At 48.4% G+C, this 72,089-nt stretch overlaps 1 protein-coding gene and 3 long non-coding RNA genes across 4 annotated transcripts in view; 3 read left to right on the forward strand and 1 right to left on the reverse strand.

The window, feature by feature from the left end:
- LOC125943932 (uncharacterized) overlaps window positions 1–2,568 on the forward strand; it is a 3,798-nt gene extending 1,230 nt beyond the window's left edge. Inside the window, exons 2-3 of the long non-coding RNA XR_007465997.1 lie at window positions 698–796; window positions 2,315–2,568. This is a non-coding gene — a long non-coding RNA (uncharacterized LOC125943932). The remainder of the gene's footprint in view (window positions 1–697; window positions 797–2,314) is intronic.
- A 14,957-nt stretch (window positions 2,569–17,525) lies between these two features.
- LOC125943930 (uncharacterized) lies at window positions 17,526–19,111 on the forward strand. Its single transcript, XR_007465995.1, has 2 exons — window positions 17,526–17,969; window positions 18,978–19,111. It is a non-coding gene; the product is annotated as an uncharacterized LOC125943930 (long non-coding RNA).
- A 13,481-nt stretch (window positions 19,112–32,592) lies between these two features.
- On the reverse strand, window positions 32,593–34,020 carry LOC119443952 (uncharacterized). The gene has a single exon (XM_037708518.2). The coding sequence runs from the start codon at window positions 33,982–33,984 to the stop codon at window positions 32,593–32,595; it is 1,392 nt and encodes a 463-aa protein (XP_037564446.1). The 5' UTR covers window positions 33,985–34,020.
- An 8,698-nt stretch (window positions 34,021–42,718) lies between these two features.
- Window positions 42,719–52,700, forward strand: LOC125943933 (uncharacterized). Its single transcript, XR_007465998.1, has 3 exons — window positions 42,719–42,813; window positions 44,123–44,224; window positions 52,160–52,700. It is a non-coding gene; the product is annotated as an uncharacterized LOC125943933 (long non-coding RNA).
- Window positions 52,701–72,089: the final 19,389 nt, after the last annotated feature.

Here is a 72,089-nt window from a genome sequence, read left to right on the forward strand (position 1 = left end):
GGGCAGGAAATATGTACATATAGTGAAATAGTTTTAGCATCGGCGAATCACCAGACGCGGTAAGGGAATAGCACACAGATAGTGAGTCATTAAGAATAGGAGCTATTGTAGTTGTTTCGTCTAATTTACATAAAGCTATAATTACTGCTATATACTCAGCTAGAAAATTAGGCAAAAAATTAGGCAACCTTAGTGAAGAAGACCAGTTGAGTGCAGGGCAAGATATTCTAATGCCAGCATTTTCCTCGCACTGTGATGCGTCTGTCGCAATGATAATGTTTGTTGCTAGTGTTTTAAGATGACCTTGTATTATGCCGTTTAAGATGCCATAAGGTAGTAGTTTCGCGTGGTTTGAAAAAAAATGTAATCAAACATAATTTCCGGGAAATCTGAATGCGCATTACTAAGAACCACATCGCTAATTTTTACATTTAGCGGCTCGCGTAACGTTTGCACTAATATAATCTTTTGGGTATGAATCCTGGTTCAATGAACGGGAAAAAATAATTCTGGATCGGAGACAAATATTGTTTGAGCACGGCTTAATGGCGATTCGTATAGGTCACATCCTGATTCTTGTTCGCAGTTTCTTTTTTTTTTTTTTGAATTTGTAAGACCACGTGTCACGCCACACTCGCTTTGAATTTTTGTTAATCGAAGCCCTTAACCGCCACCATTGAACTCTCCCGTTTCACAGGTGACAGAAATAAAGACGGAATGCATTTACTGGTGCAAATCAAGTGCTAATGATGAAATGTGGTATTATGGACACATATCTGATGGCGCACAGTGCAAAGTAAGTATTTTTCCCGGTCAGAGTCTCTCACTCTTCGTTATTGACAATGCAAAAACAAACTGTTATAAACTGTAATGACACCACGGACTTGAAGACTATCTTTAAGACAAGCTGCGCTCGGATGGTACCTATAGAGAAGTGCCGCTGACTTTTGTTGGTTTTTGTGCGGTGCTCGCTTGCGCTCTTCGCATGTTTCTATTAACGATAATGACGTCTCTCACCGTAATAGCAGATTGTGGAGTTTGCGCTTATTCGTAACCGCACCTCCCGGTCAGATTGCTACGCTGGCGCCGAGTAATTAGTCTGGACCCTTGCACGGCGGAGAATGCCTAGCGGACAAGGGAAATATGTGCGATACCCTGACACTCAGCAAGCTCGCGGAAGTATTACAAGAATAAACAGCGCATATTCTACAGCCACAGCAGGGAAACAGGATGTTCGCTTATGCACGACACCAACGAACTGATGCGTCGAAAATTACGCTTATGTTGTGCGCAAAACACTGTTCATGAAGGAACATTCGACTGCTCCGCTTCCCGAATTAAAACCTAAATCCTGATGAGGTCAGCTGCTGCTCAAACAAATTAGTACTCGCCTCCGCGTATGCCTTTACTTCTCACTGACTCGCTCATCCTAATTTTTTTTTTTTGCAATAGAAGGCTCTTCCTTTCAATCACCAGCAAATATGCCGCCGTCCTTTGCTGGGAATCCCGTTTCTAGAAATCAATGACCCATGACAGGATGTGCTTCAAGGTTTCGTTCCCCATGTGTAGCTCACGGTTCCGTGCGATCACTGATGCATCTGCCAGCACGGCTACTTGCCCCCACCTGAACGCGATTTCGCAGACTGTGAATAAAAGGCAGGCAGCCAAGCAGAGAAGGAATAGGGAGAGAGAGAAAATGAACTGTCGACTTTTCAACGTAAACTCCAATAATTGGCTGGTGATAGGATCCACATTAAGTTACCGTGGGCTAAGCAAAGCAGATCATGTGGTTATTCCTGTCACTGGTTTCTTTCCCCAGTTGCCACCTATAAAATAAATATATTGCCGTTATACTGCATCTCTGAAACTCATGACCTAGCAGTAGGATCACTACAATAGATAGATAAATAAATCTGATAGATCTGAAAGAAAAACAGCAGAGAAAAACAAGTGAATTTCAGTCACGTTACCCTTCAACAATCATGCAGCCTCCTGTTGCATTTCTCTGCCTAGCTTTCGTCCATCAACCGCTCCGTGGCGGCATTTGAATTCGTTTGCTCCTTCGATCTCTGTACTGGCACCGTCCATTTGAGGCTGGAGGGAATGCCAGCGGTCAGACACAGTGCAGCAGCAGCTAATTTCCGACGAGACCGCGCTTTGCTGCGGACGAGGGGATTTAGGGGTCGCTGCGACCAAAGTCGCACACGATTCACAAAATGGGAGACTCGCGGAGAGAAAGCACCGTGAGAGGGCCGGAGGGACGATCTGCCCCCGTTTCCATTTTGGATTGAGCTCTCTCGCTTACCATTCGCAGAAACGCAAAAGGCCGGGACGATGCAGACAGGGCTATTGCATTGCCGGCCAACATTCGAGCAGGGGACCAGATGATGACGACGATCATCAGGTCACGACGCCACGTAAGTATATGGGCCCGTGAAAAGACTCGGGTGACAGCAGGACGGCCGGAACCAGAAGAACGATGGCTTATTGCGTGCGCTGCATTTGTGCACCTGTATTCTAGTGAAGTGCGCATGTCCGATGCTTTGTTAGTTGTAGGAGAGGCGCACGCGCCTGATGCGGTCATGTCGTTCTGGCAGCCACTGCATGCTGTTCAGATGTGGTGATGTAATTTGTATCGCAGCATTCTGACAGGAAAGTGGTGGCCGAAGAAACATGGTTTCCGCGTTAAAAAAAAACACACAAACGGTGTGAGATAAAAAAAAGGAAGTGCTTTAAATGCCGGTGAGTGGAGAAAAGTTGCGTACAAATTGGCCCTCACACATTGTTAGCTCTGAATAAGCAAGGCATAATAATAATTGTACTACTACTACAACTACTACTGCGACTACTACTACTACTACTACTACTACTACTACTACTACTACTACTACTACTACTACTACTACTACTACTACTACTACTACTACTACTACTACTACTACTACTACTACTACTACTACTAATAATAATAATAATAATAATAATAATAATAATAAAGAAACACAGGATGGACGCTATTATACCAGTGTCTGCACTGTGATTCTTTCAGTGTGGTTTTCCAACTTCGCCCTACTATATCTTTGTTATACATTATGTCAATCAGGCTTGAAAGCAATAAATTCATTTGAGCTTTGTGGCTTCCTTTGCTCTCTCGTAACAGGTACCAGCACGGAAAGCAAGAAGCTCACTCTCACAGAGGAGAGAAAGACCACGCTCCCCGAGAGTGCAAGTGAAGCAGGTGAGAAAAGTGGAGAATAAATGGCGGTCGGGATTTAAGCAAGGGAGGATGCTTTGTGCGCCTACTCTCGCCAATTTCGGCGCTTATAGTCGTTATAAATCTCTCGTATTAAATGCAGCCGACGCTAGTGCGAGAAATAAAGAAAAAAAAGAAAAATACGTTGTGTGGATCCAGACTACAAGGTTAGAATCTATCTGAAGCGAAGTTTTAGGGAGGCGATTAAATAAGTGCTATACGACTTAATGAGGTGCGTCAAATTGTGCTCATTTGCGTCCTTTGCAAGCCGTAATCCGATCCAATGCTTGCGACTAGGCCAGGCGTTTTTTTTTTTCATGCTTGTGCACGACTACAGCTAAGTCAATTAAATCACCAGATCAGGTGGACGCTCTGTGTCAGATGTCTACGCAGAGATTATGACGAGCACGAATGCGATGCACGATACTTGTCGAGGGGAGAATGGCGAGGACAGTGTCTGCACAGAGACGCATATCTAAATACATTTACGTATTTTATGCACCTTGCGTCAAAGGTATTTTTTTTTAATTCGCCTGGTTGGCGATAGGGCATAACTTTGGAATGAAATTATGCAAGCATGGATGCCTGGTACATGCATGCGCATACTGCAACAGCGAGTCATGAAATGTATTGTCAACGAGCCATCGCTCATAGTCGTCCCATTGGCTACGCGGGGCACTGCGTAATTTTTTCTTTACTTCTTTCTGTATCTCTTTTATAAATATCTCGCAAAGTACTTTAGCATTCTTAGGACGGTAACCGGCCGACCCAGATGCCAGCGCCGGACATCTAAGCTACTAGGGGTGTGGTCCTATAACAGATATTGCCGAGAGAACAAAAAAGAATGATAAAAGAAAAGAAACTTACTGGATAATCTTGTAGCTCTGCACATTAACGTTGGCTGCACGAACAAAGCCACGTGTCTTCTGTCCTCATCGTCTCGAGTACGGATTTGTGAAAGCCACTGATTGTAATTGCTAGCACTGTGTCTACGCAAACGGTTACCGCTGATATTGTTCCCTACCCTATGAGATTATTCGTCACAGTAGAACTATTTGCAATTTATTTAGCTTTTATGGAAAAATTATGTGGTCATATTCATAAGCCACAGCGGCGAGACTGCATTTTATCACAAAAAAAAAAAGAGCCAATAGCGGGCATAGTAGGCGATCGTACGTGTCGCGGTTGAGTGCTAAGATAGTGAGTGCAAAGATATCCAGGGGTATGCGTCGAAATACCACTGTTTGCATACAAATTGTTTCTTTTCTTTTTAAAAAAAGTTTCACCAGTTGTGCACTGTTTCCAGGCTGAACATGGTTGAAATCGGGTGCTTTATTAGATCGATATATGGTCACATAAAATACGTAATGAGCAAATTTAGGAACGCACTGCGTAGCCTCTGCGCAACATGTGTGCTTAGATTACGCTACATGAAACAAACCAGGGCAAATAGGAATTAAACAGTGCCAGATATCTCGTAAGAGGATCTAATTTTAAGCGAAACCAAGAAAACCTCTGGTATTACTGACCATCAGTGCTTCAGTCATACGATAAATATACTACTAACACCACAGTGTTGTTTTTTTTTTTCTGAGGGGGTATGTTATGCACGTGCGTGCCTGATTCTTTTGCTGGTTATGTTGTTCATTGTCTCTTTTAAATGCAGGCTGAATTATGCGAAGTGCGCATGATGTCTAAAGCTCCAATTTATCACGCCCCGCACCTCCATTGTTCTGGGCAGCAAACTGATCTAAACAAATAAATAAAAATGTGATTCATTATTTTCCCCTTTATAAAACACGCAACAGTCCCTTCTACCATGACTCCTATACCGCCAGCAGTCGCTTAGCCCGGGGGCGGGGGCAGCACGGAGAGCACGCCTGACATCATCATCATCATAAAAATTTTATTATAGAGAAACTGAGGAATTTGGAGCACGCAGGCTCCCGGGCCCCCGCATGAGCCCACTGCCCTCAAGCGTTTATGTTCCTTCGGCGCATAACGCTGGCAGCGCGTTCAGAGACACAGTGCTCCGGAGACCCGGTCCGTCTTCGCGCTCCACGAATCCTGGAAGCGAGACCCGGTCGTGTAGACCCGGTCTGCACGACCGGGCCTCGCTTCCAGGATTCGTGGAGCGCGCGGACGCCCAAATGAGCTCCACATGACGGGGCGGAAGGGGCAACGGGCGAGTACTGTATGCTAAACGCTGAACGTGGACTCGGGCTCGTGCGAAATTTACGTGCATCCCCCGAACTTTGTTAGTGTACGATGACCTGCCCTTCCCCCTCCCGATAAAAAAATTCTGCCTACGTCGGTGAGCGCCAGCATAGGGTCTAGAAGTGGACTTTTATTAACACGTTAAAGCTGGCCGGCCTCCTCTATGAATTCTACGCCGCTCTTGGGTTCCTTCATAACGTTCAACGCAAATTATTGCAGCTACAGACCAGAACTTGAGCACATCGCCCACCAAGGAGAAAGTGACCACGGGGGATGAGGCAGTGACCGAACGAGGTGAGAAAAGTGACGCGTACGTGGAGCGCGACTGTCAAGCAGAGCAACGAACGCAAGAAAAGAAAGAATGAAAGAAAAAAATCAAAGCCCCTTTATTAAAGAAAGATGGTTGAACGCGATGCTTTCTCCCATGCATACTGAATCAAAGTCAAAGTCCAAAGCCAACGACCACGCAACGAACCCAAGAAGTGCTGAGCGACCCGATGCGATGCATATGTGATTTGACTGCTTGTTTAGGATTGTATTTTTTGAACGTTGAAGTTGAATGAAGACACATTGGTTAAGTTGCATAGCGCTTATTTTAGAGCATGTAGCCATTGATTACACGCACACATTCACAGATGACTCTATACTTGCTCACCGTGCCTTGTGATCGCTGTGGTCGACGGTCAGAGGCTCTACCGTTGCCCATACACGGGATCGGCCTTACGGGCACGATCGCGTTCGCGCTCGTGTGCGGCAGCCTCTTCTGCCGTGAGCCGCACCCGCGGCCTACCCACGGTGACGGCCGGGAATGCATTGCGTGACGCGCGTGATGCAATGCAGATATGTACAGTTCGTCGAGGTAGCGTTGCGTTGCAGTTCCGGTCTTTCTTATCAGTACAACAGCGAATGTAAACTGTAGTGAGTAAACTGTAGCGTGTGCTACGATACGCATGTTGCTCGCCGTTGTTCTATTGTGTGCGCAGGAGTGCAGCCGTTGTTCTATTGTGTGCGCAGATGCGCAGATAGTTCCATTGTGTAAGGTGGCTTTCCTGCAGTGCGTTTTCGGAGTTCACGGACGAATCAGTGAGACATAGGATTCGCGGACCGGGATGCGCGGTACGGCTTCCCAAAGATAGGCCATGCCGTCGACGCAGCTGTTCGTGCGTCTTGATGATTCAATTGCAACACCTTGCTGAACAGCGCAGACGACTAGGCAAGAGATACACAGATGCGTGATTTGTATTTATCGTGGGCCTTGGTCTGCGCTGTTCGCGAAAGGAAATGCGTTCCAGAAAAACTGGCCGCAGAGTCACACACACACACACACACACACACACACACACACACACACACACACACACACACACACACACACACGCACACACACACACACACACGCACACGCACACACACACACACACACACACACACACACACACACACACACACACACACGCACGCACGCACGCAAAAGCGGGCGTTGCTCAGTGGTAGGGTAGCAGATTCGCTCCTGCGCAGCGCGCCCGGGTTCGAACCTGTCCGAAACTGAGTATTTTTTGTTTCATCAATCAATCCACCTTGCGAACTCCACGGCTAGAATTTGTAAATTGCAATATGCAATTAGCTAAAACTTCAATTAGTGATTGTTAATTAGTCGATTATGCATTTCAATTTATTCTGCAAGTAATGTCCGCCTCTTCGAGTACACCAGCTCATCGACTAGAATTGCTGCATGTGCTTCAGGCAACCTTTAAAACGTTTTGAAAGTGTTCGCTGAAACACCCTGTATATAGTGCAGCTGACGGCGCTCTGTTCCGGAACACCGTCAGTTACACTTCGCTCGACGAAGAGGCAGGACGTGTGTCGAGAGAGCTCTTAAACAACACCTGGCAATGGGGTAAACGCGGTTTAAACCATAGATCCAGGACGTCAAAGATGTGCGACGTAATGCTAATGGCCTTATCGGGCATTTATCGTTAAATCGCCCCAACATTTTTTTTTTACCACGACCGATGCTATTCGCTACGAACTATCTGGACCAGTTCGGCTCTCACCTTTCTTGTAGATAACGGTATGACGGTTAGTTCAAATATGGCGATGCGCACATTCACAAATGTTACTTTGCTAACAGTGCAATCGTATAAATTGGCATGCCGGGCGTTCATTATTTGAGCCAGCACTGCGCAGCGCTTCGTATTTACACGCTGCAGCTCTATAAGCGGTGGCTCACTCATGACAGTCGTCGACAAGTAAACGACGACACAACTTGTAAACTGTTCTAATCCAGAACTTGGAAACGCTGTGTCATAGCACGAGCGTGAATTCTCGCATATGCACGCGCACCGTCAAATACTGAGAGGAGAGACGAGCCTTACAAAATATAGCACTTTCCCAATAATGTAATCGGGCAGCTTATACAAATAATTCAGATCCGGCAACTGCACGCACACAAAAAAAAGTAGTACTCTGATGGAGCAAGTGTCAGGATCAACGCTTCTTCACGGCACAGCCTTAAACCGACTTCACCGAAAGGTTCGCGTGTTTCACCAACATCGGGGCCCGTTCCACCTGCTCCGACTCGTCAAGCGGCATGGACGTTTCGTTCTCCCCAGTCCATTCTCCGTTGGTGGCGTCCTCAGCGTCGGTGGCGTCCGAGTCCTCCGCACCACTCGTCACGTGGACCTCGGCCGCGCGCGCATCGGGCACCGTCGTGACGGCTGCTTCGCTGACATTGGCCGGGATCAGCTCCACGGCGGGCGTCACCTCGTCCCCACCGGCTGCCGCACGGCTCACGTAGAAGGAGGCGGCCGACACCAGCACGGCCAGGCCGCAGAGGGCGCACAGGGCGAACGAGGCCATGGCCGCCTGGTTGCTGCTCTCGGCAGGATCGTAGCTGAGGTAGTTGGTGCTGGGGACCTGTGCGCCAGCGCCGCCAACATCGCCGTCGCCGGCGTCCGCGTCGTAGGCTGGAGGTGCTACGGCAGCACCCGCAGCGTCCGATTTGCTGCCGCGGCGCAGGATGCTCTTCAAGGGCCGCTTTGGAGCTGCTGCTAGTGCCGCCATGATTCTTCTTCGTATCGATTTCTTCCTTTTCCCTTTCGAACCGGTAAACCGGGCCGGTACAACCGAGGCAGGTTGCCCCCCTAGATTGGGACTATATGAGAAAAGGTGAAAATTCGCTGCTTCACCTACCAACAATCTTATATACATTTTCCGCAGAAACAGAAATGTAGGAAAATCTGGGTTATTTCTTTGGCAGTTGCATATTTGAAACAGCAAACATCTTGTTGTTGTTATCGCCTCTAACAGATGGAACGTATCCACGAGGAACGCTCGGCCAAGGTTCGCAATAGAAGCATAATGCAGTGCCTTTTTTCCCTTTAACTTAACGGTGTGTATTACCTATATCAAAAATACTACAGAAATATTTGAAAAGTGCTCGCACCAATCTTTATGAAACCGCCAGGAAACTTAAGAAATCACCGCCCCTTCCAGTCCGCGATGATGATCGAACAGCGAAGCTGTGTTAGATACACCGAGTGTTACATGTGCATGTGTTGCACGTAATGCGATTGCGTAAACACAAGTAAACACAGATCTGCAACAGGAACTTATATTGAAACGTTGCGAGGCGAGAAGAGGCAGTGACTTCCGACGCTACTCGACGAGTGTCTATAGTTATCTGCTCGAAATATGCCGAGCTGCTGCCAGAGGAATCGGCTACAGTGACAGACACCGCGCGCGTTCGGCGTGAACGCGCGGAAACACGGACGGTGTCCGCAGCAGCTCTGCGCGTTGCCTCGTTGGAGCCGCTACATAATTGCGGTTCTCTCAGTGTGTTTTTTTTTTCGCATGAGGTTTCTCTCTGTCTTTTGACGTGCTTTTTTTCGCGTGCAAGTTGCGCCGCTCTTTTTTTTTTTGCGCGGCATTAATCAGAGCAAGTGACGAGCCCGTTCACGAGTTAACTTTCGCTGACGCTCGCGGTAGGCAGCCTCTTTCTTAGGAGTACACACTTCTTGTGGTCTTCCCATAGTCACATCGCCGCCCAGCTGCGATGCGTGTTCGTTATCCGAAAGGGTGCGCCGCACAGAAACACCTTCTCTTATTGACCCTTTTCCCGGCGATCCCGTGGGCGCTGCAATGTTTCATCACGTGGTGACGCGTCCATTGCCTGCCTAAACTGCCTACGTTGCCTCCTTGTTTACAATGGAAGTGTATGACGCCGGCGCGGCTTAGAAAACCTCTGTTTTCGGAGATATCGTAGACGGTGACTAGGTGGACGACACGAAGCTTTGATCACAGCTTCAGAGAACATGCAAAAGCGCTTCCGAGCTGATTAAGCTATGTCCAAACGTCGCAAGTAGCGTATATGGTGCTTGTTCTAAAAGCGGAGCTAAATATGTATTCCAAGCTATCCAAACATTCCGCTCATGAATTGAATCGGGATTAGTGAGTTTTGCTCTTCGTACTTTACTTGGCAAATATCTTGAAGTAGCGGCTTGTCAGTTTCTGACTCAGTGAAGTTCCTCGGTGCGACCACTATCTGATTATTTTCTGCCTAATCGCTCGCGGGTGTGCTCAGTTCCGATAGATTTGTTCTTGCTGCGCACAAGGCTTGAAACGTTGCTGTTTTGTACGTTGTAATACCTTGTAGCAAATATATATTACAGCTAGTAACTCGCTTACTCTTGTGGACCGTCACGAAACATTCAGCTTCGACCATTCGTGCGCCATCGGTGTAGTCCGTCATTTATTGTGCGTATACAGTGTGCACATATTCAAGAGTGCGCTCATTCACTTATTCTTGATACGTCGGCGATAGAGTGGGCGTAAGTTTTCCTGCCATTTGGGACAGATGTGTATAGATAACGTGTGCGAAACTTACTATGACAGGAAGCGGCGCTACTCCTTTTGTCATTGTTTAACGAGTGGTACTCACTCTTGCCGACGTTCTGGGGATGAAGCCCTTTCTTTGAAGGTTAGCGATACAAAGCTGGCCGATGAGCAAATTTCTGTATCCTCGAGGAAAGCCGTACGTACATCTCGAAGTGCCGGTAACACGTTCGGACAGTTGCAGCAGCGGTCCGCGAACTTGGCCACGCAGATTCATTCTATTCCTTAACATGCCAGTCACTATTTTTGCAGCAAACTATTGCACACGTCTTCAATCCGCATGATCCAATCTAGCATGATTGGAGCACAGTGTGTTAGTGAAAACTCAGTTGCATTTCCGACAGCTGATCGCTCAGAAGCAAGGTAGAAGCCGTAATGGTTTCGTATTCGTGCGCGGTCGCTTAGGAGAGGTATGGCGCGCCGCCGTGAGCGCCATCTAGTTTCTCTAAAAGAAACTGCTCCGCGAAAAGGGTCAATACCCATCGCCTCTTCGCGCCCAGCGCGGCCTCTCATTGGTCGCCTCTTCCCCCCAGCGCGCGCCCTCTCATTGGTCATCTCCTCCCCTAGCGTGCCTCTTCTCCTCTGCTGGTCACGTGACCTGCGCTCCCCCGGTGCGGCTCTCATCCTCTCCTGGTCACGTGACTTCTGTAACACCGGACAGACGGCGAAGGCTCGACTGAGAACAGCTCCACTATTAAAAAAAAAAAAAAGATGCGACTTGCCGCGTGCATCGAACACGCTGTCATCCGCTGCGGCGACACCAGTCGGGTACTGTTTGGAATCAGCTTTGAAAAGCCGGCAGATCCCACGCCCTGTGGGAATCGATGTTATGCGAAGCAGTGTGCGGGGAGCCTACCAAGTTAACGAAATGACCATGAGAGCACCAAGAAGTAGGCGGCTGTTTCATGACCTACATGACACGTATGTCATGACATTCACGTCGCGAGTTCTCAGGAGTCCCTTTAGCTACGCCTAAGAGACCTTAAGGCTAAAGCCTTAGTCATACTCATGCATGAATGACTTCGACCATCAACCTTTAGCCTTTTCCTCCACTTAGTACCTCATCCGAACCCATTCCATTGTTTTTTGAGTGTTATTCTTTTTTCACTGAGTCATTGTCATTCATGCTGAGTCATGGTCATGACTATGACTTCTACCACAATCCTTTAGTGTTTCCTTCGCTTAGTACCCACGTCCGAACCCATTTCAGTTGTTTTTGAGTTTTAATCTTTTTTCACTAAGTCATTGTCATTTTTGCTGAGTCATGCTGATGACGATGACTTTTACTACCATCCCTTTATCGTTTTCTTCACTTAGTACCCACGTCAGAACCCATTTCACTGGTTTTTGAGTGGTATTTTTTTCGGTGTGTCATTATCATTTTAGGTGGCTGTTTCACGACCTACATGACACGCATGTCATGAAATTCTCGTCATGACCTATCATTTATGTTTGTCATACACTCTTGTCTTACTATGCCAATTTGAGTACTTACCAAGTTAACGAAATTGGGTATCGGTCTGGGACAGTGGCCTTGGTAAACTCGGCGGTAATGCAGTTCCACTCAACATGAAAGCTGGGGAAGTGCGAAGCAGTGATTCGCCGGTGTTTCCCTAGTTTTTTTCCTTGTGTTTATCTTGTTTTATCCTGTACTTATGTTGTGTTTAGCAAACCATCATCCGTTTTGACACCTGTGCTGAGGCACAACAGGTGTGAAACCGACACGCACATGCAGCCAAACCAATACGCACATGGAGCCAAATTCTTTGCTGATGATTGTTCGAAGCGATTTTAACGAATACTGTTAAATAATTCGATCAATTCATGAGTATTCCTGTCCGTTACATTATTCTGAATCATGTTAGTTTATTTTCAACCGGTTTTGATCAATTCTGCACTTGTTTTGACCCTGTTTTGAGACCTTGTTTTTGCGCGTGACCACGACTACATGACATCACATTGGACACCAACAGCCCGGGCCCCTAAAGTGCTTCGCACTTAAAAGGAAGGTGGCGCTAGTATACTATATGGGAGCTGTAAGTATGGCGGTTTTCATTGTCATTCCGGTTTCAAACGACATTTTGACTATGCAATTTGATCATTTTCGACATGTAATTGCATCTATAATGTGGGCAGCAATTCGTCACGAATATGCGTAGGCGCAGAAACTTCTCGCCTTCATGCGTGTGAAGAATATGATTGCATGGAGATTTTAGAAAGATAAAGCGCTATAAATAAACCCACACAAGTATGTATGAGGCCACAAGTAAGAAGGTTAGAGAAATCCACGTACTAGTACCATTATTCACATGGTGCCTGATCGATCGGAGTGCCAGAGTTCCCTCTTTAGTAATTATTGCAGGCCTTCACACGGAGCTTTTTGGACTGAGCATCGTCGTCGCCTTCGCTGATAACATCCAACGCAATATACTGCAGGTGTCAATGAAGACAGGAGCACGCCGACCATATCCACCGAGAACACTGAGGACACGAGCGTTGAGATTGCGACTGAATGAGGTGAGCAAAGTGGCGGGTTATATATAGGATGCTGGAAACGCGCGCTGCGAAAGTTCGGACAGGATAGCGAATGCTGAAAATGTTTCGAAGACGACAGCGCAAGCCACATGAAGGGGAGGGTGCTGGCCTTAAAGGGGACGCGTGGGGATCAAGAAGTAAACTGGGGTGTTAGAGGGCTACCAAAAAAAAAGCCATGCTAAGAGGCTTACTTTATACACCTCAGGAGCTCCTATCTAAATACATGGATATGGAAAAATCCTCTTGCTTGACATCTTTTGCATCGAATTTGATGGGGTTTGTTGCATATAAAACAAGTTAAAATTTATCGATTCTATAGGGCTATTGTTTTTGATGCAGGCTATAATTTTTACCGTGAAGTTTCCCACCATTCTGTGGCTTGGCCTGGGTCTGTTGGTCGTTTATTTTTTTTTCCAATTTTTCACTTTTATTTTCATAAGTCGGAAGTAGGCATCTCAAAGAAGGCATACATATAGAAGGAGGTCTCATATTCAAAAGATTGAATGCGAGACCTCCTGTTAATACGTACATCAAAGAAAAACATTACTGTACAATGAACAGCATGAGGTTATTCAGAACATCTATAACACCATACAGTGCAGAACAACAATGCAAAGAAATAGAATAATGAAAAATACGCTATCTAGTCTACAAATAAACGTGCAAATAACTTTTAAATGAATCAACGGGACCCACTTTCATACCTGCAGGCAATGAATTCCATATTGAAACATACGAAATATTAGCAGTGAGCTTGACTTAGGTAATAAGTAGTTATTTCATGTCGCAAAAGGAGTAACCGAACATGAGTAAACTGATTAGGATGTAGTCAAAGAAAATGGAAGCTTTCCGGACACGTACTTCAACATCAATCTACCAAGAAAATATTCATTCAGAATGCGTAAAAGGTAACGAAGGAGCGTTATTCATAAAACCGCTAAAGGTAACCGCACATATTGCTTGATTCGGAATGTGCTGAATTGAGGAGAAGTGAGTAGCGCTACGCGTCGCCGCATGATGAGATGCAATGGATTATATGACTATGAATGAAGGTGTAATAGAGCGAAAACAGGGTGTTAAAACTTTAAAAAGGACGAACTTTTAGCAGTATCCTAATACCGCAAAGCGGTATTCTTTACCGTATACTGCTTTGCGGCATACGGTATTTGCCGTTGGTCGGGTTCTCGACGAATAGACGAGGCTGTTCTGACCACTGACGAAACGCGAAAACCTCGAATAGGAATAGCACCGGAAAAGGAATCGCTACGAAATCGCGGCACTCACGGCCCAGAGGAATCTTACGTCGTCGAGGTGAGCTCTGGAAAGCGATAGCTTTTATCACCAGTCATTTGTTGCGGACGCAACACGAGACCAGCGGTGAAGTCACGGGGGGAAGTCATGGTGACCTTTTTCTAACGCAGCCGGTTTTACCCGCGAAAGGCTCATTTCAGGCCACGGATCAGACACAACACCACAAAAACACAACGTGCACTTTCGAGTTATCCGCTAATATAGATGGTGACCGACTGTTTGCGTGAGCGAAGCGATATGGTATAGGCTATGGGAAAACAGCTTTTCGTGCTTGTGTAGTTTGGTGTTTCACCACTTCCACACTCTTATCGACAATATCGAGGATCCTAGTCAGACGCTACTATTCGATGCTGTCGGGCATGCACGACCCGGCGCGCGTCGGTTCCGATGAGAAAGTGACTTACGCGAAGAATATGTCAGTACAGTGCTCGCCGATTCAAACGCGATAATCGGCCCGCATGGCGACCGGCACCTTTAGCACCACTGGTGGCCGCTGGGGACACCGATAAGCGCGGGCGACACCGAGATGATGCACTGTAACATACGATGAAGGCGAGGACCTTCGGGACACATTGTTACTGTACTTGGCTCCCCAGTGATCACCCAGCGTTTACCGCTGGAGCAAAAAACGCCGGACGCAATGCGGGCCGATTATCGCTCTTGAATCGCTGAGCGCTGTACTCCCGGGCCTCGTAGACTAGAATGCGGTAACTGGTGGAAAGAAGAAGCGCTATAACGTAAAATTATTCCAAACTTTTTTGATTCCAAACTCCTGACGTCGAAATTTACGTAACCACCGACGCGAGCATCGGGCGGTGACCCGCAGCGTTGTCTGAACAAGCCAATCAAACACTCCCCTGGTTTATAGGAGGTCACCTTTGCTCGCTTTCAAAACCATTAACATTGTCTACACTCAGCAGTTTTTCCTATCTAATTGGCTGACAAGAGGCCAGGAGCACGCTCTAGTGGAGAGGGTTTCAATGGGGCCGAGCCAGCACAGTGAAAATAGATAACCGCATGAAGAGAGTGGTGCCGGCTTCTCCGATTGGTCCGCTCCGTCTTACTTATAATAGCTTGCGGTGGCTGTTTGAAAATAGCGGTGGCGTGCAACGGAAGGATAAAATGCCGCTAAAACGGATCCTCAGCAAGGAAGAGTTGGCAGAGCGGTGTCGTATGCATGCCGAAACGACTCGATAACGTGTTACTGCCACGCAAAATGGTTTATCATGCGCAAATAAATACATGCTCACCGGCAGGTGCGAGTAGCGAGGGCCTGAGCGATCGGTGGACAGCCATCTTCTATTCCTTTCGGAACGGGACAGTCTGTGGCTATTCAGAAAAATTTTCAGTTTTGTTCGGCATACTAATGCATTTTTTTCGCGTACACGTCACTTTGACGTGGTGCGTTTTCGCGGTTTTGTGAGGTCGCGTAACAGACAGGCGAAGTGGGCGTAGCCAGAAAACATTGGACCAATAGCAGAGGGCTAATGGGGAAAAGGCGTCGAATCAGGAATGATTATTTTTCTCTTGTGTGGTTTAATCATGCATAATCAGTGTGTACACGTTATATCAGATGGGGAGCTATCGCGGTTTTCGTGACGTCGCGTGACAGACAGGCGAAGTTGGGAGTGGCCCGAAAATGTTTTGACCAATCGTGGAGGCTCATTGCAGAAATTGGAATCAAAACAGTTTGGAATCATTTTACGTTATAGCGCCCAAGGACAGCGATAACAGGAAGCCTTTTCTTATCGCCTTACTTTCGCCAGTGCTCGTTCATCATGGCTTTGTCGTCAGCAACTGTCCCGTCGTAGGAGGCCGCGCCGACAGATAGCGACGGAGAACGAGATTAAGTGCGCTTGCTCTAAACGGGTGTGGGAGAGCAAAATATTCCGGGCCCAGGGTAATGTAATGATTCTGTTCCGATGCTATAATCCTTTTCATGCTTCGGCAGTGATCCGAGAAGCGGTGCGCCCACGTTATCGCCGCGATCGGCTGGCAGTGAACGGCCAATGAAAAGAAAGGAATTGAATCGAGTGAAATGGCCCTTTCAGTATACCAGCGCACAAAACTTCGCAGTGCTTCTAGGGGGCAGTCATTTTTTTTTACCGTGCTGCGGGTATTGCGAGAACTGGCGGAAAGAACGAAACTGCGATAATTCTCAGCTTGTTATCACGTGCTCGCTGCTGGTGTTTGCTCGCCGTGGCTCTATCACCTTGATAGCCCAGCGTAGGCCGCACCGACAGCTGGCGACTGTGGTCGCGAGGAAGTCATAGAGAAAGAAATTCAACAAGGGGGGACCATAGAGAAAGGAATTCAACAAGAGGGGACACTCCCATAGGGCCCAGCGGCCGAATTGGCTGCACCGTGCTACCGTGCATAGCGGTCGGCGTCAATCACTTCCGGTTTCGGTTTTGGGCGCGCGTATTTTGAACGCAAGCTAGGACGTCGGCTGCGACCCCCCCCCCCCCCCCCCCCCTCTTTTTTTTTTTTTGCTCTTCATGCAGAATCGGTTTATTATTTAGTAAAAATGATTGCGAACGATCTCGTAAAGTCTCATCGAATCTGTGCCACGTGCAATTTCACAAAGTAGACGCAAGACCTTTTGTGCAATGAGGAAATATTTATTTTGCTCTATATAAAAGCTCGTTCCGCGCTTTTTGTGCGTTCATCCAACGTTGTGACCCCAGCAGGTAAGGCAGTAGTTCCTGTATGAAGCTCCACCGGACGGCACCAGCTGAAGAAAAGTAAATTACAAGCATGTTACATTTACAAGCACGTAACAGCATGTTACAAGCATGTGTCATTTTGGTATTTAGACATAGGAATACTGCGTGTAGAGGCGAAACGTGCGAAAGCGGTGAATGGGCGGCATTACAAACAAAAGCAACTCGCTTTTCATACATGGCGTAGAAAATACCCGACTCATCCCAAACAATACCATAGAATATGAAAACATCTGATTTCCAAGCGTTCCCCCATTTTCGGGCATTATTTCCTGCACTTAGGCAGCACAAATACACGAGCGACTTCGCGTTTCCAAAACTTGGCCTCGGGCGACGCGACGGTACGCTCATACATAGAGACGAACGCAACAGGCACTCAAGACAAATGCGTGGGCGCAATGCCCTTTTTCAGTCCTTTAGAAGACGTAATTTTCGAATTACAAGTTTCTGATATGTTCGTCGTTCGCGCGTTCTGCCGGCGCCAGCAGCATACACCATGTTATCACTCTTGGCAATCGCCCATCGCGTTTTCCTGTTGCCAGTTTTTGCCGAGTGTCCCCTCTTGTTGAATTTCTTTCTCTATGAGGGGACACTCGGCAAAAACTGGCAACAGGAAACACGTCACCATACGTCACGCTATACTTTTGACACCGAACGTTAGCTGCCGCGAGCATCGAAAAAAAAAAAAAGAAAGTGAACTTAAGTTAACAGGAATTGATTTCTTTTTTTAATTCTTTGCCGCGAAAACTAAAACGTTTTGCGTATAAATGAACTTAAGCTTTGCGACTTATTTTCCTTGCCTTACCTAGCCACAGGTCAATGACGCGCCAGATACATGCGTCATCCGCCAGACACTCCCCCGAAGCCAGCGAGGATGGCTGCGCGCGCGTTTGAGCGCTCGCGTGCGGCGACCCGTCTCCTTCATTCTTTTTTTTTTTTCCTTTTTAAATGTAACCTGGTTTATTGGGCTCTCGGCGTATTCTTTCGTTCCTTCTGCACTGGGACAAGACACCACTGCACTATTGGACTACGGCAAGGTGAGAAATCTTGTTTCACATTCTACGACGCAATTCGGCTTACGGCACGGGACCGAGACTTAAGGCGGAGTTAGCGAAAAACAGCTCGGCCATCCTGGCGCAGTTAATTTGAGTTAATGAATCGTGCTGAGACATGTTTCCGACGCTTCCTATGGGACTGTTGTAACTTATTTCGGTTTTTGAGCCACACTGGCCGCACAGGCCGCCGTGTCGCAGTTATCGAGAACTCAGCCGTGGTGTGTAGTCTAGTGAATCTTGCTAGGAGAAGTTTGTGTCACTTTGTCTGACGCCAGACATTACTGAAAAGTAATTTCGTTACTTTCTGGGGTATTTTTGAGGCACGCTGGCCGCACAGCGCGCTGTGACGCAGTTAGCGATAAGCAGCTCGGCCGTGGTGGTAAAAGTTAGTTTGGCGTGTAATGAATCTTAGAGGGACAAGTCTGTGACGTTTTTTTGGCTCCGCAACAACATATACCTTCTTTCGGTACTCACGCCTGTTGAAAACGCGATGGGCGATTGCCAAGAGTGATAACATGGGCTGGCACCGGCAGAACGCGCGAACGACGAACATATCAGAAACTTGTAATTGGAAAATTACGTCTTCTAAAGGACTCAAAAAAGGGCATTGCACCCACGCATTTGTCTTGAGTGCCTGTTGCGTCCGTCTCTATGTATGTAGCGTACCGTCGCGTCGCCCGAGGCCAAGTTTTGGAAACGCGAAGTCGCTCGTGTATTTGTGCTGCCAAAGTGCAGGAAATAATGCCCGGAAATGGGGGAACGCTTGGAAATCAGATGTTTTCATATATGTATGGGAGGAGTCGGGTATTTTCTACGCCATGTATGTAAAAGCGAATTGCTTTTGTTTGTAATGCCGCCCATTCACCGCTTTCGCACGTTTCGCCTCTACACGCAGTATTCCTATGTCTAAATACCAAAATGACTCATGCTTGTAACATGCTGTTACGTGCTTGCAAATGTAACATGCTTGTAATTTACTTTTTTTTTCAGCTGGTGCCGTCCGGTGGAGCTTCATACAGGAACTACGGCCTTACCTGCTGGTGTCACAACGTTGGATGAACGCACAAAAAGCGCGGAACGAGCTTTTATATAGAGCAAAATAAATATTTCCTCTTTGCACAAAAGGTCTTGCGTCTACTTTGTGAAATTGCACGTGGCACAGATTAGATGGGACTTTACGAGATCGTTGGCAATCATTTTTACTAAATAATAAACCGATTCTGCACGAAGAGCAAAAAAAAAAAAAAAAAAAAGGGGGGGGGGGGGAGGGCGCAGCCGGCATGCTAGCTTGCGTTCAAAATACGCGCGCCCAAAACCGAAACCGGAAGTGATGTAAGTGATTGACACCGACCGCTTGGCACGCTGCAGTCAATTCGGCCGCTGGGCCCTATGGGAGTGTCCCCTCTTGTTGAATTCCTTTCTCTATGAGGAAGTGCGCTTGCTCTAAACGGGTGTGCAAAAGTAACGTATTCTAGCCTATCGAGTCAAGCGAAGTGCAAATCACAGAGAAACAAATTCAACAAACGCGGACACTCCCATAGAGCCAGCGCAACATTAAGCGGATCGTGTGAACGCCTGAACCACACTTCCGGTTTCGGTTTTGTGCGCGCGCGGTTTGAACGCTAGCTGGTACGCGCTACGCCGGCTGCGCTGATCGGCGCGCTATTTGTTTTATTGCGATAGCAAATAAATGGACACTTCAGGGGAATTTCTGCGGTCGGCTTCGCCGTAAGGTTCTGTATAAAGTTCAAGGGCGATAAAATTGTCGACGCGCGCCCTATACTATACGTGCGAGCGACAACTTGCGAGGGTGAACTGGAAATCGCGGTTCAATCTCGCGCACGAAAAGGAGGAAGGCGGGAAGGCAGCGCGCCATCTTCCGTCACGCGCAAAACTCTGGGGGGAGGGGGGGGGGGGGGGGGCGCTTTCTACTCCGAGCGGCCGCGCGTTGTATCTTGAAAACAATTTGCGACGGGGACAAAGTGCACAATGCGTTGTTTCTGCGGCTTAATTCGCGCCGATGCGAGACGCAGCACGAAGGTCAATTCACTCGCTGCTGTATCCGCGCTTCCTCCAGCGTTTTGACAAGGAGGTTCCGCGGTCATCGACTGAGATGTGTTCATGTTATCTTGTGCGCGGTTGGCACCATGCTTGTTAATTTAGTTAGTATGCCGATGTTTGCAAGTATATACGGACGATAAGACTACTATCCTTACTTCGTATAGCTGTCCACTAATTTGCTATCACAATCGATGCTTCGCCTTTCGGGCGAAGCTGCGACGTTTTTGCTTTTCTTCTCAACCACGCGCTTCTCTTGGTGCGGCATCTTTACAAGCCTTCATCGAAGCTGACGTCTGTGCAAGATGGAATTTTATAAACTAGACGGAGACGCCTTGTGAAATCAGGAACCGTTTGTCTTGCTCTAGAAAAATGTTCGTTTCGAGTTTCTTGTGCGTTCTTTCTTGTTGTGGTACCAGGTAAACGGCAGTAGTTCCCATATGAAGCTCCGCCCGATGGCATCAGCTGAAAAAAAAATTACAAGCATGCGTCATCTTGGTATTTAAACCTTATAGGAAAACCGCGCGTAGGGGCGAAACTAGCGAAAGGGGTGAATGGGTGACATTACGAATAAAGGCATTTCGCTTTATAAAGATGGCGTGGAAAACGCCTGAAGGATCCCAAACAATACTATACATAAAAGATGACGCAGACATCTGATTTCCAAGCATTTGAAGGCCAGAAAGAACCTTGGGGTTTCGAAAGCGTCACAAACATGTCCTAGTAAGACCAACACACCAACCTAGCAGCGTCACAACGCCCGGTGCTCCCAGCGCGCCCCAAAACTACCCGCAGAAGTGCCGAAATAAGTTGCAAGGATGTTGGAGGTCCGAGAAAGCATCACAAAGACGTCCCAGTATGATTCAGTACCCACCAAACTAGCTGGTGACACAACGGCCGAGCAGTCTTTCCCTAACTGCGTCACAACGCCCGGTGCACTCAGCGCGCCCAAAAACGACCCCCAAAATGCCGAAATAAGCTACAATAATGTTGGGAATCATAATAAGCATCACAAACATACATAGGCGGAAAGTTTTCATTTTTCCGGAGGTGCTGGGGCCTGACCAGCTTTCCGAACCTCACCCATGTATGCATATATATATATATATCACCTTTATTAACAGTTACACTGGAAACTTTGTGTGACCTCAAAAGATTGGTCTCTGCAGTGACGAGCTTATATGAGTATTTGCAAGACCTCAGAGTTGGAGACAATTCAGTTTTACAGCCTGAGTCCCCTCTCACCGCCAAAAGAGACTGGCGTCTCTTGGTTGAGCCATGCGAGAAGCGGATTCAGTTAAACACGTTAGAGAGATACATGTGTTTTGTGCGTATTAAGTAACACAAGTGCACATCTATGAAAAAGCAATGTAACACCTTGTACAAGATTTAATACAAAAGATACAATCAAGAAATCTTTTCCTGACGAAAGGTCAGTTATTGAGAAGATAAGACATAGAGATATAAACATTAAACGATATGTAACAATTTCTGAACACAACTTATGAATAGAATTATTAGCATAAGTATAATGTGATTCCATAACGCCATAGTTTAATTACATGTCCAAGCATGCCTTATGCCACTCGTTTCGTTTATTTTCCGGAGGCAGAACAATGGATTATAGAGTAAAAATTATCAGGTGCCCAAATAAATAAACATATTAAATAAATAAATAAATAAATAAATAAATAAATAAATAAATAAATAAATAAATAAATAAATAAATAAATAAATAAATAAATAAATAAGACAGCAATAAGTTAAAAGCGCGAAAGGACTCGATAGCAAAGATAGGAACAACGTGGATTGTGTTATTGTTAGGCAAATGCAGCGTACGACGAATAAAAATTAATAAGGAAAATGCACAGATAGACTATGGGGTTTTACAAATAGCGCAACCACGCGTCTTTTCTTACCCAAATGCCCTCACTCTGCTTGCGCTGTTATGGACCCTATTTTCGTTCCTTTGTATAACTGTTCGCGTTGTTTTCTAAGCCAGGTGGTTTGCTTTGACGTGTAAGTTGGCGCCTTTCTCTCTCCTTTTAAAGACATCAGTTCGTTGTCTGATGCGATGATTTCACCATCATTGAAAAAGTCGTTCGTTCGGGTACTTGATCTGGAAATGAAGTCGTCGGCAATCTTAATCAAATTGATTTGGCAGGAGAGTTCTTTGTGGGCGTGAAAAAATTGCCAGATGGTTCAAACGGGCTTGTCCAGTCGTCGACCGCAAGTACATTTTCAGTCGCCGATAGCAAGAAAAGGACCTCTCGGATGGGGTCGACGAGACCGGTACGGCCAACGCAATTTTTTAGCTTGGCCCATTTCCGGCAAAAGGTTTCGCAGGTGTTCGCCCTTGCCCCCCGTAAACATGTGCACGACGTCCCCAAATGTGTGCAATGATGCCGACCTTTGCTGGCTTAAAATGTCAGTCAGCATATCTCTGTGCAAAATCAGGCGTCCTGGTTCAAGGTCGTCACCGTAGATCTATGTTATATATGCTTCGTCTTCTTTCCCTATGGCAAGCTGCTCAATGTGGGACTTATGCTACCCCATATCAGGTGGTAGCATACCTGTTGTTCAACGAAGACAGCATTGTGCCAAGTACTTCATAGAACCTCCGGCGGTACATGTCACTCCCTGATGTCACACGTGAGCTAAGGAACGTTCTTGATAGCGGTGTGGAGTCTTCTTTCGCCTAGCGGCTAGAACACACGGGTCCTCAACTTCTACTTTTCCTGCCTCTGCCATACATATGTGGGTCACGCGCTTCATTTTGGAGTTAATCTGCGCCGAGTTCAAGCATGGGCCATCCGAGATGGGTGGTTCCTTCGCGTGCGCTGTCTCCCCACGCGCCTACTGTTATGTTTCCGCTGGTGCTTATACGGCGGAAAATACACTTCCTTTTCAGCGTCAGACGGGTTCTGGCGAAGTACCGATAAGCGAGGTGCCCACTATTGGTTTTGTCGTTGGTGCTCATGCTGTGTTTGTAGCCGGTGCACATTGCAACGTCCGCAGCCGCGGTAGAAGCGAACTCGACGCCTGTTTTCTATTTCTTCTTTTATTGCGACAGCAACTGTGTCGACACCCCAGGAAAATTTTCACTGTCGTCGTCGCCGTAGTATTCCCTATAAAGTCCAAAAGTCATATAAGTGAGCGACCCATACACTGTGGGTGCGAGAAAACGCCCGTAACACTGAGCCGAAACGGATGGCGGCTTGATGGACATTATCTTCCAACGCGCTCAATATTCGGGTTAGTAGGAGGTCACGTGATCAAATGCATGCATGGGGAGGAGAGCACGCGTCTTCTCATCTAGCCCTGCCTCAGCTGCAAATTACTGTGTGCGGTTGACGCTTACGCGGCCCGCGTGCCGTATCCAATTGTTGGTAATCATTGGGGGGTGCAATGATCCAGGGCGAGCAGGGATGGCTGCTAACTTCATGCACGCTGTCTTCCTTCTTAGGCTGTTTTTCAGCGCCCTAAGTGCTGCAGATCGCATAGCCTAAGTTAAGAGACAGGGGTAATTGGAGATCGCTGGCAGAAGCCGTCCTGTAGTGGACATAAAAATATGCAGATGATGAATCTAATTTTCGATGTCGCAGCGACTCGCATGGCTGTACGAACCGTTCGCCCCTGCAGCCTGCGTTCATCATAATGCCAGCGTTGTGATAGCGACTGCTCGTGATCATCCAGCGGGGTATTTACAGGTTTACATGGTCCGTGCATTGCACGATGTTTGTTATTTTAATCAGTGAGTAAATGTTACTACAATTCATATAGGCGATAAAACCAATGTACAGACTCGTGTGAGGGCCGCACTTTTTGCCGCAATTTTGACGAGCCTTACAAGGGACCGGGCCATTTTATCTAATTTTTCCAACTACGAGTATGAAATCCGCCGTAAACCTCCGCGATCGCCTCCTCTCCCTATCTATAGTCGTGTACAACTTTAGAAGGCAGCGGCATTTGCCCCTCAAAGGCGGATGCACACGAGCATCCACCAATGGGCGTGCACTCTAGACTGACCATGAGCCGGGTGGCCGGTGACCCCGCCGACAGAGGACTTGGCAGCCCGCGCTTCAAGCTGAGCCTAGTCGCGTCAGCTGGACTGTCTTTGGTCGCGGTGGAAATCGGCTGCTGCGCTTCAGTGGTCAGGGCGGGGCGCCTCTCCTGTCTTCTTAAGCTATAACCGAACTTTTTTTTGTATAGTTGCGACGCGCGAAAGTACGCTGCGCGGGAAAATTCGTAGTGGAGCGCGATCGGAATCGCGCTGAACGTGATTGCTTCTCGGTTGGATTAAAAAAAAATATTTGCTTTCAAGTTGGGGGTGCGGCTCTTACACGGATTTATACGGCAAAAATCTTTTTCGTGTAATTGTCTTATGCTTCGCTATCATTAATACTGCTTCGCCTTTCTGGCAAAACTACAGCCTCCTTTTTTTTCTGTAGTAGTAGAAGCTCTGCTGCTTATGACTGCTATTGATTCTGATTTCGAGTGAATCCAGCTTGGCCTCACTTTGGTTATTAAGTTTATTATATATATTTATGGCCTCTGCATGCACGTTGCGATCTTTCTATCCTCAATATATCTTGTAAATTATTATAAGTTTTTTTTTCATGAGTCGCTAGCATTACCTACTGGAAAGAGAAGCAATGCTGAGACACATATCATTAACGTGTATTTCACACACCGTTGATAAAAGACTTTGCCGAAGGGGTTACTGAAGTCTGCAGGTCTTTTTCAGTGTCAAAAAAGTGTGCGAAGCAATCTGTAGCGAGTTGAACATACAGCAACATATTGATTCTCTAGACATAGGCTATCCATATCATAAGAAATAATTGTTAGTTGACTACCTCTGTCTCTTTCAAAATGTGATAAATTTTGTCCTGTGTACACATTGAAATAGAATGTGTCTGTGCATGGTGTTCACACTGGAAATTAAAATAAGATGTTGAAGTGAAAAAATACGAATGATGGAGCCGCCGTTGATGCTTTTAATGCGCTTGTTTGCCTATTGCCAGGATTTTCAGAAATAAAGCGAAAGTATGCATAAAAGCCGTGCACGTCCGCATCACCGATGATGCAGTTAGCTTGTAGTCACGATGACATTATAAGGGAAAATTTAGAGGCAACTCAAAATAAACCATAGACGGTTTGGGTAACAGGACTCCGGTACTGACATTTCAGGAGTGGGGGGGGGGGGGGGGGGGCGCTTCGGCATCGCCGGGGGGGGGGGGGGGGCAGAGCCCCCCTCTGAAAATTCAAGAGGGGGCTCGAGCCCCGGAGTCCCCCCGTAGTCGGCGCCTATGCAAACATCACCCAGTAAGATTCAGTACACGCCAAATTATCTGCGCCACAGGGGCCGAGCTGTCTTTCGCAAACTGCGTCACAAAATGCATCTCAGACTGTAATGCAGTGTGTAACACAAAATGTCTGACCTTGCCGTGGTCCAATAGCGCAGGCGTGCTGTGTCGCAATGCACCATGAACTCAAAGTACGTGAGCCAATGAAACCAGAGCTACATTAAATAATAATAAAAAAAAAAAACAGACGAAATACTGCCAAACAGGCAGACGCTCACATGGGCAGTCGGCCTCGCTCAGCTTGGCGGCGTGTCTGGCCCATGACGCAGGCACATGGCCTGTAATCGACTTGTCACTAGGTAACGCCAGAAAAGAGCTCGCAAAGTGTAATTTCTTTTATACCCGAAAACGTTTTAGTTTTAGCGGGAAAGAATACAAAAACATAAAAACATTGTCTATTAACTTCATTTGACATTCTTTTTTCCTGATGCTCGCCTCAGTGGACGGATGGCGTTAACAATAGGCGTGACGTATTTCCTGTTGCCTGTTTTCGCCGTGTGTCCGCTCTTATTGAATTTCTTTCTCTTTGCGCAAAGCTCAAGTGGATGGTTTTGATCAGTCAACTAAAACAGCTGTGTGCAAGGGGTTTTAATTGCGACAAACATGATGGACCATACACGGCAGCAATGCTTGTACTGTTGCTTTCCTGCAGCGTTTTTCATCGCTAATTAATTTTCCTTTCTTTTGCGTTCACAGGTGCGTGATCCAAAACGTTTACCATGGAGTCCTACTACTAGCGACATTTAACAACGGAGACTAAAGGTCCTACCAACCCGCACGATAGCGCCATAGTGACTCCACTATGGCGCCGCAGATTTTTGCTGAAAATTCGTCCGCGTTGCCCGTTGCACGCAGTAATTAAAATAATTAGCTATTTGAGTCTTTGTTTACTTTCGAACATACATCTTTATACAATGATAAAAAGCCGCAGTTTCGCCCGAAAGGATAAGTATCAATTTGCAATAGCTAATTAGTAGAGAGCTATACGGAGTAAGGATATGTAGTTTTATCGGCTGCATAACCTTGGACACATTCGCTTACTAACTCAATTAACAAGCCTGGTGTCAGCGCGCACACGCAAACATGAATAGATCACCCTCGATGACCGCAGACAACCACTTTCAAAATGCTCGCAGCGAGCAAGCACGCCAGCAGCAGCGAGCGAATGTTCGTACGGTCTATTCGCGTCAACGGAAACTGAGCGGCGAAAGCACAGCGCATACAAAGGTAAGAGCCGCGCGGAGATCGCTTTCAATATATGGTGTGTGCGACAGCCCGGAGCCGCGCAATGTACAAGTACGCCGTTGCTGGCAGAGTAGAAGCCGCACCCCCTCCCTCCCGCGCGGCCTTCCCGCTTTCTTCTTTTCGCGTGCGAGATTGAGTCGCCAGATCCCCTTGCGTCCGTTCGCAAGATAGGCATTTGATGCCGCAGCTAAACGTCGCCTCCCCTCCCTCCCATCCCCAAACTGAATCTTAATGGGGCATGTTTGTGACGCTTTCTGACCCACAACAGTATTGTAACTTATTTCGTTACTTTTAGGAGTACGTTTTGGGCACGCTGGCTACAGAGGGGGTTGTGACGCAGTGAGCGAAAAACAGCTCGGCCGTTGTGGTCCAGTTTCGCACGGACTGAATCTTACTGGGACATGTCTGTGACGATTTTATGCCCCCCCACGACATTTAACTTCTTTCGGTACTCACGTTGGTCGAAAGCGCGATGAGAGATCGCCAGGAGCGATAACAAGGCAGTTTTGCGCCGGCAGAACGCGTAAAGGATAACGCCGATAGCTCAGAAACCAGTAACTTGTACCTGGGAAATTACGTCTTCTGAACGTCTAAAACGCGCTTTATACCCACGGATGTCTTGAGTGCGCGTAGAAGGCATTGTGCGAGCATCTGGCTGCGAGCTTGTGTTGCGGCGACCTCTATACGTGGCGTACCATCGCGTCTGCTGAGGCCGAGTTGTGTCGAAAGTGCGCAGTCGCCCGTGCATTTGCGCTTTTAAAGATCAGGTAAGAAGGCCCGGTAATGGGGGAATGATTGAAATCAGGTGTCTGCGTTATATTTTATGTATACTATTGTTTGGGACAAATAGTCACCTAGGCTGCTTGATCGCAGTCTAGCAAATTGCCTATTTCTCCTTGATATTTTCTTCAGTAAATCTATCTCTATATCGTAGCTATACAATGCCTGTAACAACTGCGCTTTTATCAATCTGTTCTCGGCTTTCCTCTCACTAGCGCTGCAAACGTCTCTTGCATATATCGACTAGTCGACCACTTAATCCCACCATTCGTTTTGAATCCCCGCGCTTTTTGAAGGTGGACGTTCTGTACGAGTGTTACTGGGTGAATCGCTTGGCATTCCATTACGATGGGCTGAGCCGTTTCCGCACTTCTGCTGCAGCACACTGATGTCTCATCCGCTTGCGAATATTTGCTCCGGTATGTTTTTGTCCTCAGGCAGCTAGCTCAGGCCTCAAATAGCAAGGCACTGCCCTTTCTGTGATCGTACATATTTTTTCTCCCGATTTCTTTCTTGCCGTATTGGTGAATCCTCCATGGTATTCTTTATTTCCATCCTTTGCGCCAGATTTGCCGTCTCTGTTTCTCTGATTTCTTTTGACACGTAAGTGTTTTAAGCCGGGGACCACCATCAACTTCCTATAACGGATGTGACGTCGGCGCGAACGCGTGAAATATGCTCTCTCTTGACATAGAGTTACTGTGTATGCTAGGGAGCATATACAGTAACTCGACAGTAACTCTATCTTGACAGGGATGGCGCAGCCATCCATGAGCGGTGAATCAAAGTACTACATCATGACAAGAACGAGCACCGACAGTGAGTGCTTCGGTAGTCTCAGCGCTGCGGAGGCTCCAACGCGGTTTAACCTGCTGTAGGCAGTGGAGGCCTTCTGCTGAGGTGACCACGCAGTTATCGCACATGGTTTGTCTTTCGCATCGGATTAGCCTGTAACGCCTCGTCATCTACGGAGTGCACCTTCAGCATGCCTCGGCAGTGCGCACATGCTGCCTACTGCTTCGCTTGCGATGGCACCAACTAAGAAATCTGCTGCGCCAAGCGGCGCAGAAAGGCAACGACGTCGACGGGCGAGTCTCGCTTTGGTCCGGCGAGACACACGCCAGCGTGAAGCAGAACGCCTTCGCTCGTCTGCGGCGCACGCTGCGCGCTTTGCCACTCGCATTCCTGAAGCTGAGCGCGTCGCAACTCAGCTGGCTGCCCAAGACACTACGGAGTCGTACCAAAATGCTCGTACCTTTGCCGAAGTAACTCGACTGCAGGACACCGCTCGCCGACAGGACCAAACGCGCCAAACAAACCTGCAACAGGGTTGCCGACGCGCAAATCGTGCGTCTTTCGCTGCAGCGGGCCGTGAGTTCACAAAGCAAACATGGAACAGCTTTAGGGGCGAAGCTCCTTAGGGTGTGGGTCTGTCCCTCGATCCTCTGTAGTATGTAGTAGTAGTAGGTAGCCACGTCTACTTTTATGAAAAAAAATTCCGAAAGCTTGTGTCCGTAGCGCGGAATCGAACCAGGGACCCCTCGCTTCCGAACGCGCGGCGCTAACCACTACGCCACGAAAGCTTTTTTTTTTTTACAGCCTTTTTCACTTTATTCTTAATCCAACATGGGAAGGAGGTAGCACTGAAGCGTTTTTTTCACAGGTTTCATAAACACAGAGAGAGGGAATCACACATCTACCTAAAGACCAGTCTTTGCTGCAGGCGCTTCTGCCACACCTGCCATGTCTTGCTAAACTCATCTTCGCCGTCAAGCAGCGAACTTGTGTATGTAAAAGCATCACAAAAGTGGGTCCACGCCGGTTTTGCGTTTTCTAGAGCTAGCATGTAGTCAGTTCGTGATCTCCAAATTGCATACAAACCTAGTAATATCAGGGTTTCCACACAGCTGTCATTTTTATGGTGTTCAACTCTCAAAAACTTTACGTCTTCCCAATTTGGGTATATCTGTACATTAAACACAATTCGTATGTTGTGCCAAAAGTGTGCTGCATTTGTACAAAACAAAAAGACGTGTTGCAACGATTCTGGATATGGGCAGAGCGCGCAGTCCGTTGTCCACGGCACAAAAAAACCCTTATTACTTAACCATGTTTTGACGGGTAAAACTTCGACATGTAACTTAACAAAAAAATCCTTAATCGCTGTTTTTACAGGATATTTTGGAAGACGCTTAAAAACGTCAGACTCCAGCTGGCTTCCATATCGAGACCGATATAGTGGTGGTGGGAATAGCATATCTATACTGTTCCAGTATAGGCACTTTCGTTTTACATTCTTTAGGTACTCTTGAGAAAAACGCTGCTGAAAGAATCGAGCTGCCTGCTCCACCTCCCTGTAGAATTTTAGGGTGTGCACACGTGGGACTCCTTGGGCATCATCAATCCACTCACCCAAGAACCCACCGCCTAGTTGTTTGAAAGAATGACGTATAATATGATTAGCTTGGTTTTTGAAAAAAAGGTACCTGTGAACTTTTAGTTTTACATCTACGTTTACAAGCCCTAGGCCTCCTTTCGCCTTACTTAAAAATAAATTACTGCGCCTCATGCGCTCAAAACGTGACTCCCATATAAATGTTGCGCAAAATCTATGCACACGATTTACGTGTGCCGACAAACAGGGCATCACCTGCGCTGAGTACCACACAGCTGGAAAGAACACAGTATTGCACACAAGGGCTCTGTTCAAAAATGGGACAGTTCTTCCATGCCACTGTTGCACTTTTGCCGCGAGAGTGTCACTTCGAATCGTATTCTGTCCGTTCTGTAGGTTGGCAGTATCAAAGCACACACCGAGGTAGCTATTGATTGCAGACGTCCACTTCACGTCCAGAAAGGTGGTTGGTTTTGAATCCCATACACCTAACCGTGCACCCGCGCACTTTTCGCAATTCACTTTAGCACCAGACACTTTACAGAAGTCCATCACATGCCGCATTCCTTGGGGGACTTCTTCCCTAGAGGCACACATAAGCGTAAGGTCGTCGGCATAGGCGAGTACTTTCAGAGAGGTATCTGCAAAACTGAAGCCTGTTATGTCACCGTCGTTCAGAATTGTTCGGCACAGGGGTTCCAAGTACAGAGCGAAAAGAACTGGTGACATAGGACATCCTTGCCTAACGGACCTGTTGAGCTGTATTGTTGGTGTTGTTTGCCCGTTGATAACTAGTCGCGTCGATACTTGTCGATAGCAGACACTTATGTATTTAAGAAGGCGGTCCCCAATGTTGCAGGCCTTAAGCAAGGTGAAGAGAAAGTCATGTGCTACTCTGTCAAAAGCCTTGCTCAGATCAACTTGCAAAACCGCTACCCTGGATCCATCCACGGAAGTGGCTTCGCACATTATTCGCATGAGATGCAGATTATCACTGATGCGACGTCCTTTGATGCCGTATGATTGATGGTTCCCGATGACATTTCCGAGGGCAAAGTCAAGCCGTCTAGCTATAATTTTAGCTAGAATTTTGTAATCGGTCGTTAGAAGACTAATGGGGCGGAAATCGCTCACTGTTGGCACTTGCCTTTGCTTCTTCGGCAGTAAGACAGTAAGACCTCGTCGCATAGATGGCGGCAGCAATCCTCGTTTCGCAATATCATCGTACACTTCGCGTAGTATTGGCACTAATTCCGATGAAAACTTCTTGTAAAAATCAGTGCTGAGACCATCAACTCCCGGCGATTTCCTTGGTTTTAATTTACGAATGGCCCATTCTATTTCACTTTCTGATATGCACTCATCCGTTAGCTGTTTTGTCTCGTCATTTATGCAATTTAACGTTGAGGCATATTTTTGCAATAGTTCACGGTCACATGTGTTGCTTCCATATTCGAAGAGGTCCTTGTATGTTTCAGTAAAAGCCGCCTCGATGTCGTTTTGTGATGTGAGAATGCTGTCGCCGCTTTGTAGTGCTTCTATTCTATTTTTCCTGCCCCGCTGTCTTTCTTTCGTCTTGAAAATTTTTAGCGGTTCCTCATCTCTTAGCTGCGATTCCATCCTAGACCGGATCATAGCACCTTTGTACTCCTTCTCCAGGATTGATAGCAGCTGTCCTTTGCACTCTTTGATATCTTCTGTAAAGGTACCCGGGTGAGAGTTTTCGGCTTCAATTAGATTTTCCAGAGTTCGCATCAAGCTCAGCTTTTCGCTCTTCTTGAGAGCTGCTTTTTCCTGACCTTTTGTAAGTAGAAACATCTTACATTCTTCTTTTAAGTCTTCCCACAATATGGCATCTACGTGTCCTCCATTCGTTTTTTCCTTGATTAGATTCCTAATGCTGTCGCATATCTCTTTGTCATCCAGCAAACTCTCATTCAGCTTCCACAACTGCCACTCCTTGCGCCTCCTTGTTGTTCTTTCCTTTTCTTCGAATATGGCTGTGACAAATGCGTGATCTGAGAATGCTACTGGCTTCACCTTATAACGCACGTTGTACGCTGAGAGATCGCTAGACACGTAAAGCCGATCAAGCCTTGAGTGACAGTCGCCTTGCCAATGTGTAAAACCGTCATTATTTCCTGGCGCAAGTTCGGTTACATCCTGCAAGTCATAGTCGCGCAAAAGCTTTCGGAGCTCTGGTAGGCTAGTATCCGGAAGTCGCTTTTTCGAACAATCGGAAGCACGTAAAACACAGTTGAAGTCTCCGGCAAATATGGTACGGCACGGTGAATCAAGATACTGCCTCAGGCCTGAAAAGAATTCTTTTCGCAGCGATGCGTCATTCGGAGCATGAATCGAAATCAGCTTGTATAGTTCATTCCGGTACACCAAATCCACACTGCATATACGGCCGTTTCGGTCCTTGTCCCATTCGGGGTATACTAGTACCTCAGATCGTTTCTTTACCAAAATGGCCGTCCCTCCACTGTATCCACAGGCAGGTGAAAAATGAAACGAGTAATGGTTGCGAACGAAATGGTTCATCTCTTCCAAATGCACACTAGATGAAAGTTTAGTCTCCTGAATAAATGCAATGTCAATGTTTTCTTGTAAGAGTAGATTTAGAAACCATTGCTTCCTCCTGCGTGCGACCAAGCTCACGCAGTTAAAGGTTGCTAGCTTTAAGTAAGCCATATCGAAAAAAAAACTATCGTTGCTCCGGCCGATCAACATACCTTTGAGGCGTGATATTCACAGGTCACAAGGTACGCTTGTGACGTTTCTCCACGGACGGTTTCCGAGGAGCCGCGTTAACACGGTTCCTCTTCATCGCCGCGTTAGATCTTGCTTTTGGCACCGTGCTGCTCATCTCTGCGGTCCTCCCTGACGTGCCTTGATCTTCGTCCGAACAAAGCACAGGCATCCTCTCAGCCATAGTGCTTGCGTCCTCTGGCTCTGACTCCATGGATAGGTACGCCTCCGGCGTCCCCGCGTCCATCGGAAGGTCCGTGGCTTCAGACGCTGCTGGCGTCTTGGGGCGTTCTGCTCCCAGGTCCAAAAAGTCTGTATCCATCGGAGGGACCGCGTCTTCAGACACCACTGGCGTCTCCGGGCGTTCTGGTTCTGCTTCTGGGTGGATCACTTCAGCCGCCGTGGCCAAAACCACTGGCACTGAAGGGCACGGAGCTTCAAACACTGCGCTGCACTTTGGTTCCGGCTCCCCCGAAGTTTTATCTGTTATTAGAGACACAGCAGGCGAAACTGCTGCCCCATCCTTCACTGGAGAATCGACGTTCTCAGTTCCTTTTTTCGTGGCTGGTGTTTCAGGTCCAGGCACCCACGAGGAAAGGTTAATGTTACGAGGCTGCAATGTTTCTACAGCTTCCTCTTCGTCCATGAGCGCCTCTGTAACGTCATTATCGCCATCTTCCCGTGTCATAGTCGCGTATGTTTTTCTGCAGTCGTCGGCTTCATGGCCAAACTTGCGGCATTCAGAACAACGCGGAATACGACAGTCCTTTCTTATATGGCCCGATCTCTTGCATCTTAGACACAGCGGTGGTCTTCCAGGCACAATTACAAGAGTATTGCTGCCCTGTATACGAATCTGATGCGGGAGCATTTCGACAGTAAATCCGTGCTTCAGTTTCAAAATCACCGACCTTGATGAGGTTTGGGCTCCCTTGAATTTCCCGGTCAGCCACGTCTCCCTGCTCACTTCCTCAACTTTTCCGAACGGTTCCAGCGCTTTTCGTATGGCATCATCGCTGATATGGTAAGGAAGCCAATGAAGCTTGACTCTCACCTGACTGTCGTTGGGATCGATGACAAGGCATCTTTTACCTTTGATGCGCAGTTCCTTTGCTTCTACGAGCACTTGCTTCGCGGCCATTGAGTGTGTCGTCAATGCCCAGACATGATTCATCTGGTAGGCACCTATCGACACCACATCCTTGACTACTTGTAGTCGCTCACATTCTTCCTCGAAGTCGTTGATTCGATATGGCCTGGCAGACACATCAAAATGCAGAAAAACTGTGTTCAATGACATATTTCCAGTTGGCAGTTGGGGCAGAATAACCTTGTAGTCTTGAGCAGAAACAGTAGAACCGCGGCCTGTGGCCGCTGACACCGCTCGGAGAGAGCACATGATCCCAGCGTCCGACGCGCGCGAGAGCTGACGAAGGAATGCACTACGCCACGAAGCGCACATGGACACACGCACCACGATGACAATAAATACCCAACATTAACGAAAGACTGCGCGTTTCTAACGCGTTTGTGCTAGCGCGTTACGGCCCGTGTAAGAAGCTGGTGTAAGACGCTGTGGCCTCTCCGCCTTACCCCCGTATTCATAAACGCTCCTCGACTTGAACTTGACTTGCCACCGCCTTCAACGCGTTTCGAACGCGCTGCCCAAGGCGGTGGCAAGTCAAGTTCAAGTCGAGGAGCGTTTATGAATACGGGGGTTATACTCTCTCAGCAGTCATGTGATGGCGTCGGCAAACGCGGTGCACGTTCCGGCATGTGTAAACGGCTGCGTAAGACGCTGTGGCCTCTCCCCCTTACTAGAGAGTACTGCACGTTTCTAACGCGTTTGTGCTAGCGTCCCCTTAAGCGGGAGATGGTGCAATTATAATGAAGGGCGCTGTTATAAAATAGGAATGACGTCACATATGGCGCGTGTCATTGGTGGAAGTCAATCGTTCGATTTAGTGCGGCGAGACTGGGCGAATTACACGGAAGATTCACGGTTTACCGATGATTCCCTCCGGAGCTTCGCCCACTCATCATCATTTACCCCGTGGATATGCGGTGTTTTTTTTTTTTTTGTGAAGACCTGTTTCACTTTCGTGTTCTTCCGATTCCTATGAAAGAGGGATCAACCATATTTTTCCATGGGTCATCGTTGTCTATTTAATCCTTTCAATTACCCAGTATACTTGGTTGCCAACTTTCTTGACCTGATCCTCCATTACGTGTCCTTGCTTTTGAGGTACAGATATCTGGCCTAGTTTACATTTTTTCAGCAAATATATACTATATTGTACCTTAATATAACCAATTAGAGAACTTAGCACCATTGAAGAGCATTTACTCAGCCACAACAGCCCAAATGTAAAAGAAATAAATATACTTTGATGTGCGTGGCGTCACACTGGTGCTCAGGTTGAAAATCACTTATTAGCTTGAAACCTATCGCCAAATAACGAAAATAGACTTTTGAAATTATATTTGATCAGTCTGAACTGAATTTTATAGAGATGAGCATTCGTTGCCTATACTACTTTGGGCACTTTCAGCATATCTATCTATCTATCTATCTATCTATCTATCTATCTATCTATCTATCTATCTATCTATCTATCTATCTATCTATCTATCTATCTATCTATCTATCTATCTATCTATCTATCTATCTATCTATCTATCTATCTATCTATCTATCTATCTATCTATCTATCTATATCTATCTATCTATCTATCTATCTATCTATCTATCTATCTATCTATCTATCTGCGGCGTTGTCCGTTAGAGAAATATCATACTGAACCACGCAGGCCCTCCGCGTGGTGCATAGGCGTTACTGAACTAATTGAATTTCTCAAAGTAAAATGCTTCAGAAAATTCCTTAAGTACGACACACACAGACATGGCAGCGTCGGATGGTAATTTGAATAGAGGAGAAAACATAATTCTGTTACGTGGAAACTCAAACACAAACCCCTTTTCTTGCTGCCGTTCGAGGTCTTTCTTGGTGGAGGCGGCGTGCCCTGCTCGGTTCCTTGCAACAAACACCATCCAGATAGCGCTCCCCTCCGCGCCTCCTCGGCAGCGGCGGTAGTAAAAAATAAAGAACCAGAAAGCTGGCCTTCGTGCATAGCGTTCGCCGCCAGCGTTTGCAGGTAAACATTTACGTTTACTTAAGCTGCAGTTTCCGGGAAGCGTGAGAGGCAGTCAGGGATCTTTGAATGCTATCGCGTTCCACTCTTAAAGGCGAAGCTTAAGGGTCCTCCAATTTTTGTTTACAGCCGTGAGCTGTTGTCATGCCATCGACGTCATTGCGTCGTTCCAGCTTCGTCATCTGATTCAGGTCATGACGCGTAGTCGTCACGCCATAGTCCTCATAGAGCCTTGGTGACGTCATAGAGCCTTGGTCGTCGTCAGGCCATCGCTGTCAGACACTCGGTTGTCATCCCATTTTCATCAGTATCTAGTTGTCACGCTGTCCTCGTTATTTCATCGTCATAATTTCAGAATCGTCATCTCATTGTCGTCATGTGGTGGGCGTCATAGCGCCTTCGTGTTTCCATTCAAGTCATTCCGTCACCCACCCTGCTTGTACAGTCAACATCACGTGGTCGCGCTCATGGGCGAAATCGGCAGGCGAGTGTTGTAGAAACATGGGCCGATACCGAAGGTCTTTGTGTAGTCGCATTTAACTGAAGCATCAGAATCACCACTATATATTCTAAATAAATGATGACTTCAGCAATACGGTGTGTTGCTACATTGCTTCAATGCTAATTGCGTTACTGTCGAGATTCATCGTGACATGGGTTCAGCCTGAATTTCTTAATGTATTTATTTATTTATTTATTTATTTATTTATTTATTTATTTATTTATTTATTTATTTATTTATTATACCCTCCGGGTCAATGGCATTACAGAGGGGAGTGGGGAATTAGTGCAACATAAATTATGCATAACAGCAACAGAAAACAACCAAAACATACTAGTATAATTATGCAATTTTAGCGGATCCCAAACCAGAGTACATAAATATTATTTCTAATTATTCAAACTACTTAATTCAACGTACATAGATTGCATAAACCAAGATGCATAAGGGACATAAATAATCACGAGTGCACACTTCATGGTAAGAAAAGCATACAAACAACTGTTACCTACAACAGGGAAAACAACAATATTCAAACCTAAACGTCGCGAAAAGTTTGCTTAAAACGGTTAGTATCTCTTATGGAGGCAACACTTACGGGAAGATGATTCCACTCATCAGATGTCTGTGGGACGAATGAGTGTAAGAAGTCTCTTAAAAGCCCAGGGACCATTTAAATCGAAAGGTGGCGCTGCCGTCCACTTTTGTAGTATAGCCGAGGGGAAGTGCTTAGTTTTCTTTCTTTTGCATGTGTTGGCTCTGCGTAAGGCAGCCTTGAAAGAAGGCAAGGGGACCACGAAGATGTAAAAGATCCAGAAAGGAAGATAGAGTGAATGAAGGAAGGAGAAATAGGGACGTCGGCCAGGCGCTCCAACAGTATGCTACCCTGCTAGGGAAAGCGTATCCTCAAGTGCCATCCAAACAGTGTTAGCCGGCCCAACGATGGAAATGTTACTGTAGAATTTTTTGGTTATATAAGCAGTGCATTCTTTAATAAATATTTTGCGTGTCGTGTGTGACTCTCGCTCAGCCGTCACTAACTTCATCAAAGGCCGCATTTCTCCTCAAGCTCTTCGTATCCTCCGCCAGGCACCACACTCTAAAGAAAGCATGATCTCCCTGACATGGATCCCGGCCCACGCGGGCACTGTCCACCCACACATCCCCAACCTCAACGAGGTCACCCACTCCATTGCGCGAGGCCTAGTCAACCGCGCCGGAGTCACTGGAGAGAGTTGGACACCAGGGACAATCTGACTACTTATAACGATATCGTTAAGGCATTTTACCTTAGTCGCCGAACCTTCCCCCACCTCACCCCAAGTTCAGCCGGGCGCAGGCTACCACCCTGCGTCTGCTACAAACAAATACGTACCCTTCACCCTCACGCCTCCACCTTATATTCCCTGAAGTTTACAATACCCACAACTGCCGGTGCTGTGGAATTCACCCGGCTACGCTTCCGCATATGCTGTGGGAGTGCCCAGCACAGTACACACACATTAACACCACGACCCTCTCGTCGAGGTTGCGTGAGGCTCTGCGGAGCTCCGCCCTCGACGACCAAACCTGGGTGACCCAGCACGCTCGTGAGGCGGCGGCGAGGCAAGCCCTCGACGTCCCTTCATGGGAGGCTTAGGCCCAGTCATCTTAAAGTGCTGGTTACACAATAAAAGTTTATTCCTGCCCCTTTTCTTTTCCACAGCAAGATGACAATGCTAGTCTTTGGCACGGAGCTTGGAGGGACACATCCATAGCCAAAAAAGCACTCACTGTAGCCGCTATAAGAGAGATAGAGAGAGAGAGAGGGAGAAGGAGAGAGAAACAACAACGAAGGAATGACCGAACAAAAGAACTAACACGGTAGGAGCACGGACGCTGCGCCCACACTTTAGTTCTGCTTTGCCAGACCAAAATCTATCATTCAAAATTCGACACATGGTTATGCCATGACTCTCGTTCTCTCGTGGTTTACAACAATATATAATTGCTATTCGATTCATTAAAACGACAACTCGCCATCATTTCAGCAGCATGGTATTGCCGTATTCTTTTTGGCATTGCTTTGCCCCGACAGTTTGGAAATACAAAGCGACAGTAAGTGATCAAGAGAAGAGCAAAACAATTCCTGAAGTGCGGCACCGAAGTATCTCAGATGGTTTCAGGAGGAAGTACATTCATGGAAATGTACAGGTGATGCATTGTAAAAAAAATAACGTGCTAAACAATGTTGAATACGCCAAGGCCAATGCGTAATCGCAAGCGTACCTCTGTACTGTCGGATGCAGTCTCGTTTGCCATGGGAAGTATGCGGAAAATATTTATATGCCTCTTCTATGTCTGTCGGGCTCCGGCTGCAGCAACTGCAACGCCGCACACCCCTCGCGCAATGCCGCGAGGAAAGGAGTTTGTTTATCCGGATTTGCCACCTGTGTAGGTCCGGTTTTCGAGTGCAATGCGCGTGACACCGAACGTGTAACTGTTTTCCCCTCTTGTGCATGCTCGCAGAAAATAAAAAGGACAAAACAAACACGCACCCATTTTTGGCCAGATGTACGTAGTAGCGCGATGGTGACTGTGCTACTGGAAGGCAGTACGCTGCTGCGTGCTGTGCGTGTAATGATGAAAAAAAAAGGAGCACATTTTGGAATCCAGAATACGTCAACTTTGTGCAGCAGTAAAATAAGTGCAGTTTTTAGCTCTCATACTCTGAACACTATTTAAGAGCTACGAAATGGACTGATTCTGTTCGTTCTTGCTTTTGTCACGATTTGTTTCAGTTTCTCTTAAAAAACAAAAGAAAAAAAAACGATAGACTTGTTATCGAAGCAACCATCCAGCATTTATAAGCTAAATACTCTGTTTGCGACGGCACGGCCTTTCCCCCCCTCTTTTACTGTATTGAGAAAAGACAGGAGCAAAAAGCCAGTGCGCCACAAGTGCACTGACTGTATGTATGTATGTTCGTATGCAGTTAATAGGAAGCCAGACAATGTGAATCTAAAAAGAACATTAATTTAGGCTTCGACTGTGGAGCCGCGTCGACATTACGTAGCGTGCACGAGTACGACAATACGCGACATTTCACGCGCGCGCGTCGTGGATGCAGGGTTCGCGTGTGATCTGAGTGGCATGTCTGGTGTACTGAAATTCTGCTGCGAATATGAGCCTTTCATGCACGTAATCATTTGCATAGTCCAGCCAGTTGACGTCCAGCGCCCGTACCGTGCATTTGGTGTTCGGCTTGTGTCTTGCATTGTAACTATGCTTCATAATGCATGTAACCAACACGCCAAGCTTTATGTAATAGCAACACAACAGCAAGGTCTAGCTATTGAGGCCCTCACATATAATAATGAATATGTACGAATGCGTTGCTGGTGACACATGCCATGGCAACAGTTTTCAAAAGAGTGCGTTTTGACGAATAATCGCGGCAGTGCACTCCACTTCGCCATCGCCGCTGAACGTGTTGAGAGTGCCAGAGGCGTCACGAGTTCATGTCGAATCATTTTTCGAACTTGCTTGCCTCTCGTATGCCTCTTCTCTTCTCATGAGAGAGACCATTTGCTTAGTTATCCTGTATTTTCTCTGCTGATATGAGGAAATTTTGATCTTTCCACAGACGGGCATTCGACAAGAACTCGCTGATGCTTGATAGCGCAAAGACGAAAAAGAGCCGCAGGCATATATGGCAGCCTGTCAATGAAATGCTTATTGGCATTTTTCGCGACGTGAATTGCGGTGCGTTTTAAAGTTTTGAAGGTGAGCGTGAGTTTGAAAATGTCCTTTTCGTTAGAGATTGTATGACCTGCGCAGAATAAGAAGCGGCTTATTCGAAGACCTCTAATCGTACTACGCCAAAATGAAGACGACAGCTTAGTTAGATAGTAATTTAGATCAAGGGTTAGAATTGTGATATCTGCCACATGCAATTTGATTAAGTTTGGTGCAGCAAAAAATATATATATATATATATATATATATATATATATATATATATATATATATATAAACAACACCCTGTACAGTTATTGACAGGTCAACAATAAACGAGAATTAATTCCCGCAAAAGTGTGCTGCACCTGCTCGCATCCTCTCCGAGCTTCCAGAAAACAGCTTTCTTGCAGGTCACAAAGGCACGAAGAAAATGTTCCGCAGTTATTAGGTAACAGTGAGCGCGTCGTGGTCACGCACTACACGCACGAACAGCGAAGATCGACTAGTGCGAGGGTGAGGAAGACAGTTCATAGCATAAATATACGCAGAACATTCGGAGAACAGTGATAAACGATTCGAAGGATGCTGTCTCACTTACTTCAACGATAGTACAGGGAACTTACTCGCGCGAAGCTATAAGGTAGATTACACGATGTAGAACTAATGCTTGTACATGAGGTGGTCTGTTTGTATTTATTTTTATTTCGAATAACTAAAAGGCCCATAATAAAGGGGCATTACAGGGCGGGGGGCCTTCGTGCTAGCAGATGATTTCAGATAGCATCAAGTCTTGAAAGTAGATAGGTTAGACAGGGTCACCGTTGCAGGCGTTAAGTAATTCTAGTCATTTGATGTCTTGGCGAAGAATGACGATATAGGCGCGCAGATGTTCGGACGGGAGGGGGCGAAACCTGCGCAATGATGGTTGATGCGGCTTGTCCTACGATGAGCCGGTGAAATGACGGAACGGGCTGAGTAGAAGTAAAACATGTGAATGAGGTAAGATCTTGCTATTTTGCAGCGAGATGACAAAGTGATGACGTTGGTTTTAGGATTGAGTTTAGTAACGCTGCAGTAACAGGATCAGTTCATCGTTAAATATCCATTTCATTGCACGGTTTTGAACAGATTGCAGTGGATTAGAAATGGGGGCCTCAAACTGGGCATGCACCCTCCAGTGTGTGACGATCAAAGCCAGTATCGTTTGATTTAATGTCCACGACACGACAGCGCCTCAGCAAGACAGCGGCCTGGGCGTGAATAGCAATGAGAACGAACCAGAGAAAAATTCAAATGCCAGTGATTCGCTGGCGCATGTGCATACATTTCTTGTGAGAGGCATACGCTGCATTGTTGGCCTGTGACTGACTATGATACGGAGGTTCGACGAGAACACCTCGGCGTATACTGTTATACGGAGAGTGCAGGCGTGTATGTGAACGCATGCTTGCTTGTAAATAATATAATACAGTGTCATATATGTTTACGTTCGGTAGAAATAGAGTTGCAACAGTGGTATTTCGGCCAGGAAATGCCTCGCTCTTTCTGTATCCTCTCGCGGAAGCAATTGTGCTGCTTCGCCTGTTATCGGGCGCTCCAGTTCCGCGTGTACCGAAGAGAGCGTAACAAAGAAGACCGTGACGAAAAACCGTAGAGCTCGGACTGAAACAAGCCTTACATTCCCGCGAATCCTTTAGATTCTGGAATAAAAATCCGTAATTTATGTGCATTTCCGACATCGTCGTGCTTCTCTTCGAGAGCACCGTTCTGTTTGAAGTCAAGAAAACGCGGTCTCTACGAAGCAAAAAGCCGAATGGCGCAGGAATACAAATATGGCCGCATTAAAACTTAGCGAAAAACTCTCAAAAAGGACTGATTCGGAATTAGAAATGTGGAATGAGTAATTATCTCGTTGCAGTCTGACGGACATTTTTTTGTTTAGCTATAGTCGAGCGACTCTTGCTGGGAATCCTTCGCAAACAAGTTAAATTCTCGACCCGCTACAATGCAGCAGATGAGTTAAGTGTGCAAAAATTGGAAAAAGTCGATTACTTAATGATTACATTCGTATTGTGTGGTACCCGCCGTGGTGGCTTAGCGGCTGTTGTGTTCCGCTGTTAAGCACGAGGTCGCGAGATCACAGCCTGGTCGCAGCGGCCGCATTTCTATAGGGGGCGGGGGGGGGGGGGGGGCGAAATGCAGGATCGCTCGTGTCCCGTGCATATTTAGGGGGCACGTTAAGGATCCCCCGGTGGTCAAAGTAGTGCACCACTACAGCGTGCCTCATAATCAATAATTGTAGTTTTGGCACGCAAAACCCCAGAATTTATTCTGTATTGTGTGGCTTCGGCGCCGTGAATTCCTCACAAGTGTGTGCTACACTGCATCACCGGACTATGCTTACTTGTCGAGCCACGACTACGTACACTTTGGAATTAGCGTGCGTATTAAGATTTCATTTGTCGGTTTTCAAAGCAAGTGACTACTTTTTCGTGTTTTTTTTTTTTATATAATCTTAATGACTTGGATCTGAAGTATTTGACTTTCCATGCTCATGTATTTATTTAACTGGCTCTCTCTCTCTCTCTCCGTCGTGTTTGGAACGTGAAAGACAAGCGGTCTTCTAACGCACGCAGCTGGAAGAGCCGACGGCTCTCGTTATTTTGGTTATCGTGTTTTTCAGCCTTGTTCGGATTGTGTCCGCCGTCACTCAGGTAGGTGCCACCTGACGGATGATGAACACTTCCGTGTGTGAGGACGTATAAAAAGGGCGCATTTTTGTTGTGATACCATGCAACATCCACGAGTCGTTGACTCGTGCTCTTTGATAGTTCTACAGATTCTGCTCCCTGGGTAAGTATATAGATTAAGTGTTTTTTATCTTTCGGAAAATACAGAAACTGATGCTGTAACGAAAAGCACACATCACAAATACATACGGACAAATACAAGTGAATTTCTACTTTAAGGAGCAAGCGTTACTGCGTAGAATTAAGTGAGGGAACATAATAATGTACTGTGTGCATAGCACTAAACACTTGCAGTGCTTAGTGCACAATCATTTAAAGTAGTTACAATGAAAACGCGCGTTACTTTATGTTACGCGCAATGATTTGTGATTATTAGCAGCCGTATGCAACAATAAAATCTGGACAGCTGTAACAAAACAACGGCATTGTAATTGGTTTTCCTTTTCACGTTAGGTGAGTATTCCGGGCGGCGCTACGCGTGCGTTATCACTAGTATCAGCCATTTGTAAGCAGTGGTGGATATAAAATAGAATAAAGGGAATAATTATCACTTTTGATAAGAGACTCATTGACGGGAAGCGGCATCAATACACCAGCGCATCATCAACAGAACAGCAAGTCTCGGCGCCAAAAGCTCGCGATCTGCGCTCGCGCCCGATATAGATGACAGTGCCCCAGTGCTGCTTGCATCTGTCTCTTCTTCTTCACTACACTTCACTTAATCACTACTGTTTTCCTGTCAGAGCCGTCACTTAGTGGCTTTGGTTTTCGCTGTTTGATGCAAACTCACTTCCAGCATGAAAAGTTATGCACATGATCCTATAAACATTTGGCGCACGACTAAACACAAACTTTTTTGCATATATGTGCAGGAAGATGACACATTGCGAGAATCTTAGCGCCTGAATTTTAGCGCTTGAATCTTAGCGCTTAGAATCTTGGCTTTCGCTGTTTGATGCGAACCTGTTGTTTGCAGATTTCTATTTTCACTTCTGGCGTTAAAAGTTGTGCAAATCATTAAACAGCACAGTTCGCACGTTTTTGCATGAATGTGCAGGAGGACGGCACATTGCAAGCATCTTAGCGCGCTTAGTTTATTTCTTACTTTTACTTGTCACAGTTCCTGTCACGAAAGCTTTCAGGCTTTACTGCCTCTATTTATGAAGACTGAAGAACTGCGCTTCCATTTTACATAGTCATTTTTTTATAAATTGAACACTGCGCCATATTCCAGCAGGCAAACTTGTCCGAGTATTGAATTGGATCACTTTCCTTTGCTCGGAGGCAACGTGTTTCAGATTAATTTGTGAAGGGCATTTTCATGAGGCGTCGACGCTACAAAAGCTTGCTGTGCGCATATATGTGCTACATGTGGGGAAATATTTTAATGCTTGCTCTCGTTTTTGTTTCAGATAAGTGAAGGGCTGCCTGTAAAGTGATCATCATGACGACACGTAGACCCAATCAGAGCTTGAAGGCAATGATATTTATAGCGATCCTGTGCTTCTCTTCTGGTAAGGGTAGTTCGAATTGAATTTGAATTGTTGGTATTCATTTTTTATTTATTTTTATTTATGACGTACTGCAGACCAAAATTTGGTCCTTGCAGGACAGGCACTCAATGCAGTAAACAAACGCAGAACAGAAAAAAAAAAACAGAAAGGCAAAGTATCAAGCCCTAATGTTACTAAAATACAAAGCTTTACACTCACACAACATAGGAAACGTACTTCACCTGGGAGTGTGTAGAACACGGAGAAGAACACGAAACAAACGGCACGTGGAACGAATGGGAGGCGCTGCTGTCTAGCCCGGCCCTGGAAGATCAGCTACGACTGATCCAACGAGCTGAGCGGATGGCCCGTGCTAGTGGGGCCTTGGAATAGGGGCACCACCCTGCTGGACAAACTTTGTATTTAACCCCCTACCCCCTCTGTGGACTGGGGTAGGAGCCTGTCCGGTTTCTGATTATAATAAAGTTTTTACTACCACTACTACTACTTCGCTTATATAGTTAGCAAGTTTGTCACAGAAGGGGAGTTCCATTATGATATGTGCGAGGGAAGAAATAAGATATGTAAGTATTTGTCCTGGCAAAATAAGGGGTGAGTGCATTTGGCTGATCGTGATGTGTGCGCATTGTGGACAGAGGAGTTACATATAAAGCGGGGTCTAAGGATATTTCGCCATTAATCAGTGAGTGTAAAAAAATATCCGTGTTTTGAGGAGAGGAATATTGTTTGCGACCATTAGCTGTGTAGAGGAATCGGTGCGTTTAAACTTACAATGTATAAAACGAATAGCCTTTCTCTCATTTTTCTCAATTTCTTTAATGTGAACTTTAGTGTACGGATCGCATGTAATACTAGCATATTCTAGTTTGGGTCTAATAAAAGTAACATAACTATGCAATTTAACCCTGGCAGGTGAATTTCTTAGCTTGTATCTTAAAAACGGAGTTTTCGGATAGCGGAAGAGCAAATATTGTTAACACTATAATGAAGAAATGAAGAGAATGACATCCCGGCGATCATCACGAGGAGAAGGCACGAGATCGGCGTTCGGACACCACCATCTTGCTCTCCCTGCCTACTGTTCCGAGCTACCGCCTGTTTGTTGGACTTGCCCAATAAACCTCTTTACATTTGGTGGATCGTGCTGGGTACGCACATCGCCGGCACCCTGGAACTCCGATCCCGCACGTTGCACTCGACCATGCCAGCTGACGCTACCCAACCGCCGCCACCTCTCCCGGCCGCTGTTTGCTCCGGCCCGGTTCGCCAGCGAGACCCCCCGGTATTTTCGGGTACGGAAGACCAGGACGTCGAGGACTGGCTGTCGTCCTACGAAAAAGTTAGTGAACCCCACAAGTGGGATGACGCTGCTAAGTTGAGTACCGCTAACTTTTACCTGGCTGGCGTGGCGAAACTGTGGTATACGAACCACGAATCTAATTTGAGAACTGGTCCGCTTTCAGGGAGGCAATATCTGCCGTTTTCGGTCGCCCTGCCGTGCGGAAGTTACGCGCCGAACAACGGCTGCGCACACGGGCACAGGAACCTAATGAAACTTTTACCGCCTATATTGAGGACATAATCGATCTCTGCAGGCGCGTCGATGCCTCAATGAGCGAAAGTGCCAAAATACAGCATATTATGAAGGGTGTCGACGACGATGTCTTTCAAATGCTTCTTGCGAAGTCTCCTGGCACTGTGTCTGAAGTGGTAATCCTGTGCCAGAGCTATGACGAATTGAGAAGGCAGCGAGCTCTCACCCGACGTTCCCCTCAGACGTACAACCAACCACTCGCTGCCCAGGACGTCGTGCCTGACCAGTCATACCTTCTCGCACAAATGAAAGACTTTGTGCGTGAGGAGGTGGCCCGTCAGTTGTCTCTCCTGCCGTTTGCTCAGCGTCAGGAGCTCCCACAGCAGCAGCAACTGCAGCAACCAATCCCGTTGGCTCCCGTGCTTCGACACGCCATTCAAGAACAGATTTCCGAGGCCACGCCGGTGCCCATTCAGCAGCACCCTGTCGCCGCGCCTCTTAGTTACGCTGAGGTAGTAAAGCGGCAGCAGCTACAACAGCGCTCACCGTTCCATGGTGTGTCGTATGCTGCAGCCCCGACTCAGCCGTCGGTGACATGGGCTGCTCCCATCACTGCAAATCCCTGGCGAATGCGCGACAAGTGGCCGATCTGTTTTGCATGCGGCGGCCCTGCCGTCGTCGCGCCCCAGGATACTCAGACATCCGTTCACCGAACTACATGGATCGTCCCCGCTCTCGTTATGAAAGTCCGGATCCCCAAACAAGCACGTCTTCACGTGACTATCCGCAACCCACGTCTCGTCGCTCACCTTCACCCCGTCGCCGCTCCTTGTCGCCCATGCGTCGTCGACCAGCCCCTGAAAATGAGGGAAACTAGCCCCCGCAGTTCCAGAAGCAAGAACTGCGCTGTCGAAATGCTCAAGTCCTCGAACTTTGCGTCGAATATTGTCGAAGTTTTTGTTGAAGGCACCCATGCGTATGCTCTTGTCGATACCGGTGCTGCCGTTTCTGTTATAGATGCCAAACTTTGCCGCAAGCTGCGAAAGGTCACTACGCCTCTTGAGATGATGCCCTTACGTACAGCGAATGGAGACCCTGTTCGGCCTATAGCCGCCTGCACTGCTCGACTTATCAATGCTAAAGAACACTATATTGTTGAGTTTGTCGTCCTTTCATCCTTCTCGCACGACATCATACTTGGCTGGGACTTTCTATCGTGTAATCACGCCGTTATTGATTGTGCCAGATCTGCACTTGAGCTCTTCCCCTTTTGTGACCCGCCCTACAACCACATTCATCAAGCCGCACACAAACTAGTCGTAACAGAGGACAGAGAAATTCCGCCGACATCAGCTGTTTTGCTCCCAGTGTTCTGCAACAGCATATGTGATGAAGCTGCATTCTTTGAACCATCACGCCTCCTTCTAAGTCGGAAGCCACTTCTTCTGCCTTATTCGACCCTGCTAATTTCGAATGGAACAAGCGCACTCTGCCTCACAAATCCTCTTCCGTATCCCATCCAACTGCTTAAAGGTGAATCCCTTGGATGCGTGCAACCCATTGATAATATCGGACAGATTTTTTCCGTGCAGCAAGATTCCGCTCGACGCGACTTCGACGCCGTCAGTGCTCTTAACCCTTCTGATGTACCAGCTGCCGACCTATTCAATTTGTCGATCGCAGATGGACTGTTGCCATCTGAACGCTCTGCTCTTCTCCAGCTGCTCTACCAGTTCCGCGAGTCTTTCGATGTTGCCCAACGTGCCCTTGGCCGAACTTCTACCATTGTTCACTACATCGACACCGGCTCCAACTCGCCAGTGCGACAACGTCCGCACCGTGTCTCCACCGCGGAACGTCAAGTTATTACCGACCAGGTTGACGATATGCTTAAACGCGACGTCGTTATTCGCCCTTCACAAAGTCTGTGGGCATACCCTGTGGTTCTCGTTAAAAAAAGATGGCTCGATTCGCTTCTGCGTGGATTACCGGCGCCTAAACAAGGTCACTCGGAAAGACGTGTACCCTTTACCCAGAATTGACGATGCCCTTGATTGCTTACAAGGTGCCGAGTTTTTTTCATCGTTAGATTTGCGTTCCGGGTATTGGCAGGTGCCTTTAGCAGAGGCTGACCGTTCAAAGACAGCCTTCGTCACGCCTGACGGTCTATATGAATTTAATGTCATGCCCTTCGGCCTCTGCAATGCGCCTGCCCCTTTCGAGCGCATGATGGACTGGGTTCTGCGGGGTTTGAAGTGGCACATATGTCTCTGCTACCTCGACGACATTGTTGTCTTTGCTCCAGATTTCGCAACCCATCTCGAACGCCTCAACCATGTGCTGACTTGTCTGAAGAACGCTCAGCTCCAACTCAATCTGAAGAAGTGCCGTTTTGCTGCGCGAAAACTTACAATTCTCGGTCACGTCGTATCAAAGGACGGTGTACTTCCGGACCCGGCTAAACTACGTGCCGTCACCGACTTTCCCAAACCGACGACTATAAAGCAGTTAAGAAGCTTCGTAGGGTTATGCTCCTACTTTCGCCGGTTTGTGCGCAACTTTGCCTCTATAATTGCGCCTTTGACCCAACTTTTAAGCAGCGCCACCAATCTCTCGTCGTGGTCTTCTGACTGTGACCATGCCTTCGCCACCCTCCGCCGTCTCCTGACGTCACTACCTATACTGCGCCACTACGATCCTAAGACCGTAACTGAGGTTCACACAGACGCCAGCGGTGTCGGCCTGGGTGCTGTTCTCGCACAACGAAAGCCTGGGTTCACAGAGTATGTCGTCGCATACGCCAGCAGAACGCTCACCAAGGCTGAGTCAAACTATAGCGTCACCGAGAAAGTATGCTTGGCAATAGTCTGGGCGCTTGTCAAGTTCCGCCCATACTTATATGGCCGCACGTTTGATGTAGTTACGGACCATCATGCATTATGTTGGTTGTCTTCGCTGAAGGATCCGTCAGGTCGAATTGCCCGCTGGGCTCTTCGACTTCAAGAGTTTGATATCCGTGTTATATATCGTTCCGGACGCAAGCATGCCGATGCTGATGCACTGTCGCAGTCACCACTATCCACCGAAACTGCGTCCATATCCGCTATAGACCACCCAATGTCAGCTCTTGACGTCGCCACCGTGTCCTCTGCAGAGCGCCACGATCCATGGATCGCTTCGCTTCTTGACGTTTTATCCGAGGCACCAACCCTTTCGCCCACTCAAACACTGCGACGCCAAGCTTCGCACTTCAGCATTCGTGATGGCCTCTTGTACCGGCGGAACTACTCGCCAGATGGTAGGAAGTGGCTCCTAGTGATCCCCCGAACGCTGCGCTCTACAATCTGCGCGTCCTTTCACTCCGACCCGCAGTGTGCTCACGGCGGTGTCTTCAAGACGTATGAACGTTTAGGCAAAAGATACTACTGGCGCGGAATGTTTCGCTTTGTCCGCAAGTTCATTCGCGGCTGCCACGAGTGTCAGCGACGAAAAAAACCACCGCATCCTGCCGCAGGTTCATTACAGCCCCTTCCGTGCCCAGACGGCCCATTCGACAGCGTTGGAATTGACCTATATGGACCTTTACCTTTGACCACAGCGGGAAACCGACTGGGCTATCGTTGCTGTCGACCACCTTACACGATACGCCGAAACCGCTGCTCTTCCCACGGCGACAGCACAGGACGTCGCCTCCTTCATCCTCAATCGTTTTGTGCTGCGACACGGTCCTCCTCGTGAACTCCTCAGTGACCGTGGGCGCGTATTTCTCTCCGATGTAATTCAAGCACTTCTCCACCAGTGCAATATTGTACATCGGACGTGTACTGCCTACCACCCTCAGACGAACGGTCTGACTGAGCGGTTTAATCGGACATGGGGCGACATGCTTGCGACACATGTCGCATCTGATCAAACAAACTGGGACCTGGTTCTTCCATTTGCGACATACGCGTATGTCGTACATTCCAAGAAAGGGTGTAAGTGAATTTTACACCTATAGGTATTTCTAGTTTTCAACTTGCATTAGCGGGACAGAGGCCAGTGTGTACTCGTATTTTAGCGTGGTTTTCTTATGTGTTATGCGAATACAGACCGTTTTGTCTTTGTTCAAAGACATGCCCCACTCATCACACCATTTTAGGTGTGAAGCACTTTAGAGGCCCGGGCTGTCGGCGTCTGTCGCGTGGTCACGTACAAAAACAAGTGCTCAAAACAGGATGAAAAAGTGTAGAATTGATCAAAATCGGTTCAAAATAAACTAACATGATTCAGGATAATTGAAAAGACAGAAATAGTCGAGCATTAAGCGCATATATTATCAGAAACTCGTTCAAATCGGTTCCGAAACGCCAGACAGGTACTAGCGCAGCGCAAGAGAGGGCGCCACCACCCCACAAGCGCTCGATCGCTCCTCCCTCCAGCGCTACTCCAGCACCGGCGCATCACTGCTTCGCACTTCCCAGGTTTCACGTTAGTGGAACTGCATTAGCGCTGGACTTGAACTACACAAGCGCTGAAGTTGAGCGGAATTGGAGTTACATTAAGTGGGCTATAGTAGACACATTCGAGTTTTTTATTTAACGGCTAGTTGACATACTCAGTGCAGCACTTGCCTGCATATTTGTGATATTTTGTTTAAATATTAGCTTCGTAAGTGACATAGCTTTTTCAAAAAACCGTTAAGACTAGGACATAACGTTCTTGAGCCCTTCTAGTCGCATTAACAGCTTATCTGTAAAAATAATAACTTAAAAGAGACACGATCAGGGAACTTTCTCTATTCATGTACATGAATATGAATATGAACATGAACCTAACCCAGTTTAAACACATAGTTGACAATTTGCGCTCGTGTGTTCCTTGCTGCGTTCTTCATACTGGTTGCCCTGATCGGTCAAAATGCGCATGGAGGGGCACATTATAGCTCCCGGATTCCTCAATTGAAACAGATGCCATTCTGTGAAATTGTATTGCAAATGAGTTCTGAAGACAAAATCATAATCAGAAATTGCCGGTTGGCCTGTACTTACTTTTTCTTTTACACGAGCTTTCTATAGTTCAATTCAATTCAGTTTACTTGGACATACATAGATGGTACAGTATGTCCACGAGGCGTGGCAAAATGAGGCAACAATGCCTCCTGACAGGGCCTTCACCTCGGGATCACACATCGTGACAGCAGATCGGCATGGCAGAACACTGCACTACATTGAAAAATCAAGGCAATCAGTGAAAATTCAACAATACATACTGTTTTACATATGACAAATTATCCTATGATTTGACGTTATACATTGATTACATCATTCTAATTCACAGAAACAATGGTGTAGAAAATCATTCAAATTGCACTTGTTCAAGACAAAAGAAAAGTACAATTCTAAACAAAAGAAGCAGGAGAAGAAAGCATCAATTTCATTCTTTTCTTAAATTGATAACGGGTTTTGCAATCCTGTATGCAGTTGATCATTAAAGGATATGTGCTACAGAGTTTAACTATTTGGTTGTCTATGATCTGAGTGCCATAATTTGCGCGTGACTCCGACCAAATCATAGATACAGTGCGAAAGTTATGGGTAAGGTTCCTGTTTAAGTACTTAGTGGAGAAGGGATGTAAAATCATGCTTAATGTTATGAAAAATAAGTACAGCCAATGAGAAATCGTAAAGTTGATATTACGACAGTATCTCAACTGCGTCGTACAGGGATTCTTTGGCAATAGGTGCGGAACGGAATACCGTCTTCAACGCCCTGAAGACACGTACACAAAATGACCAAGTTAGCTAAAACGACGTTTATTACAACAAATTAATCGCTTTCATGTTTGTATGTTCTGTAAACTTAAATTAACTCAGTTTGGTCATGCACCGAAGACATTCCACGAAATAAGACGCAGTCATCTGCAAAAGGCCTAATATGTGTACCACTAGTGACAACGGTGACAATATCATAAATACACAGTAGAACCAGCAATGACACCGGATGTAACGGGGAGGCAGCCAGAGTTGTTACCATCAATTGAAACAAACTGCACGCGATCAGAAAGATAATCTGCTATCCATGTAACTAGAATATCAGGTAAATTAATATTTCTGAGCTTTCGAATAAGTTTGCAATGTGCTACTGGTTCGAACGCTTTACTAAAATCTAGAACTAGGGAGTCAATTTGACAGTTAATATCCAAACTTCTGCAAATGTAGGAATTACCGTTAACAGTTGTGTCGTGGAATAACCTTTTCTAAAACCATATTGGCAATTTTTTGAATACGAAATTTTCTTCTAAATATTCTGTTATACGGTTGGCGATGATATGTTTAACTAATTTGCAGCATGAAGTTAATGATATAGGGCGGTGATTTCCTAACGACAAGCGATTACCTTTTTTTTTTCAAAACTGGCAGAACTCGAGCTGTCTTCCAGTCAATGGGCAAGAAGCTTAGAAGAGCATAGCAAGAAATCTACCGATAATTTCAGCATAGCGCCTGGAAGATCGTCCGGACCACACGATTGTTTCATTTTCAAGTTTAAAGGTGATACCACGATATGAAACGAAGTGCACTTCATGCTCATCAAAAGCAGCATGATCAGTCATGCTATCTACGTTCTCATGGGAAAACATGGTGTGAAAGTATTTATTGAAAGGTTCAGCGATTTCATTCGTGTTTGTGATAGTAGTTTCGTCGATCACTATCTCATTGACTGGCCTTGTACTGTCACTAAAAAAGCCCCAACTTTTCTTTTTCTTTTTTATGCACTTTTCATAAAGCTAGGCAATACCGTTATGAAGTAGAAATCGTTCGAGCTTTTAACTGCGGATGCCAACTTGTTCTGTATGATACTTATTACCTGTGGCTGAGCGCGCTTCTTTTCATTTCGTTTTATTTTGCGTTTTAGTTGTAAGATGTTACGCGTTATCCACGGTGTTTGTTTGCTCACTTTCTTTGTTTTTGTTAGGCAAGAATGTATCTATACAGTACCGACACATTCTAAGATACTTTGCCTCGAGGGTGAATACATCGTTATCACAATCACTGAAGGCAGAAAGGCCCGTTTCCTTGTACTCTATTATATTTGCATCATCAGCTTTAGAGTAGCCTTTGAGCTGTGTGTTGTGCTTTTAGTGACGTCAGGCTAGAACATAGGCCGACGGACAGTTACAAGATTGTGATCTGACAGGACGTTCATCAACCGAGACAAGGTAGTCTGAAAAGTAACGATTAACGAACAACAGATCCAGCACTGTGCTCGAAGAACCTTGTGCACGAGTAGGTTCATTCACCATTTGAATTAGATCGTGTTTCAGAATAATGTGAAAAATAATGTTAGTATTTTTCTCAGCATTACAGCTTGCCTTAATTCGTTCCCAGTTAATGCCAGGCAAGTTAAAATCACCATCAATAAAAATTTTCTTATGCTGAAAAGGAGACAAGTGCTCTTGTAATTTGATCAAGCGATCAGGAGTACCCTACCAGTGGTGTTTAGTGGGCTGTGAGACAAACCGGATTCATCAGTGCCTAGGTGTTTTAGACTTTATTGTGAGTATTTATTAAGCGCACGATAATTTCTGAATTCTTGCTCCATCGAAGCGGCGATTGGGAAATGAACGCGTAATCTCGTTCTCAGCAGCCTAAAGCGAATAGCCCCTAGTCGTCTCAATAGCCTCAAGCAGAGGCCTGACAGAATTAATTACTGATGACCGAATTAATTATTAATGGTCCTAGCGTAGAAGAGAAGGGATACGCTTTCGCGCACTCTTATCACTGCCGTGCGCGCTCTGTGCATTACGGCCCATAGCCATAGAGCCATCGATCCTGTCAGGTTAGACTGGCTGGGATTCAGCTGAGACTGGTTGTCTGTTCTGTGTAATTTCCCATTACGGGGGCTCAGCGGCTGTAATGCCCTGCTTCTGAGCACTAGGTTGCGAGCACAATTCCAATCCACCAAGGCAGCATTCCAGTGAGGTCGTGATGAATAAAACTCATGCACAGTGCTTCGGGTGCACGCCATAAAATTCCATATGCTCATATTTTTTCCGGAGCCCTCCAGTGTGGCATCTCCAATAGGCGTTGTCTTGCTTTGAGGTGCTAAATCCGATTAATCAATCAACCAACCACCAACCAATCAATCAATCATTCAATCAACCAATCTAATCCAAGCGGTCCGACTGACCGCGCGCTCCCTCTGGGCCGCAAGGCTCCGAAAGGCTCCGAGGGGAGTGTAGCCATCTGCGGCGGTGACAGAGTTCTCCCTGCGATGTGTTTTCGCGGCTTAAGTTCGCGTTGATACGAGCGGCAGCACGCAGGTCAATTCGCTCTCGGCTGCGCTTTGACAGGGAGTTTCCGCGGTCGTAGAGTGCGATGCGTTCATGCATGCTTGCTTGTGCGCACCTGACACCATGCTTGTTAATATAGATAGTGTGCATATGTTTACATGTTTATACGGCTGATAAAGCTCCTTACTTCGTATAGCTGTCCACTAATTTGTTATCGCAATCGATGCTTCGCCTTGAGGGCGAAACTGCGACTTTTTAGATGCGAGAACATCTTATGCTCGGGGCAGTGTCCGTTCTGCGGCGTCCGCACCCATACTGCGCATGCGCAACTCTCCCTCATTATCCGCCCCTACGCAGGTGTGCGCTCTCCTCCTCCCCTCTCCCCCTCTCCGCCACAGGTGCGGCGCAGCAAATCATTGCATATAACTCTCTCACTCTCTCCCTCTCTCTCTTTAAGGGTATGCCGGTAGATGGCGCAAGCGTCGCGGCGCAGTATAAAGCGCGCGTTCACTGTGCTTCCGTCATTCTCTCTCTGTGCAACGATGTGCGAAACGCCATGAACAACGTCAACGTCGGCGCTAGTTGCAGCGGCAGCGCCACTGCCGCGGAGCAGAGGAAGGCTCGGGAAGCCGAACGTAAACGTCAGCGTCGGAAAGCGGACCCCGAACTTCGGGTCAGGGAAGCCGAACGTAAACGTCAACGTCGGCAGGAAACTTCTATGGAAGCAACACAGACACGCGCCCTTCATACTCGCAGGGGACTTCAACGTAAACATACTGACAACCGATTGGCTGGTGCAGCACATGAAGGCACATGAATGCGTCGCAAAGAGCACATGTGCTCTTTGCGACGCATTTCCCAAGATCACAAGCAACCAACCACCATCAGGGGAACGTGCATAGACCTCGTCTTAGCAAATTTCAAACTGGACCCTTTGCAGCAAGACCAATTGACGCTACACTTCACCGACCACAAAGCCATCGTCTTCAAGATACCGCGCGCACCGACGCTAGGAATCGCGTACGATCTCTAAATAAAGACGCAACAACCCCGTACCAAACGTCTCCTCTCTTCTCAATACATTCTCTCACTACAACTTTCATTGGGTTGTGTTGCCAAGCGAAACGAAACGGAAACTCGATGCGCATCCCACCAAAGTTGCCCGTAGGGTGAGATGATGTGATTTTTTTTGTTTAAGAATGAAATTACAATCTGCATTTTTTACTGCATAAGCTGTTATGGGCTTGTAGTGGGCGTTGATGCCCGCTGATCGTGATAATTTTTATTTGTGTGCGCATACCAATTCATACGACGGCAGCGCAAGGCGCATACGCTGCCAACATGCCTCACGTTATCTCCGGGGCGCCGCGGCAGATATGCAGCCAACACGCCCCCTTTGTGTTATCGTTTTCGAAGCATGTTTCTCTTGGAAAATAAACTGGTTCTTCTCCCAAACTTCAAGGAGTGTAGTCGTCTTCTTTTCGCTCCTGCTTAGGGCGAGTACGCTACAAAGTGGTGACCCGCGACGTTTGGAAAAAGCAGCAGCCATGTCAGACGAGGAAGGCACTTCAAGCTCATCCACAACCAACGCCTCGGAGTTAAAGCTTCCTCATTTCTGGCCAAAAAACCCCAGGGTGTGGTTCAGCCAAGTCGAGGCCCGTTTCCAGCTTGGCCACCTCAAGTCGCAGGAGTCGAAATACCTCCACGTCGTTGCAGCACTGCCATCTGACATCGCTGACGCCATAGACGATGCGCTCGCCTCCACTCCATCGGAGAAGGCCTACGACGAACTAAAGAGCACCGTCCTGAAACGTCTTGAGGTGTCCGAACAGAGCAGGCTTCAACAACTCCTGTCTCATGAAGAGCTCGGTGACCAGCGTCCCTCGCAACTACTCCACCGAATGCGTCAGCTGCTGGGCCAACAAGCGTCAGAGGAGCGTCAACAGCCATTGCTTCGCGAGTTGTTTTTGCAGAGACTGCCACAGTCAACACGGATGATACTCGCTGTCTCGGACGACGTGGCTCTCGAGCGTCTGGCTCAACTCGCCGACGGCATCGCCGACTGCACCGAGCCATCAAAAATGCCTATTGCTGCAGCAGGAATGTCCGAACATGCAGACCGGTTAGGTCGCTTAGAGGACAGAGTTGACTGACTTGCTGCAGCAGTCGAAAACCTCACCCTGTCTAACAAACACCGTCCTGCACGGCATCGTTCGTCGTCCCGTGCTCGAAGCCCGCAGCACCGCGGCCACTCAAGCGAGGCAGAGCAGAGCGTCTGCTGGTACCACCGCCGTTTCAGAGAGCAAGCCACTCGCTGCACCCAACCATGCTCGTGGACGGGAAACGCACCGGCCAGTCGCTAACGGCGGAGTGCAACACCGGCCATCGCTCAAGCCGCCCTTCTTCGTTGTCGATCGCATCACCGGCACACGCCTCCTTGTCGATACCGTGCTGAGCTATCTATTCTACCAGCAACAGCTCAACATCGCCGACGCAGCAATTGCATTTCCAGCCTAATTGCAGTCAATAATACTGCTATTGCATCATATGGAGTTCAGTCAATGACGATAGACATCGGACTCAGGCGCACATAGCGATGGCTCTTCGTTGTGGCTGACGTCAGAATTGCCATCCTCGGAACGGACTTTCTGAGCCACTTCAATCTTGACGTTAGCGATTGCGATCGTCGTCTCAAGGAAAACGTCACTTCGCTCGCTCTTCTCGGACTGAAGTCTGACCTGTCCTCATGCGGCATTTGCACTTTCAACCCAGAGTCTAACTTCCAAAAGATTCTGGCTGAATTTCCTGAAATCACCAAATCTCGGAACACCGAACTGCCAATCAAGCACAAGGTGACGCATCACATTGTCACCACCGGACCGCCCGTCACCGCTAGACCTAGGAGGCTTGCTGGACAAAGACACGAAGTCGCCCGCCGTGAGTTCGACCACATGCTCCAGCTCGGCATTATTCGACCTTCTTCCAGCAACTGGTCTTCTGCGCTGCACATGGTGCCAAAACAAGAGCCTGGTGACTGGCGGCCTTGTGGTAATTGTCGGGCACTCAATGTGGTGATAACGGCAGACCAATTTCCCCTCCCTCACATCCATGATTTCAGCGCTTGCCTCGCGGGAACGACCATCTTCACTATGCTGGATCTGATGGCCGCTTATCACCAGATTCCTGTACAGCCGAGCAACATCCCAAAGACGGCCTTAAAAACACCTTTCGGCCTCTTTGAATTTCTTCGTATGCCGTACGGACTGAAGAACGCGGCACAAACGTTCCAGTGTTTCATGAATGAGGTCACTCGCGGACTGCTCTTTGTCTTCGTCTACTTAGACGACATTTTGGTCGCTAGCAAAACGCCGGAAGAGCACGAAAATCCCCTGCGCCTCCTTTTCGAGCGTCTTGACGAGCACGGTCTGGTTTTGAAGCCCCAAAAGGTGCATATTTGGTGTTGAAGCACTAGATTTCCTAGGTCATCGAATCACCCCGCAAGGCATCTTGCCGCTCGAATCAAGGGTACAAGCTGTTAGGAAATTTCCCACGCCTACCTCTTTCCGCAAGTTGCGCGAGTTTCTCGGGCTGATCAACTTCCATAGGCGCGTCATCCCATCCTGCGCACACATTCTACAGCCGCTAACTGACTTGCTGCGCCGAGACTCCAAGAAAACGCCCGAGTTTCACTGGTCAGCGGAGCATGAAAAAGCCTTCCAGGACGCCAAAACTCAGCTTGCCTCCGCAACCCTTCTGATACACCCGCTTTCCGACTCGCCAACGTGGCTCATGGTTGACGCTTCAACGACGGCAGTGGGAGCAGTGTTGCAACAATACGACGGCAAGGACTGGAAACCGATAGGTTTCTTTTCGAAACGTCTGAAACAAGCGGAAGTGCGCTACAGCACCTTTGGAAGATAGATGCTGGCCATTTATTGCTCCGTAAAGCATTTCCGTTTCTTCCTCGAAGGTCGCACTTTCCACATTTTAACGGACCACAAGCCGCTGACATATGCGTTCAAGAACAACAGTTCCTCATATTCGGAAAGAGAACTGCGCCAACTTTCATTCATTTCCGAATTTTCCACGGACATCCGCTAGATAGCGGACACTGAACATCAAGCAGCCGACGCACCCCCCCTTATCGACACCGTTTCCGCGTCCGTCGACTTTGAGGCATTAGCCGCTGCCCAGCGGGAAGACCCAGAGCTAACCGAGATGCAGAGATCCCACTACCATACACAACGACTATGGTCACATGCGACACATCGCAGAAAGCTCCAAGACCCTTCGTCGCCGTCCAGTTTCGGCATGCAGTGTTTGACAGCCTTCACGACCTCAGCCACCCAGGAAGTCCGCGCGACGCAGAGGCTCGTCACGGACCGCTTTGTGTGGCCAGGAATTAACGCCGACATTCGACACTGGACGAAGACGTGCCTAACATGTCAAGCAGTCTAGGTGACTCGTCACACGCGCACAGCACTCCAAGCATTTCGGCCACCAGAGTCTAGTTTCGACCACGTTCACTTGGACTTGGTAGGACTTCTTCCTCCTTCCCAGGGTTAGAGATACCTGCTCACATGTGTCGACCGCTACTCACGGTGGCCTGAGGCGACGCCGATTCTGGACATCGCAGCCGGGACCGTCGCACAGGCGTTTGTGGCCACATGAGTTTCACGCTATGGCTGCCCACTGCGCATAACGACTGACCGCGGCCTACAATTCCAGAACAACCTATTCTCTGCGCTGGCAAGGCTTCTGGGAACGCGGCTCCAGTACACCACGGCTTACCACCCAGCGAGCAATGGAATGGTGGGGCGTCTACAACGCCAACTGAAGGCATCTTTAACGTCCAAATTGGATAGAGAGCACTGGGTGGACAAGCTCCCTCTCGTTCTTCTGGGCCTGCGTACCGCGCTAAAAGAAGACCTTGGATTCAGTGCAGCAGAAATGCTGTACGGCTCTACAATCCGACTACCTGGAGAATTCTTTGGTGAGAAACCAAGCCCTACGCCGACAATTTCAGAACATATGGAAAGGCTACATTCCTGGTTGGAGCACCTGAAATCCAACGCGCCACGCGTCAGCCGCAACCAAAGAGCGTTTTCCTTCCCAGACATGAATGTGGCAACCCATGTGTTCCTGCGACGGGACACAGTGAAAGCGCCGTTGACTCCTGCGTACGACGGGCCCTTCCGTGTGCTGTCGCGGTCGCACAAAACTGTGACCATTCGTGTACGCGACAGAGATGACGTCGTTTCTCTCGACCGCGTGAAACCAACATCATGGACTAACTCGCACATTTGCTTGTTTTTTTCCTTGCTCCGCGGTCTAGTGGGGGAGCCCTTGTAGCGGGCGTTGATGCCCGCTGATCGTGATAATTTTTATTTGTGTGCGCATATCAATTCATACGACGGCAGCGCAAGGCGCATACGCTGCCAACATGCCTCACGTTATCTCCGGCGCGCCGCGGGAGATATGCAGCCTACACGCCTCTTTTGTGTTATCGTTTTCGAAGCATGTTTTTCTTGGAAAATAAACTAGTTCTTGTCCGAAACTTCAAGGAGTGTAGTCGTCGTGAAACCGGCTCACCTCATGGACTAACTCGCACATTTGCTTGTTTTTTTTCCTTGCTCCGCGGTCTAGTGGGGGAGCCCTTGTAGCGGGCGTTGATGCCCGCTGATCGTGATAATTTTTATTTGTGTGCGCATATCAATTCATACGACGGCAGCGCAAGGCGCATACGCTGCCAACATGCCTCACGTTATCTCCGGCGCGCCGCGGGAGATATGCAGCCTACACGCCTCTTTTGTGTTATCGTTTTCGAAGCATGTTTTTCTTGGAAAATAAACTAGTTCTTGTCCGAAACTTCAAGGAGTGTAGTCGTCTTCTTTTCGCTCCTGCTTGGGGCGAGTACTCTACAGGCTCAATATAATAGCTGTTTCGGTTGGCGATGTTGTCCGCCACCGCCGGTGTCCGTCGCAGCTATCGCCAGGAATGATAAAAAAATAACCAGTCAGTTACTGTACGAGTCAGTTACTGTACCACTGCGCTATTTCACCGCTTGGTAGCTACTGGAGAAACATGCCCTATACAGGCGTCCTAGCGCGCTCACGCGATGTGAGATACACACCGCGTAGCGTCGATACGTGCACACTTTGCATTGCGGCTGCATATTATTGCACCAGACGGCACGCTATGTAGCAGTTGCACGGGATGGGAAATGCGCGCCGCGTAAAGTCGATACGTGCAAACTTTGCATTGCAGTTGCGTTGTATTCTGCCATGTGCCACGACATGTAGCAGCTGCATCGTATCGTGCCACGTGTCAAGGGATGTGACATGTGCGTCGCGTAGTCTCGATATCTGGGTTTACTCTTCGGTATAAACGTTATAGCGCCTCCTCGCAAGGTACGAACTGCTGCTGAAGAAGCTAATATGTAGAGCTACGTGCGTGGCTGCAACCAGGGAATGTCGAGCTCAGCAGACCACTGTACAGAGAGCAGCACAAGCCGCAGCTCACCGTCAACGCTGGGCAGACCGTTCAGTCAACGCCTCTTTTACTAGGATGCCTGGCGCGTTAGCGCCGAAGCCCCCGATCAACCCTATACTGTTACGCGCGCCGCTGCCGCGCAGCGGCACTGTGTTCTGACACTATCGTGCACCCCACCGGCACCACCAGCGCCCGCGCAGTCTCTGTGGCAGCCCATTCAGAATGCTGATTGACGTTCTAGGTCTTAGTTTTTCTCGGCGCCCGACGTGCTACTTTTTATCGTGTGTCTTGCCGCTTCATTTCTCGGCCTAATAACTGCAGTTGAAGCCCAACCACACGGTATTGCTGCGTGCCCTTTTGCATGTCGATCAGTGCAAAGAGCTCCCTGGATCTTCTGTCTTTTATATCTCGCGTAATTAGTGAAAAAATGGCGTGTGCGAACTGTGTGGCTTTAGTTAAGAAGCCAAAGGGAAACTCTGCTATGTATGGGTTGATTTCCCACCAAGATATTAGGGGTGGCCTCTATTACCCGACAGTAGAACTCATTAGTTCTTTGTGGTCTGAAGAAATATGTAGAATGCTATCACACCAAAAATCTCTCCTGTAACCTATGGAGCAGTGTTTGTAGCACAGCGTGACTGTAATCGCAGTCTTACCTGTGTTGAAATGTGGATGCTGCAACGACTACCACGGGAGGTTTTTGTAGAGCTCATGTTAAAAAAATTCATGAAACCGACATCTGCATCTAATCCCATCAATATTGAAACTGCATTTAATAACTGTAGACTTTGATACTCTTTATTCCTTTAGTGAATTGATTATATTAGACTGCAGACATGAAAAACTATGATAACAGCGTTATAAATTGGGGAACCTTTCTTCCCTATTCCTTGCTTTCAAAAATTGTTTGCTTCCTTCATAACTATGGCATAATGAATCCCCTCATTTCTCTACCCTTGTTTGTAATAGCAAAATCATTTCTTGTTTTGCATCTCCATTAACTGTCTAGGAGGAGGAAATAACTTTAATGAGTCCTGAGGAACCCCTCCCCACCCACTCTTTGTTTAGTGGTCGGCAGGGGTCGCGGGCCGCACCCACGTTGGGACGGGAAGCCCGTGAGCCTCCGCCCTTTCGTGAGCCCTCTGGACAGCCCGGAGCTGGGTCTGGTGGTCGTCGCTTCGCAGGGCGTCCTCCCAGTCTTCTTCTTTACGGAACATGGTGCCGCTTAACGCGGAGCATTGCCATAGCATGTGCGCTAGCGAGCAGTAAGATTCGCCACAATCCGGACATTGCGGCTCTAACTCTGGTGAATAAAGGCCCAGTCTGCCTCTCGAGGGGAACGACCCTGTCTGAAGCATTCTGAATATCGATGACTGTGGTCTATTGAGTTTAGCGTGGGGGAGCGGGAAGGCCCTCCTCGACAGCTGATAGTGCGTTGTTATTTCGTTGAAGGTGAGCAGCGGGTCTCGGTGCTCCCCTCCCTCCCCGCCACTTCGCTCGCCACGATCGCCGCGGTGCGTGAGTCCTCACGCGCGGTCGTGCGCCAGCTCGTTGGCGTTGGGAAAGTCGGGGTGCACGTCGGCCCCCATGTGGGCCGGAAACCATTTGACGATGTGATGACCCGCGGCTCCCTCGTTGCCGAGGACGGCCGCCGCTTCCCGCGATATGGAGCCCGAGGCGAATGCTCTGGCCGCCGATCGCGAATCTGTGTACACGTAAGGACGTTCGGAGTCCCTCATTGCCATGGCTATTGCCACCTGTTGGGCCACTTCGGACGTTACCCCCTTGACCGATGCCGCGTTGATGATCGTACCATCCCAGCGTATCGAGACGGCCGCGTACCGGTCGCTGCGCCCATACTGGGCCGCGTCTACAAATGCCGCCAGTCCCGGGCAGTTGGCGGTCGATTTCAGTAGTGCTCGGGCCCTCGCCTTTCGGCGCCCCTCATTGAATTGCGGGTGGACGTTTCTCGGAAGCGGTTCAACCTTGAAAGTGCCCCTGACCGACGCGCTGAGCGCGACCTTGCGTGCGTTGCACTCTGCCTCTGCATTTATGCCTGCTTCTTCTAGGATGCGTCTGCCGGCCCTGGTGGTCGACAGCCGCACGACCTGTGCCTTGGTCTGTGCTTCGATGATTTCTGCTAGCGAGTTGTGGACCCCTAACCGATCGAGCCGCTCTGTGCTTGTAGTAATCGGAAGACCTAGCACCCTTTTGATGCTCTTGCGCATCAGTGTCTCTATCTTGGCCGCGTCTCTCTTGGCCCATTTTAACGCCGAGGCTACGTAATTTACGTGACTCATGAGGAAGGCGTGGTAAAGTCTGATGAGACAGCTCTCGCTGAGCCCTCCCCTGCGGTTGGTCACCCTGAGGATCAGCCGGAGCATGTTCTCCGTTTTGGACGTGAGTTTCATGACGGTTTGCGTGTTACCGCCTTTAGCCTCAATTAGCAGCCCCAGGATTCTTATAGTGTCCACTCTGGGGATCGGCTGGCCGTCGGTCGTATGTAATTTGATTGGGATTTGATCGATCGGCGTCAAATTCCTCATGCCCTGTTTCGAGGGCCTGTACAACAACAGTTCCGATTTGCTGGGTGACAGGCGGAGTCCCGTTTTCATTAGGTACTCTTCCGTTGTGTCCAGCGCCTCTTGGAGAGCCCGCTCGACATCTGCGTCGGACCCTCCGGTCCCTCCCGTGCACCACACCGTAATGTCGTCTGCGTACAGGGCGTGATTGACATTGGTCACTCTTGTCAGCCGGTCCGAGAGCCCTTTCATTGCTAGATTGAATAATAGTGGGGAGAGCACCGCCCCTTGTGGGGTGCCCTTCGCACCCAGCGTGTAACAATCGGACGTGGCCTGTCCTATTTTGATCGTGGCCTTCCTGTCTCTGAGGAAGGAGCTTATGTAAGAGTGGAATTTCCGGCCGAGCCCCATCACCGAGATCGTTTCCAGTAGAAATCTGTGTTTGACCGTGTCGAACGCTTTCGTTAGGTCCAGGGCCAGTATGCCCCTGGTGTCTCTGGTCATGCCGTCGATTATATGCTTCTTGTGTAGTAGCATTACGTCCTGTGTGGAGAGGCCCGGTCTGAAGCCCACCATGTTGTGTGGGAAGAGGCCCTCTCTCTCTATGTACCGCGATACTCGGTTATGTATGGCATGTTCCGCTGTTTTGCCCACGCACGAGGTTAGCGATATCGGCCGCATGTTCTCCGGCGCAAGTGGTTTACCGGGTTTTGGTATTAGTATGACCGAGGCCTCTTTCCAGACCTCGGGACTCGTCCCGTTTCCCACGCTCTGTTGATTTCTTCAGTGAGCTTCTCGACCGACTTTCCGTCTAGGTTTCTCAACAGTTTGTTCGAGACCCCATCCGGGCCCGTCGCCGAGCGTCCGTTGAGGCCTTGTAAGGCATCCCAAATTTCTGATTCCGTGAAGGGTGCGTCGAGTTCTTCGACCTCTGCGCCAGCGTATTGTGGATAGTCGCCGTCGCCCGACGGGCTCAGTGGCAAATACGTCTCCGCCAGCTCCTTTAGGAGCTCGCTCTCCGTTTTGCCCTGCTCCTTTTCCTTGTGTAAAATCCTATCGATTGCCAATCTCTGATTACATTTGGATTGCCTGTCGTCTAACAGTTTCTTTAGGAGGTTCCATTTGCCTCCGGCTCGCATTTGTCCGTCTACCGACGCGCACACCTCGTTCCACTGTTGCTTGGAAAGCTCGATCGAGTGCGCTTCGATTTCCCTATTTAGTGCAGCTATTTTCTTTCGTAGTCTGCGATTAAGTCTTTGCGTTGTCCACCTGGCCGTGATGGAATTCTTTGCCTCTAATAGGTGTGCCAATCTCGCGTCCATCCTTTCCACGTTCAGTTCGGTTTGGACGACCCTCGTCGCGGTGCTAACGTCCTCTTGGAGCCTTCGAAGGGAGGCTGTCTAGGTCCGCGTATTCGCTTGTGTCTTCCTTCCTTATTTTGCGGAAGGCGTCCCAGTCGGTGACCTTAAATTCTCTTGGTGGTGCCGCCCTGATGGGGATCGTCACCGCCAGAATGTAGTGGTCGCTGCCGAGGTTCTCGTGCAGGTTTCGCCATTCGGCCCCTCGCACGTTTTTGACGAAGGTCAGGTCGGGCGTCGTATCCCGCGCCACCGACGTGCCTAGTCGAGTCGGATAGCGGGGGTCCGTCACCAGCTCTAGCGAGCACTTAGTGACTGCCTCCAATAGCCGCTCTCCCTTGGGCATTGGCCTTGCGTAACCCCAGGCTTCGTGGGGCGCGTTAAAATCTCCAGCCACTATTAGTGGGGCCCCCCTGACCATTGAGGTCGCCTTCGTTATTATCGATGCGAACGACTGTCTGTGGTCAGAGGGCGAGCTGTAGACGTTCACTACGAATACGCAGTTTTTCAGCCAACCGTTCGGTATGATTTCGATCGCGGTTGCCTCCGCTTTGACGGTGCCTAATTTCAAATCTCGTTCCTGGAAAGAGCATTTGTTCGCGACGAGGGTCGCCACTGCGCGTTTACCCTGTTCGAATTTCGAAGAGCCGACCCGGTATCCGGGCAGGGTCACCTCGCTACCGAAAGTTTCTTGTAAGATTATGACGTGCGGTTTGTCCGCCTGTGAGGCAAGGAACTGCAGCAGCGGAGCCTTGCGCTTTTTGAAGCTAGCGCAATTCCACTGCCACACGACCAGCTCTCTAGTTGAGTTGTTCGCCATGATTGACACCTTGGATTTGTTTAGCACCTGCAGGTGCCATGTGTGCTTCGATACGTGTCACTCTTGCCGCGAGCGCTACCATGCTTTCCGCTAGTTGCTGGACCATTAGCTGCAAAGAGCTAATCGACTGCTGAATTCCCAATAGGATGCTACTGGACTCTGGTTCCGCCAGGTTTCCCTCCTCCGTCAGAGGAGGGGCCCTGCGTTTGACCGAGCGAACCGACTGCTCCCCTTGCGGGGTCGGTGTATTTTGCGACACCTGCTGCTGCTGTTGTTCGACTAGCTGGGGAGTGGAACCTTGTTTCCGAAACGATTCGAAATCCGCCCTCATTTGCTGAATCTCCGCCTTGAGGCGCGCGTTTTCTTCCGCAAGTTGAGCTATTCTAGGGTCTTCCCTGTTATGCTTTGGCAATGCTACCTGCGTTACCTTTGGTTGTGGTTTCGGCTGCGGCTTTAGCTTGACCCGGTCCGCCCAGGTCGGCCCCTCTTGAATGCGTACTTGGGAGCGGGAGCGCCCCCTGGAGCGGGAGCGACCTCTCGATCGGCTGCGCTGTCGTCGTGTCGACGTTGTCGAACGTCCCCGTCTGGGGGCGCTTGCCACGCTGGAATCGCGCGAGCTGCTCTCCAGCCGTTGTGGCTGACTTTGCAGCTGCGGTTTCTTCGCCTTTCTGCGTCGGCGCCTCCTGCGCCGCACGACGTAAGGAACTTGGTATCGTTGCTTGCACTTGCCGTCCGCCGTCGGGTGTGGGCCCCCGCAGAGGGCGCACTTGGGCAAGCACCGGTGGTCTTCGACCGGGTCGTTGCCTCCGCAGCCGCGGCACCTCTTCTTGTCAGGATTTGGGCCGACGTCGACTCTGTGGCCCAAGTCACCGCACCCGTAGCACACGTCGTTCTGCCGCCTGTATAGCGTGCAGCGTATTAGGCTTACGCCACACATGACATAGTCCGGCACTTTCATGCCGTCGAAGAGCACTACCACCGTCGGGGTGTTTTTGATCCGCTTGGCTTCCAAGACCTTGGGATTTCTTTGATTCACGATCATGGCCTGAAGCTGGGCCTCGTTGATTTCGGGGTCCACTCCTCTGATGACCCCCTTGCACGTGTTGTCCGGCGCCGCAATGTATGCGGCCACTTTGAATGCGCCTTCTCTTAGGTGAAGCTGGTGAACTCCGGCGTATGCGTTCGCGTTCTTCTCGGTCGGCGTGGACACGACGAGAATGTTCTGGGTTGCGTTCGGGCAAACGATGTCTTCCTCGGTCTCGTTCGGCGTGAGCGAGGCCGCCATTGCTAGCGCTTGCGCTAGGCGAATTTGACTCACTTTTTTCACGTTGAGGCCGTCTCTCAGCCTCACTATGATGCGAATGTGATCCCTCGGTAGCCGGGGGAGTCTCGATGCGGCGACGAGGCGCTTGACCGCGCTCTGCGGGCCGGCCGTGCGGCGGCCGCCCTTCGTCTCTGCTCGTTCCTCGTTGCCTCGGTCCGGAACGGTCGGTCCCGGTTTGGCCTTCTTGTTTCTGCCCATGGCCGTCGTCCAGCCCGGGCGATTCGCTTCTTCTCGGGAGGTGTCCTCTCCCTCCACTACTGTCTCCATAGCGGGCATACTGCCGCGCACACGTACGAGCGAGGCCTGGGCCTGCTCGCTCCTCACCGCCGACGATAGGCCTAGTCGGGTAGGGCTAGCCGAGCTGCGGCGTAGTCCGAACTAACACGTCTCGAAACTTGAAAAAGAGTACACTGACCGGCAAACATCATTCATCGGCGTGTTCCTTAGAAGAAACTGCGTCGAATAGTGCACATTTCGCTGCTAGGAATCACAAAAATAAGTCCGAAAACGTGTGCAGAAGCGGGAGCCAAAATATCCACGTCCGCACTGGTCGGCTTCTTCTTCTTCCTCCCCATTAACTGTCTATCCTTTGCATTTTCTTCATAGCTGGGACTTCTGCTAATATGCATAACAGTGTCATACTTATTCCTGCGATAAAATGTTTACATATTCTTATTGCGATAGCAATTATCATCATCATCAGCCTATATTTTATGTCCACTGCAGGACGAAGGCCTCTCCCTGCGATCTCCAATTACCCCTGTCTTGCGATAGCGTATTCCAACTTGCGCCTGCAAATTTCCTAACTTGATCATCGTGGAGCGTGGAGCAGAGGTAGAATACCCGGCTTCAAATCTGAAGGTCGTAAGTTCGAATCCTACTCAAGTCCACCACATTTTCAGGCATGGAGTGGTGCCTGACACCGGCAAAATATATATATATATATATATATCGCCGAGAGCTAGTGGGGCTATACTAGTTCAGGTGCAACCAAACTAGGAAGGCCCACTAAGCTTCATCAAAGTCACTCCCTCACCAGAACAGGAATTGGCCTCCCTGGTGCAGTATTCGGCCACTACCTCCCTCATGACTCCGACAATTAACACATGGCCCTCAGTTCCCAGTGGCTGCGGAGCACCTGACCAAGGCGGCGATCAGACCTGCTACGCGGCAGAGGGTGCTAAGAATCTCTGCCAATGAAAACTGAACCTGGCAACGTTCAACACGCGCACCCTCTCGAGTGAGGCTAGCTTAGCAGGACTATTTGAAGAATTATCAGGCATTTCCTGGGATATTATTGGCCTTAGTGAGGTTACAAGAACTGGTGAGGCTTACACAGTGCTGACTAACGGCCACGTCCTCTGCTACAGAGGTCTTCCAGATAAGAAAGAATCTGGGGTAGGATTTCTAGTGCATATCAACATAGCGGGCAACATTGATGAATTCTACAGCATTAATGAGAGGGTAGCAGTCGTCGTAATAAAGCGGAATAGGAGGTACAAAATGAAGGTAGTACAAGCCTATGCCCCAACCTCTAGTCACGATGATGAAGAAATATAAGTTTTATGAAGACGTTGAACTCGCAATGAGAAAGGTGCAATCTCAGTATACTTTAGTCATGGGTGACTTCAATGCAAAAGTGGCGAAAAACCAGGTTGGTGAGCAAGCAATTGGCAACTACGGCATCGATTCTAGGAATGCAAGAGGAGAGATGTTAGTAGAATTCGCGGAAAGGAATAGGCTCCGAATAATGAATACCTTCTTCAGGAAGCGCAGCAAGAGGAAGTGGACCTGGAAAAGCCCTAATGAAGAAACAAGGAATGAAATAGATTTCATACTCTCTGCCGATCCAAGCATAGTGCAGGATGTAGAAGTGTTAGGTAAGGTTAAGTGCAGTGACGATAGGTTAGTGAGGTCAAGGATTTCTCTCAATTTGATAGCAATTATATGATCATTCAAAGAGGATTTCTGCCGTCGCCGTCGCCGTGAGGTTCAATATGACATCAACGGCGATGAAATCATCGCCACGCGCCGGACGCTGTATGTGCGAGTGAAAAGGCGCGAGGGACGCCCGCTTTCACGGGGAGCGAACGCATGGCGGAGAACAAACGCGCGTTCTGTGCCGTGCTCCCTGAAGGGCTGCAGAATTAAGCGTCTCTTTCCTCCTTTACAATCACCTTATATATAGAGGAAACGCGACTTCTTCCGTCGCGCGAAAGGCCGTGGGTGGACGGGAGCGAGGGAGGGAGGGGAGGCGACGTTTAGCTGCAGCACCAAATGCGTATTTATATAAAAAAATTGTCGCAGTTTCACCCGAAAGGCGAAGCACCAATTGCGATAGCAAATTAGTAGAGAGCTATACGGAGTAAGGATAGTAGTTTTTTCAGCTGTATTAACTTGGACATGCAGCAGCACCAGCAACGCGCAGAACAGTTGTCGACGCCATCGGCGTTTTGCCCGCGTTCGCACGGAACGCACGCGGCGTTTTTATATAAATACGTATTTGGTGCCGCAGCTAAACGTCGCCTCCCCTCCCTCCTTCCCGTCTCCCCACAGCCTTTCGCGCGACGGAAAAAGTTGCGTTTGCTCTCTATCTATGGAAAGGAGGAAAGAGACGCTTAATTCTGCTGCCCTTCAGCGAGCACGGCGCAGAACGTGCGTTTGCTCTCAGACGTGCTTTCGTTTCCAGTGAAAGGGCGCGTCCCTCGCACCCTTTCACTCGCACATATAGCGTCCGGAGCGCGGCGACGATGTCATCGCCATTGACGTCATACGGAACCTCACGGCGACGGCGACGCCGACGGCAGAAATTGCTTTGGAATGTCCATATAATTGCTATCGCAATAAAACGTTGCGAGGCCAGAAGGTGGTAAAGACTTCCGACTCTGCTCGACGAGTTTCCCGTTCTGATCTCGTCGAAAACCTCCGAGCCACCCCAGAGGCCCTGGCAACAGTCACCAACGCCGCGCGCGTTTGGTGCGAACGCGGGCAAAACGGCGACGGCGTCGACAACAGTTCTGGGCGTTGCTGGTGCTGCTGCATGTCTAGTTTATACAGCTGATAAAACTACTATCCTTACTCCGTATAGCTTCTGTACTAAGTTGCTATCGCAATTGATGCTTCGCCTTTCGGGTGAAACTGCGACTTTTTTCTTCTTTGTTCATAATTTCCTAATCATTATGTGCATGACCCCGTATTTGACCTAGCTTTGCGTTATTGCTTTTGTGTTTTTCATATTGAATCAATGTATGATCTCATTATTACCGTTCTGTGACAATACGTGATCAGCAACATACCCTGTTAGCAAAGAGCCTGCACTTCTGCAGTAAATAAAAAGTGTGCTGTTGTTATTTTACTTCATTCACTTGCTCGTTTCGTCTTCAAAACTACATAATTTCACTCTGTTTAGCTTCGCAAATCTTGAAGCACAATATTTTTCCATAGTTCAGCGCTGCAAACCTTCGGAGAGGGACTGGAGCAGTGACTTTCTATTGCGGAGCAAGCGGTGCGTAGTCTTATGGAGCCTACATACAAGCGCTTGCATGTAGGCTCCCTACCACGGTGTAAGAAGATAGGTGTTCCGACGGCGCGCCCGCGCTGGGGCGAGAGAGCGGCCACTTCGTGTGACCGGAATTGAGCGCCGCCGCTAGGGGCAGCACGCATTCAGGAGGCCTTAGAGAAGCGGCACAACAGTGGATAATTTACGACCTCTGTCAGCATTTAAACACCCATAGCCAAAGATATGCAATTTTTCGTTATTTAGACGCCAAATCCTGAGCAGGTAGTAGGTTTCATGCCACTTACAGTCAAAATACCGTCATTTCGAACACGAGATAGACGCGTCGTCTGCTCGAGCAGACGGCGCGCTGCGCTTACCACTGCTCGCCGCGTCGGAGTCAATCGGAATGTCGGCATAAATATAAAGGGACGTTCCTCCAACCAAGTAGAGTCATTTCAAGCAGGCGAACGACATATATTCATCGAAATAAAGCACTTCTGCCGCGCGTGCCCATAAAAGCGCCAGCAAAGCGAGTGAAAAAGTGGCCCCCAGAACAGGCGCTGCCCCTTGCGGTAGCGGGCTCCGACGACCTGGAGACGCGCTGACCAGACGAGCGGCGCATCGGCTCCGCCAACTTTTGGCTGGAACCGCGGCTCAAGACATCGGATCTCCGAAACTCTGGTACCATCAGATGCGTGAAGACGAGAGGCACCTGTGGACACCAGTCTTGTGCAGGTGGACCCAATTTCGGCACTTCTAGAGCAATGTGTTGCCTACGCCACGCCGCGGTGAGCTAACGCCTCATTAGGGTTCGGCTCGACTCTGCCGGCTTCGATAACTCTCTCCATGGCGGTGAGCAAGATCATCGGTTATGACCCAGCAGCCATGAGCTGGGCACAAATTGACCAAACCACCCAACATGAGGACCAGATGCTCACCGAAAATGAATGCCTTCAAGCCCTGGTGCGCCTTCGGCAACGTCGGACGCAAGGTAACAACGCGGAAACCAACGGCGGCGCCGGCACGACGCCGCTGACATCAACCAACGGAAACGCCGGCGATGCTCGCGCTGCACCGCCGCTGCAAAAGAAAACGGGCAACCAGTGGAGACCGAGACAGACACCTCGACTGCACTATGAAGACTTGGTTGTGGTCCTGAAGCCCCGCGGGACTCTGGACCTCAAAGCATCCTTCAAACACGGCGACATCGGCTCTGCAGTGGCCCACTACGTGGGCGAAGTGGCCTGTGGGGACCTTAGCGTTTGGCCAGTGTGGGACCAAAACACAGTGGTGTGCGGCACGCAATCAACGCAAGTGGCTGACAAACTAGCACGAGACCTCGACCTCAAGGTAGGCGCATCATCCTACCCATTCAAGGGACACTTGAAACTCAATGGCGAAGTGTGTAAGGGCGTGATTAACGTCCGTGAAGAGGAAACTTCTGCCTCTTTGAAACCGAAGCTCTTCTGGAGGGAAGGCGAAATAGCCTTCGTGCGAAAATTGGGGACCACAAATGTGGCAGTGGTGACCTTCGTCGGGCGGCGGCTCCCACGATATATCCACTACAACCATGAATGCGTCCCAGTGAGGGCCTACAAAAAGACGATCCCTGCCTGCTACCGGTGCGGTACTATAGGACACAGGGTGGACAATTGCCCACACCCTGACGATGGAAGATGCGGATTTTGTGGCCAACAGGTCGGCATTACGCCAGCGGGCCTCAACGAACACGAGTGCAAGCCTGTCTGTATGATTTGCGGGGAAGCCCATCTTACGGGCTCCGCGCAGTGCACCGGAAAGTTCCGGAAACTCCGCCGCCCCGTGAACCAATCAGGAGGAACTACCTCAAAGCAGCGTCAGCGGACGGATCAACCACCTCGCGACAGAAAGCTGAACAAGTCTGGGCAAGCTCCCCAACAACAGCCATCGAAGACAGACAAGCCTGGGCAAGTCGCCCACCACAAGAAGACACCCAAAAATCAACAGTCCGGGACCGGGCCGAAAACGCCAGCATTCAAGGCCGGGGACTTTCCACCTTTGGGCA

Source organism: Dermacentor silvarum, chromosome 3 (assembly GCF_013339745.2).
Source record: "Dermacentor silvarum isolate Dsil-2018 chromosome 3, BIME_Dsil_1.4, whole genome shotgun sequence".
Lineage (NCBI taxonomy): Eukaryota > Metazoa > Arthropoda > Arachnida > Ixodida > Ixodidae > Dermacentor > Dermacentor silvarum.

Excerpts from the sequence above, each read along its gene's own strand:
- LOC119443952 (XM_037708518.2), bottom strand. The coding sequence starts at position 33,984 with ATGTGCTCTCTCCGAGCGGTGTCAGCGGCCACAGGCCGCGGTTCTACT.